The following is a 59,828-nucleotide window of genomic DNA, read 5'->3' as shown; positions in this document are numbered from 1 at the left end:
ACGTGTTGATGCTTCACCGCCCAACATTTTGTGCCATACAGCATCGCCGGCCTTATTGTCGTCCTATAAAATTTTCCCTTGAGCTTCAGTGGCATACGGCGGTCACACAACACGCCGGATGCACTCTTCCACTTCATCCATCCAGCTTGTATTCTATGGTTGAGATCTCCATCTAATTCTCCGTTCTTTTGCAAGATAGATCCTAGGTAACGAAAACGGTCGCTCTTTGGTATTTCTTGATCTCCGATCCTCACCCCTAACTCGTTTTGGCCTCCATTTGCACTGAACTTGCACTCCATATATTCTTTCTTTGATCGGCTTAGGCGAAGACCTTTAGATTCCAACACTTCTCTCCAAAGGTTAAGCTTTGCATTTACCCCTTCCTGAGTTTCATCTATCAACACTAACTAAATTAGAACTGCAACAGATAGTACATTTCCAAATTATCATTATAAATTGAAATGCAAGAATATAATCAACCTCAAGCACCAATAAACAAACAGCAATTAATATATAATAAGAATTTAGAAACAAACAGTAATAATCACAATCGAAATTTCTTAATTATACATCAAATAAGCAAACATAAATAAGTAGTATTTTGGAATGAAACTGATGCAACAAATGACGTTTTATTGGTTTGTACATATGATAGTAAACGAATAGCTGAAGCCACACTATGTTCACAACCTCAACCTTCTTCAAACTCTTGTCCTGCTCCTGCATGCATTAGAAAATATTCGAAATCACTGAAATTGAAATAAGTTGAAACAACTTAGCTTATTGTATACATGTTTCCGAAAATAGCGTTTTTAGGACTAACAGAAATGCCACTTAGCACTACGGTTATGCTTATTGTACATGTGTTTTCCAAAACGGCCGGTTATGCTTGTTGTAGGTCGGGTGAGACATGCTAACAGAAAAAGAGATATTATTAAAGCAGAAGGTCTCTTGCGTCTCTTAGTCTTCGTTTTCATTTTACAAAAGGAGGAAAGCACAAAAGAAAGAGGAAGAGGAGATAGAGCAAGAATTTCAGATTGTTCAGATTATGGTATGGCGCATATATTACGGTTTGTTGCAGATGGAAATTTTCATCAGTTTTAACTAAACCTAACAAGTTGGATATGGAAACAAGCTAACCTTTGTCCTTGATCAATCAATTGTATATAGTATCTGAATAGAATTCCGTCAGCTTCTTTCTTTCCTGTATTAGAAATAAAAGACAGATGTTTTCTTGAGATATAATCGAGTTTAAAAATAAATAAAAATAAAAAACATATTTGTTGGTTGAATGACTAGATAGAAATTTAAGATCAAGCATGTATAGCTCACTTACTGTAAATTATTAACTTAGCTATTATTTTGTCCTTCGTAAAAACATTAGAAATCCCACACATGCATCAAGAATTGAAAGAGTTGGAATAAGCAGCTTGAAGCATTACCGTAGTGGTTTTTTAGTGTGACCGGAACACAGGGTTGTACACCACGTGTCACTATACAAATGGTGGGATATGTGTGTTAAAAGTCAATAACATAAAAAAATAAAATTTCCCACCACTTAAATAAAAACACGTGGTGTACTACCCGTGTTCCGCTCATAATGAAATATTTCTCCTCAAAACGTTGTATATTGACGTCATCGATTAGGAGAAATTCTCTAAGTCCACTCAGAAGACCATGTCATCTCTACGTTTACACACAACTAAAAGGAAACCGTGAGCCCGCCGCTTTCACCAACTTCAATATAGGAGGTCCACTAGGTTGTATGTTGATGACATGATTTTTCGAATGGACACAAAAGTGACTGGAAATTAAAACCTTAAATTAAAGCATACCTTGTGTCGTAAATATTCCTCACAGTGGCATTGAGGTCCCCCATCCATTCAGCCTGTTGATCCACTTCAGCCAGTTGATCCGACATGATGTATACTTGCGGTAGGGGATGTGTGTCAATAAGCTTAGGAGCAAATATCCTGAAGTTTTGCACATTATTAACCCTCAATAACGCCAAAGACGGCAACTTCAAACTATAAGCTTCACCACAAAAATACTTGAGGTTTGGCAGACTTTCAAGCTTGATGGAGTTCAATTTAGGTAATGTAATTATTTCATCAGTTTCTTCTTCTGCAGCAACGATTTCTTCTATCTGATTACACCCCTCAACTTCTATGTCCTCTATACTGGCAAGAAGTTTGGCTATGGGCGACGAAAACAAATATTTCAAATGGTCGCACCAAACGACGTGCAGTGATTTCAAGTTTCCGAAGCTGCCGCCTGTGATCATCAGTTGTGAAGTACCTGTCTCCCAAACACGCATCAAACTTGGCAACTTATATAAACGCAAGAACCTCAGTTTATTGAATGCTTCAACGGAGTGGCTACTTTCTTCATGGCTTGTTCCCTTGACTTGGAAAATCAATTCAAATGACGCACAGTCACTTACAACAAGATTTTCGAGATTATCATTATCATTTGAGTCCTCAAGATTAGTTGGTGTAACCTAGAAAATTAAGCATAAATTAGTATTGCTAACTATAAACAGAAAGATGCAGTACTAATTAAAATTAGCTGCCGTGATCTATGAAAGCTGTACTAGATCTGTGAGAATCCATTATGTTAGGTAAATTTTTGCTCATCACAAGTATACCTATTCTTATGGACTTGACGGTGCAGGATAAATTCGATACCGTGGCAGGATAATTTAAAAACTTACCTCCAGGTTAATTGGACGTGGCAATATTTCAATGCAGCGGTGGGCATTTGCTCTTAAACATGGTGTACATCTACTTGCAGCAGGGCACCAATTTGATGAACGTGTTGGAGAAGTGCTGAAATCATGAGTTGTTGAATCCTTCTGAATGTTAATTTCTAACTTCTTTCTCTGTGGAATTACAGCACCCAATGTCTTCAATTTATGACATTTTTTCACAAGCATATTTTTTGTGGATGACCATAAAAATGTAAATCCCTCTGCACAAAGACTTGTGAGACTAGACAGGCCTTCTAGTCTAAATGTGTTCAGTTTCGGAAACAAAATCATGTCATTTGTCGCCTCTTCTTCATTTTCCTCTGTGATTCTGATTATAGTTTCAATGTCTGGACATTTTGATATCTTTACCTCTTGAAGATTCAAAAGTTTCTTGGCAATTAAATGCAAGAACACATATTCCAGATCAAAACAACGTACCATTTCCAAATATCTCAAATTTTGGAAGCCCTGAAATCCAGACGGAATGTTTTTCCACAAGTGTGTAAACGAACAATGTATTATCACCAGCTTATGTAACTGAGAAAATATTGGAAGTACTGCCTGCCCATCCATAACTATATGGCTTTTCAGATCAAATAGCATGTCTTTAGGCTTCATATGCCCCAATTTTACCTCTTCTAAACTTTGTAACCATGAAATGCACTTTGATGGAAATATTGCTTTGTCAAATATTTCTTCAGATTGATGCTCATCCTTTGGCGTTGTTACCTTAAAAAAATGCATTGTCAGTTAAAGGAAAAATATAGACTAACTTAAGTGTTAAGAAACTATTAATCAAATGAAATATTTTCATCACAGATATGGAGGCTGCTGACACCAAAGGGAAGAGAGGGTGAGAAATACCTCTTGGTTGGAGTATGGCTTGTTCGCTTGGAAGAAACCAACGAAACTATCTAGACTCCAGAGTTCCAAATTGGTTAATTTATTGAAAGCTATCATATCGGCTGCCTTCTCAAGTTCCCTCCGCTGCTTCGAGACAATTTCTTCCAGTTGGTCACAGCCACGAATAACTAAGTTCTGGAGTTTTATCAAGTTTCTTGCCAATGATAGTGAAAATGCATATGTTACGACTCTACAATAACTCAAATCAAGGAATCTTAGGTTAGTCAAAAAGCTGTCCAGAAGTTGGTCATTGGGGCATATTTCTTTTAATTTTGGCAGGCCCTGGACTTTAACTGTCTGTATAAGAGGAAAGAGTGTCTGTTGGGTCCCACTTGTTTCATTTGCAAGATACTCGGTATGTGGACAATACCAAAGTTCTAAATCTTTCAAGTGTTGAAATCCCTCTTGGTCTAAATCAGTGAGGACATACAAATGACTCACAGATTCCAATCTCAAATCTTCCGATTCTTTCAACAAAAGTCTAACTGCTTGACTTTCCATCAACTCCCTTGCATCACTTTTACCAATGTCCAACTTATTTTCGAATGCACAACTTACTAAATAAGGTATACTTCTGCTCGAGAGATGTGTTTCCATGTATATATCGAATCTTATTGTTCGGCTTTTTAAGACTATGTCATTCGGCAGCAAGTGGATGACATTGGGTATTTCTATAGCTAGAACCTTCAAATGATCAGACAGAGACATCACCTCAGAAATGCTTGCCATCCGCTTATCTTCTCCTCCTGTAGCAAGTTCCCATCTATCAAAGCTATTAAGCATATACAACTCTTCAAGTCTACATAAGCTGGAGAAGATACCATGTGGAATCACCCAAAGACATTCGCAATTTGTCGTATCTAACAACCTTAATTATTTAAGTCGTCTAATTTCCCTCGGCAACTCACGCAAGGAATAACAACCACGAAGGTTGAGGATTTCTAAATTCTCCAAACCCCCAATAACATCATTAGGCAAGCCATCAACATTAGAAAAATCTAGGCACAAGGTCCGCAGGTTCTTCAGTACTCCTAGTGTTGATGAGTCTAAGCCTTCCATTTTCACCAAAGCTAAAACCTTCAGTTCTTTCATCGTATTACAAATGATGTCCATGCTACCTTCTGAAAGACTTCCATTCATCGTTTGTAGAAGCTCAACTTTTGGGCAATTCAAACCAATTGGAATCTTCAGATTGCCAACAAGTGAGATCATAGTGTAATGGTGTTGTGTTGCTAAATTTGGCCACCCAATCTTTTCAGCATGATTGGTTATCATAAATCCATGTGGATCTCTTGAAGCAATCGATATAGCAACATCGCGCACTATGTCATGCATTTTCGTAGCCTCTTTCACTTTACTATCTAGCAACAAAAACCTTCTTTGTAGTTTGTCAACCAAAGAATGCACTCTATTTCTTGATTCTTCCAAAGTAACGCTGTTGCTAAAATATCCTCGACCCCATCCATATTGAACCAAATACTCGATTGGAATATCATAATCTTCTGGAAATAAACAACAAAGTAAAAGACACGACCTAGCTTCTGTTGTGCGGAAGCGGCATTCAACTGTAAGTGAATAGTAAAACAGAACAGAAACAAAACCAACATCAACAAGAACACCAAGATTTATACTGGTTCGGCAATGCCTACATCCAGTTTGGAGACGACGGAGTATTCCACTATAATCAATGAGAACATACAATAGTGTTTATCACTCAATTTCCCAAAGACCCAAATAACCCAAGCTCTCACACTTACAATAGGAAGAGAAAACCAAAAATACAAAGCAAGACAATTTGAGAAAATTCTTCTCTATGCCGAATGGCTTCTTGCTATTTTTCTTTCTTCCTTGTTCTTCTCTTGTCTCTCATCCATGCTTATGAGCTGCACCTTGCTCTCCTTTTATAGCCAAAGAAAAGCTTCTCAAAGACATCAATGGCCAAAGGCCTACCATCAAGTCAAAAGAGTTAGGCACAAATTAGGCACAAATTAGGCACAAATGTTGTTTGCCTCCCATTACCACAAAGTAGCCCAAAGAATTGGACTTTGACTACATGTTTGAGTCAATAATCAACAATCTCCACCTTGGCTCAAACCCTCTAAGTAGAACTCCTAATAGTCGTCTCCCAATCCTCCATGGGGCAATCAACAAATTTTACAAATGCCAATCAAGTCTAAGCAGTGCTTAAACTTGTGCAGCGAAACTGGCTTCGTTAACATATCCGCAGGATTGTCAGCGATCCCAATCTTCTGAAGAAGAATATCTCCCTCGTCAATAATCTCACGAACAAAATGGAACCTCACGTCAATGTGTTTCGTACGTGCATGATGAACTTGATTCTTTGCTAAATGAATAGCACTCTGACTGTCGCAATGAACATCCACATGCTCTTGTTGAACCCCTAAGTCATCAAGCAACCCTTGAAGCCAGATGGCTTCCTTTATAGCTTCTGTTACAGCCATGTATTCTACCTCAGTAGTCGACAAAGCAACTGTAGATTGCAGAATCGACCTCCAACTTACTGGACCTCCAGCAATAGAGAATACAAAACCAGTAGTGGACCTACGCTTGTCTAAATCACCTGCGTAATCAGAATCCACATATCCAACAACACATTTACCAGTAACTTTATCCTGCTGGAACAATAAACCAACATCCACAGTACCCAGAATATACCGTAGAATCCATTTCACAGCTTGCCAATGCCCTTTTCCTGGATTATGCATATATCTACTGACAATACTAACAGCTTTTGAAATATCAGGCCTAGTACACACCATAGCATACATCAAACTACCAACAACATTTGCATAAGGAATTTGAGCCATGTACTGACTCTCTTCAACAGTTTTAGGAGACATAGAAGCGCTAAGTTTGAAATGAGAGGCAAGAGGTGTACTAACCGGTTTTGAATTTTCATTCATCCTAAAACGTTGTAGTACCTTCTTCAAATACTGCTTCTGACACAGACTAATCTTGCCATTCGCTCTATCTCTTTCAATTTCCATACCTAGTATCTTCCGAGCTTCTCCCAAGTCCTTCATCTCAAATTCATTACTTAGTTGAGTCTTCAACCTTTCAATCTCCACTTTGCTCTTACATGCTATAAGCATATCATCAACATATAAAAGCAGATAAATGAAGGTTCCATCTTGTAGTTTGTGAAAGTATACACAATGGTCATAGTGACTTCTTGTGTACTTTTGCCCGATCATAAATCCATCAAATCGCTTGTACCATTGTCTTGGAGACTGCTTCAAGCCATACAATGATTTTTCCAATTTGCAGACCCAATTTTCCTTTCCAGCAACCTTAAAACCTTCTGGCTGAGACATATAAATCTTTTCCTCCAAATCACCATGTAAGAATGCAGTCTTGACATCAAGTTGGGCCAACTCAAGGTCAAACTGCACAACCAAAGCCAACAAAATACGAATAGAAGAATGTTTTACTACAGGAGAAAATACCTCATTGTAGTCAATGCCTTCCTTCTGAGCATAGCCTTTAGCTACCAATCTGGCTTTGAATCTTACATTGTCTTTTCCCAAATATTCCATCTTTTTGGCATACGCCTGCAAAGATAGATGTACCAAATGTACGACGGACTACCCTCTTGGAAGCCCGGGACACCAATTCTGGTGATCCACGTACATTAGCGGCTAGCCAATCCTCTGCCCCTACACAAAAGCATGGCAGACCCCTTGGTTCAAAGGATTCACACCCCCGGAAGAGGAAAACCACGGCACAAGGTCCCGAAGAGCCTACCATGAATCCGACTATCGCTTACTCATTTTACCCAACTCATGAGGAAATTCTAGATTATGGAAGCGTCCTTGAAGAGACGAATCCTCCTCCCGAGAATCGTGAGATTTCGGTCTATTATGCTAGCTTAGATGATGTGTGGCGTAGAAATGAGATGATTGTCAACGATGCATTAGCATTTGCAGTAGCTACTGAGATCATGTTGAGCGATGACATTGAACCGCGTTCCATTGATGAATGTCGACGTAGAGCTGATTGGTCAAACTGGAAACAAGCAATCCAAGTCGAACTTGATTCACTTGCGAAACGTAAGGTGTTTGGACCTGTAGTTCCTACTCCTCCACATGTGAAGCCCGTTGGCTACAAATGTGTTTTTGTTCGGAAGCGTAATGAGAAGAACGAAATTGTGCGTTACAAAGCTCGTCTTGTAGCACAAGGTTTCTCACAACGCCACGAGATTGACTATGACGAAACTTACTCACCCGTTATGGATGTGATTACTTTTCGATACCTTATCAGTTTGGTAGTTTTCGAAAAACTGGATATGCAGCTGATGGACGTAGTAACCGCGTATCTCTATGGGGATCTTGATACGGAAATTTATATGAAAGTTCCCGAAGGACTTACATTGACTGGTTCAAATATTTCCAAACCCCGGAACACGCTCTCAATTCGGCTGAGGCATTCACTATACGATTTGAAACAATCCGGAAGAATGTGGTATAACCGTCTGAGTGAGTATTTGACTAGTCAGGGATATGTGAACAACGAACTATGCCCTTGTGTGTTCATTAAGAAGTCACATTCCGGATTTGCGATTGTTGCAGTATATGTCGATGACATGAATCTCATCGGAACTCCTGAAGAGCTCGCGAGAACTGCTTCGCACCCGAAGTCGGAATTTGAGATGAAAGATCTAGGTAAGACTCGATACTGTCTCGGTCTTGAGATAGAGCATTGTTCGGATGGAATCTTAGTACATCAATCGAACTACACCCACAAGGTGCTGTGCCGTTTTAATGAGGATAAAGCGAAGTCTTCGAGTACTCCTATGGTCGTTCGTACGCTAGATGCAAATCGAGATCCCTTCTGTCCGAAGGAGGATGATGAAGAGATTCTGGAACCTGAAGTTCCTTATCTAAGTGCGATAGTCGCTTTATTGTACTTAGCTCAATGCACTAGACCTGACATCTCCTTTGCTGTTAATCTTTTGGCAAGGTACAGCAATGCACCAACACGCTGACACTGGACTGGCGTGAAAGACATCTTCCGTTACCTTAAGGGTACTACGGATTTGGGTTTGTTCTATCCCTATGAATCCTCGAGTGATGCCGCACCCTATGCTCATCGGGTTGATTCTCGCCTTGTTGGTTATGCCGACGCTGGATACTTATCTGATCCGCACAAGGCGCGTTCTCAAACGGGTTATGTCTTTACCGTTGGAGGCACCGCAATATCTTGGAGGTTAACTAAACAGACCTTAGTTGCCACTTCGTCTAACCATGCTGAAATTCTCGCCTTACATGAAGCAACTCGGGAATGCTTTTGGTTGAGAGCAGTAATGGGTCATATTCGAAGCTCCTGTGATCTTCATCCCGCCGTTAATGCCCCGACGACGATTTTTGAAGACAGCGTAGCTTGCATCAAACAGCTCAAGAAGGGTTACATCAAAGGAGACAACACCAAGCATATTGCGCCGAAGTTCTTCTTTACACATCAACAACAAGAGCATCAGAAGATTGAAGTCACGCAAATCCGATCACAAGACAATCTGGCCGACCTCTTCACCAAATCACTACCGAAGGCAACGTTTCAGAAGCTTGTTCATGGAATTGGTATGCGTAAACTTTCTGAGTTGTAACTTTGCTATTTCTCTTTGGAATTATGTCAAACTTAGGGGGAGTATCTTCTGGATACTAGCTTGATCTTAATGTACTCTTTTTCCCTACGATTAGGAGCATTTTTCCCACTGGGTTTTTACTACCTAACTAGGTTTTAACGAGGCACCCACCTTGGGCTGGTCATATCCCTGATGACGTCCTGTAGACGTTTCTTTTGACTTTGCATTTCTCACGCATTTTTCCTTAGACTATGGATTTTGTCCCTACTCGGGTTTTTGCCATAGCCTTAGGATTTTTTAGTGAGACTTACTACTTATGCAAGTTCCTACCTTATTGAGAATAAGCGTTGTTCCTTGGAATCAATGCCGACGAGTCGACTTCCTCAACTTCTGCATGATGCTGAATCTACCTTAAGTATTTGCACACTCAAGGGGGAGTGTTGTAAACATTCCTATAATAAGTGTGATTGTGTAAATCCTAGATTAAATTTGATTCTAGTTATCCTTTCCTATTACAACTTGTATTACTTGGAGGAGAAGGAATATCTTCTCTCCCTTTACTACTATAAATAAAGGCACAATGTAGGAGGGATAACAACACATACATTCCCCTACAATTCTACAAACACACATCCCTCTCCTCTCTCTCTGCCGCCGGCCCTAGTCTCTCTGTCAGATAAAAATAGACTACAACATTTAATTAATTAACTCATTTGTTTATGTACAAATTTATACATACGAGTCTCTTAACGAACAACTGATTGCCTAAAAATTAGGAGATTTATTACAGAAATATAATTCATAAATAGATTTTTTTATTTATAAAAAATGCCGATCACCAAATGAAGATGTACCATTGCCATAAAAAAGGAAAAATAAATTATATTGGTACCTATAAATATGGATACATTGGATTTTATGGTATATTTGGAGTTTGGTACATTTTGTTTGTTGGTACATTTGTGATGTAGGACAATATTGGGGTGAATTTCTACGAAGAAAAGTAAAGCAAATGAAGCGCTTTAAAATTGACAAGAAATGACGCATAAGAGAAAAACTCCACTCAAATGTTACATATGACGCCTAAAGAGGAAAAAGAATAATTGTTGGGATTTTTGGGTTGCTTGAGAAGATTTCAAGAAAATATTATCTTTGGTAAAGTTTGTATTTAATTTTTTACACTCGTGTTGTGTCAATTAGTAACAGAGAAGGGATTTTCCTTGTTCTAGTGACAATCGATCATGGGAAAAGCAAAACCCTAAGCGACGATGTTCGTAAGGGAGTACTAAATGTGGAAGGGGATAACATGGTATGAGATTCGCCATAGCCAACCTCATCTAGTTAATGTTGAAGATATTCATATTTCCTGGGAAGTGATTGCATAAGGTTTTCACTGTAGGTTGAGGATCTAGAGAAACTTTTCAAGACACAACCTATTTCAGGAAGAAAGATGGTTGCTTCATGTTTAGATGGTAGTGTGCACTTATGGCGGGATCAATATAAGAGTCTAGGAGATTGCAAGATAAAAATCATATCAAAACTTGGTGTTGGCTGAAGCAACTAATTGTTAAGCAATTCTTTTTCGATTTACAAATTGTATTCAGCAAGGACAAGTCAACCAATCAATAGAAAAGACCATAAAGTGATAAAGACTGATATATAATTATGCCAAGAAGTGGTGGAGGTCAAGGTGCAAGTAATTTTGTTTGTTGAGAATCTTGTTGAAGATCCCAAGAAACATAACAACTCAAAGTGGTGACTCAATGAATTCAAGGTACCTATGATTCTGAAATTGTATGACTTTAAAGAATCAACAAACTGATACATTGGAGTTAAATTCCAATATTAATTTAATAACAGGAAATTTATTAAAGGAAATAAAAATAAAAGAGTAAAGTAGAAAGTAATAAAATAGTACAAAGTAATAAAATATATGATACTTAAGTTGACCAAACAAGAAAATTAGGGAACGAAAAATATTTTGATTATCGATTGCTATATTTCAATTTTGTTATAGAATTAATTTCATGATTATTCTGCCTACGTACACTGTAAATTGGGCTTCTCGAGTTGAAATTTTTTTTTGTGTAATAAAGCAGATGTCTACTAGCTAGGGGTTGGCATTGGGTGGGTTGGTTGGGTTGGACTTCAACCCGTTGGCCAACTCAATATACTTGGGTTGACACTATTGAAAGTCATTTCCACCCAAAAAAAAAATGAGCAAACTAACCCACCAAATAACTTTTCAATTTTTTCTATCTTTATCTTTTGTTTGAGTTTTTTGTTGATCTTCGTCAGTTTTCCTCTATAACCCATACCTTAAAGCTTAAGCATCATTTAGCTCAAACCCATTAAGATATGAAGCCTTGCAACAAAGTCCCACCTAATGTGAAGAAAATGTGTGTTGATGCTTGGATAATGTAACATCCCACATCGTTTAGGAGAGTGGATCTTGTAAGCCTGATATGTATATTCTCATCTCTCCTAGCACGAGGCCTTTTGGGAGCTCACTGGCTTCGGGTTCCATCAAAACTCTGAAGTTAAGCGAGTTCCCGCGAGAGCAATCTCATGATAGGTGACCCACTGGGAAGTTCTCGTGTGAGTTCCTAGAAACAAAACTGTAAGGGCGTGGTCGGGGCTCAAAGCGGACAATATCGTGCTACGAAAGAGTTGAGCCCAGGATGTGGTGGGGACCCGGACCGGGATGTGACAATTTGGTATCAAAGCCAATCCCTGGCCGGAAGTGTGCCAACGAGGATGTCGGGCCCCTAAGGGGGGTGGATTGTAACATCCCACATCATCCAGGGGAGTGGATTTTGTAAGCCTTATATGTATATTCCCATCTCTATCTAGCACGACGCCTTTTGGGAGCTCACTAGCTTCGAGTTCCATCGAAACTCCGAAGTTAAGCGAGTTCGCGCGAGAGCAATCCCAGGATGGGTGACCCACTGGGAAGTTCTCATGTGAGTTCCCAGAAACAAAACTGTAAGGGCGTGGTCAGGGCCCAAAGCGGACAATATCGTGCTACGGAAGAGTCGAGCCCAGGATGTGATGGGGACCCCAGACCGGGATGTGACAATTTGGTATCAGAGCCAATCCATGGCCGGAAGTGTGTCGACGAGGACGTCAGGCCCCTAACGGGGGTGGATTGTAACATCCCACATTGTCCAGGAGAGTGGATCTTGTAAGCCTTATATGTATATTCTCATTTCTACCTAGCATGACGTCTTTTGGGAGTTTATTAGCTTCGAGTTTCATCGAAACTCCGAAGTTAAGCGAGTTCGCATGAGAGCAATCCCAGGATGGGTGAGTTCCCAGAAACAAAACCGTGAGGGTGTGGTCGGGGCCCAAAGCGAACGATATCGTGCTACGGTGGAGTCGAGCCCGGGATATGGTGGGGGCCCAGACCGAGATGTGACAAATAACATTTGAATTTTAGATCATCATTATGTTTAAAATATTTGAATTTTTAATTAAGTTTATTGTGTTGTTGAACTTGAATTATATGAAATTGTTGTTATTTACATGTGTTTTAGTGGAAGTGTACATTTATTTGCTCATTATTATTTTTACAGTATGCAAATTTGAAAAGTTTACATTTCACCACTACATGGTGCAATGCGATTTTTAACTTTTTGTATAATTACATGATAAAAATAATTCACGTATTTGTATGATCCCCAAACTCACTCCATCTCTCACATGACATTTCATTTGTTCATTTCCGCTAATTCTATCCATATTTTTTCTGTTTAAAACAATAAAATTCGATTATAAGGAGGGAGTAGCTCAATGTTAGTTGATTACTTTTTAAAAGGCACTTGTTTTCTTAAGTTTGTTGGTGTTGGAGTTGCTGAAATAAATATTCGGCAGACACTAGAATGTAAAATCAACACTTTTGTTTCTTGGTCAGGTAGGATAAGAACAAACATCTAAAATAACAAATATTGAAAAGAAATAGAGTTTGTAAAAAGTACATACATACCTGTATTGTAAATCAACACGATGCAATTATCTGGCTAAGTAAAAATGAAATTCTGAAATTTGTGCCTTGTTCAACCACAAATCATATGTCTGGTATTGGTGGTGCTTCACAAACTTGCAGGAAAATTTGAATGTTGAATGCTAGCATGCACAAGGAGGACAGATTATGTAACCTCATCAATGCAAATATATGAGCAAATAACTTCAATGATGAAGAGTTAATAAGAGTTTAGTTACGATAGAAATAGAGAAGCAGAAAATATGTAATGAGCATTACTTCAATATTGAAAAGAAACACAGTTTGTGAAAGGTATGTACGTACCTATGTTGTAAACCAACGTAATGCAATTACTTAGCAGAATGAAAGTGAAATTCTAAAATGTATGCCTTGTTCAACAACAAATCATATGTCTGGTACTGGTAGCAGTGCTTCACAAACTTGCTGGAAATTTTGAATGTTGAATGCTAGCATGCACAAGGAAGACATGTTATGTTACCTCAGCAATGCAAAAATATAAGAAAACTTCAATTGGGAAGAGTTAATAAGAGTTTCCTAACAATATGACCAAAAAAAATATCGAACGAGCATTACTTGAATACTAGGTGATTCCAATGTAAGAATGCATTGCTTAAAGAGGAGGTAATTCTCTTTTAACAAGAATTAAAAAGACAAAGCGAAAGAGAATTGGATGCATTGCTAAAGAAACCTTTGGAAGAATTGGATGCATTGCTTAAGAAACCCCAAATTCCATAGGGACAATACATGGCCTTGCGGGGTCTCCTTCCCTAGGGACAATACATGGCCTTGCGGGGTCTCCTTCCCTAGGGACAATACATGGGTTTACTGATGTAGTTGGGTGATTCAAATCGTAGCTAAATGATTTGTGGAAGATCCTAAATTTAATGGTATGACACTTACTCCCATAGTTATAAAAATTTCATACTATATTGTTAACCTGAGATTTCCATGCCTTGTTAGATAAATTTGTAAGGGTACCCGGAATACAAGTCGATACACTACGTGTCATAGTACAAATGGAATGATACTGAGAAATATATCCGTTCTACCACTTATATTATAACACGTGGTAGACTGAAAAAAAATATCTCTCGCCATTCCACAAGATTTGGAAAATTTAAAATTCCTCTAGTTTTTTCACACTTTTTTATGCACATTTAACATGAATAAAATCTTGTATCATCACACCACATACCATTATGAAGCTTCTCATAATGTACAATTGCACGCATAAGTATCGATAATATAAATGATTTCTAGCCTCCGTATAATTGTTGGTGTCGAAAATCATATAAACTCAATTGATTTGATGAAAGAAAAGTTTTTCATGCACTCATTTCATTCGTACGTTTCAATTCAAACATTAAACCCAAGCAAAACACATGTTGTCTCAATAAGACTCTGTATGTTGACACACGTCGTCTTCACCACAATCACCATGCAGCTCACCAATTCACTACTCGGGTTAGCCAATTCTCTATGTTGATGAACTATGAAACTTGGGCTATTTAGGATGCAATAAATTTATTAGAAAACGATATTTAATCAAAAATAATAATTGGAGAATTGATAACATGTGCACTAATAGGTTATTTGTTGGCATATTCTGAAGTGGATGAACTTTTCAGGTTTCCCGAGTTAGCGTAACTTTTTGCTGGAGCAGGCCATAATATTTAAACTCAAAGGGGACAACAAGAACAAATACATGGAAATGGGCCAAGTGCGAGCTGGAATTTCAAGAAAGTTTGATGTTTATTTAAATAATTTCATATTTATTTTCTTTCTGGGATTTAGTTTCTTGATTTTACGTTTTTATTAAAACAGGGCTTACTTGCTATACAATTAAGCACAAGTCACCAGTTTGATTCTTACTTTAGAAGGTTAAAAACTGATCCAAACCATTGTAATTTAGCTTATGCAAAAATTCTATGGTTCTTTTTAACCGTTAGATCTTTGTTTTTTTTTTTGTCCAAAGATCTAATATTTGAAAAAAAAATCTGAATTATCAGTTATTCTGAAGCACCACAAAAATTCCCTAACTTATGAGCTTGAGACGGCTTTGCTTAATTGATGAAGTCCATATATAAGATTTTCATAAAAACTTTATGAGCTTGATTGGACTCGGCCGCTTTTTTACTGAAATTTAACTTTACTCTTTTTCTCTTGTTTTTGTAGATATCGAAATTTCGATAAATAAATGTTGACCGATAAATCAAAGTGTCAACGCTCATGTATTACATAAATTTTACACGTAGCGTGTGACTCAACGAAAATTGAAATGAGTTGGAAAAGTCATCAAATAGGACACGTGTCAACACCTGGCAGAAACGACTTATTTCATCTGGGATATTATATTCAAAATTAGGCCTTGGAAAATTCTATAAATACAAGCCAATTTCATTCATTTGAAAGGGGGGGGGGAACGAATTCATATTACACCTTGAAGCTCTGAAGCTCTGAAACTCTGAAGCTCTCAAGCATCCAGGTTCCCGAAGAATCAAGAAAGTGTTCTTCGTTCTTCGTTCATCGTTCATCCAAGATCAAGCCCCAATGGCCCTTTGGATCAACAATCATCCACCAATTCAAGATTAAGCTCCGACGGCCCTTGAAGAAAGTGTTCTTCGTTCTTCGTTCTTCCTTCTTCCAAGATCAAGCCCCAACGGCCCTTGAAGAACTTCCACCAATTCAAGATCAAGCCCCGACGGCCCTTGAAGAAAGCACCATCGTTCATCATCCGTTCATCCAAGATCAAGCCCCAACGGCCCTTTGGATCAACAAACGTCGACAAATCCACACATATCCAACCGTTCTTCAAGATTAAGCCCAAAAGCCCTTGAAGATCCGTTCATCACTGTTCTTCAAGATCAAGCCCAAAAGCCCTTGAAGATCCGTTCATCACTGTTCTTCAAGATCAAGCCCCAACGGCTCCTTGAAGATCCGCTCAAATCCACCTTCAAAGATCAAGCCCACGGCCCTTTGAAGAAACTTCCAACAGTTCATCCAAGATCAAGCCTCAACGGTCCTTGGATCAACGAAACATCCACAAATACACACCTTACGGAGATCGAATCAGAGGATCAAAATAGAGAGAGATTGTAACCCAAAATCATCTAAATACAAATATTTGTTTGTGCACGTCGTTCTTGTCTCTTTCTTTTCAGGAATTTTCCGTGTTTACAGTTTTTTTTATTGAAATTAGATGAGGGCTGTTTTAATTATTAACACTCCACAAATTTGTTGAATACACTTCCTTTAAAATTCTAAAATGCAGTAACTTATATGTCTTAACATCAAATGATTTATATGCCCTAATATAACCTACAACTTAAAAATCTTTGTCTTCAAGCTCATGAACTTACTACCACCCTCGATTTAGAACAAAGCAAATCCTAATCACTATTAAGTAAATACATAAAATAACAATTCTAATTTTTTTTTTTATGGTATTTGAATGTTTGTCAATTCTTTTTTCTTTATTTTTTGGTATGATAACGATTCAAAAAGAATTTGGAACCGTCAGCAATATAACATATTAAATAAGATGTTATACAAACCTATGTGTTTTGGAATGGTCATGAGTCCTAGAAAAGTAATGCATCTGCTTAGTGTTTTTTTTTTTTTTTTTTTGAAATGATAATTCATTAACAAAACAGAAAGGTGCATAAAAAGATTGAAATACAAAATTAAGCACAAAAGGAAGCCAGACTTGTGGCCAGAGGGAGGCTGAAATGTCTCTGTGAGTCATCCCAACCGTCGGAAGGAGTGAATAACCGTGATTTGTCATCAGTTGTCCCCATTTTAAAAAATAAAAAGATTGAAATATACAAAGTTAAGCACAAAAGTAAAACTAAGGACCAGCTAAACAACAAAATAAAAATTCCAAAGCAAGGATTTAAGCTGAAAATAGAAAAACAAATCCTAGTAACCCTAACTAATCCTTTGCCGCAAGAACTCCCGCCACTGCCATCAACAACCAAGGAAGAGGCAAAAACAAGCCTCGACAAATAGATCTATATATGATAGGGTTGGAGCTTCGTACTCGGGTCAACCTGCATCATTTTCAATCGATCAAAGAATGGGTCCAAATTAACCTTCGATTCACCCGACCAACCACTGTAGACTCGGAGTTCACAAATCTAGTAAGGATGGGGATGAGCACGAGCACCAACAACAATTTTTCATTTCATGCCATGAAAAATCTAAGGTGTTAGGCTCCTTTGCACTCACACTACATCGATTGGGCCATTAGCTAGATAGTATTTATTTAGCTCATTTCCAACTTTGTTATTTGGTTGTTTTAGAGACATATGATCCAATTTTCAAGTTACAGATTTTATGTATGATGTGGGAATCTTATCTCTTCCTTGTATAAGAATCTCTACTAATTAATAAAACCCTCTTTGTCAACCGAAAAAATGATGAAAAGACAAATTAGTCTTCTATCACACAAAAAAATGATGGGCAATAATGTAATTTCATAAGTCCAAATTTTACTGTTTTTTATTAAAGCCTCACATATAGGTGATGTTAAAATACCTTCAATATTTATATAAAAATAAATAAATAAATAAAAAACCAAAACAAAAACCTCTCACTCCCCCACGTTCTCCCTCTCTCGCTCTCTCCTTCTCATTTTCTAAAAAAATGTGTTCATACACATACACATAAAGTGTGTAGGCAAATGCTAGTTAAATTTAAGTAAACATGTAGCGGACACCAAATTCACATGATTTACGCTTAATATTACATGAATTTTAAATTATTTATCACTCCTCCTCAAATTAGGAATAAGAAATAATTCACTTAATCCCAACCCACCTAATGGCTTGGGTGTGTGTGTTTGCCCATTTTCTTAGATGGCAATGAATTTCAATTAGGGGTGGGCACTGGTATCGGGTAGGTTGGTTGTGTTGGACTTCAACTTCTTAGCTAACTGAATAGGCTCGATTTGGAATTGTTCCGACTCATTGTAGAACCAAATTGGCAAACCAACTCACGCAAACTATTCTTAGACGGGTTGGGTTGGACGGGATCCACATGTTGGGCTTAATTAGTTTTTTTATTAAGAAAACTAATTAAAATGGTTTAAAAACTTTGAGTTTTAACGATAAGACAAAATAAAGGGTAAAGTGAATAATACCAAAATTGATTTTTTAGTGTAAAAATGTGATTTTTCGTTAAAATGAATAGTACCGGTAGATTTCCGTTAAAATTCTCTATTTTATTTCTAATGTAAGTATGGGAGACAAATAATTAATACTAACATTCATATGAATTTGATGTTGTTATATTACAACATGGTACTAATACATAGATTTCACTATTCAAATCAGTATCGATAAACAAGTGCATTTAAAAGTTACTGAATTTTTATGTAGATGTCCATCTAATATACTTTAATACACACACACACACACACACATACACGTTTAAGAATTATTGTTATTTGGGTGGTCAGTTTTAATCGGATTAATTTTTCAACCTAGTACAACTCACCTATTAAACGGGTGGTCGGGTTTTTACCTAAAAATAAAATTTAAATGTTTAGAAACCAACCCATATCAGGTGGATTGGTCAGGTTGGCCAGTTTACCCACCAAAATGATCACCCCTAATTTTAATAATGTCTACCCGAACTTAACAAACGCATTGAAGTTCAACCCGACCAACACACACAATGCTCTCCCTTAAGCGCAAAAATGAAAACGATAATTTCTGAGAAAACTTCACATTTTCGTTGGGAAAACTTCAAAAACTACATGGCTACCAAACCAAAATTTCCAAGCCCATCTCCCAGCAAGGGCAAGACAACAGAAGTACAAACCCAAACAAAAAGGTAAAACAAAGCCCAACATAAACAGAAGGGAGGATCGAAATTCAAATTCCTCCACCTTTGGTGATTGGCGTGAACAAAACATCGTATCATCACACCAACTTTGTATGTCTAATCCCACACCTATCATTAACATTTTATTTTGTCAATACACATATCATTAACATGATTGTGAAAAAAAATGAAAAGAATTAATGGTTTCTACTATTTACGCTTCAATAATTTTGTAAGAATATGAATGTATTCATATTCACAGTTAAGTTATTTTGTATTAGATATTAGAGGAAACTAGAGCGACATGTTGAAAAATACAAGAAGCCACATTTTTACCCACATTTTTACCCGTATTCTATGGCTTTGTACCTTTGCAATCTTTGTAACCAAACAGAATTTACCCTTTAAACCCGTAACCAAACATGGATCTTCTTCGTCCACTCAATCTTCCGCCCTCCGCAGCCACAAGTCCGCGACCACGCTACCTCATCGACTCCGCCACCGTCTGCAGGACCCAGGTCATGACTTCTGCAATCGCGAGACAAGACTCTCCGGAACAACTGGAGGTCGTCCTCAACAATCAGTGTCGTTTCCGACGGGGGAAAGTCGCGGTTTGTGTAGAAGAGAGGGATTGGAGGTGGGCGGAGGATTAATATTTGGAATATTAGCAGACTTGGAAGATTGGAGGTAGCTGGAGAAAGATTTGCAGAATTGGAAAATTTACAAGTTGCCGAAGGATGAAGATAAAGTTCGTTTGGTCACAGGTTTATAAAAAGAAAGGGGTGTTTGGTTACTTGGTTATGAAACTTAAATATTTAACCCATGTTTTGTTTTCATGGGACCACATTAGTTAGTGAGTAAAATGGATACTGACTAATCAGTATCCAAGTATTATATTCATCAAAACTAAAGAAATTTAGATTTTTTCTCTCTGTTTACTCCATCATATTTATTTAGGGATAAATGTCATTAAGTAATCAATGATATATATTTAGAATTTTATTATGTCACTACTTGACTCGATACACTAGTGTCATAATACTTTTAGTTGAATTTTTTTTAAATTTCTAATCAATAGTGTTATTATATTTAATGTACAGCATCGTGTTCTTGCGCTCTAAAAAATCTCTATGTTCGTTGAGGGCTTTTAGAAACAACAATTCATCACCAAAATCATGAGCATTTTTCTTCATATAGGAGACCAGATCTTGGCCAAAAAAAATTGGAGCCGAGATCAAAAGGTGGAAAGTATTAAAAAAAAATTATTCTCATGCTCTAATTGTGTCATATATCATGTCTCGAATAGGGATGAAAATCATATTTGTTAGTAAACCCATCTATATTCGAAAGATGATACAATTAAATAATAAGTGTAACATTACTTTCCTTCACCTGTATTGGACTCACCTATAATGCCCTTTAAAAAGTGGGACCCATGAACATATTGCCTCTCTCCTAGGAGCCTTATCTGATGTGACCGCCCGATCATCCGGGCTTCCTCTCAGCCGTCCGATGAAAACGAGATTCCGTTTTAACTGCCAAAGGGGTTGAGATATTCACTTACTGTTTGGCAGCTGAGAAAGTGAGAAAAAAATATCTCCTTTACAGCTTTTGTTCGTTGCAGGAATCTCCTGGCGGACGAGCACACAGCTCCCCTGGGAGAATGGCGTCGGTTGAGGGTATCTGTCGTACTTCTGCTTTCTTCTCGGGCTTGCTCGGGCAAGCCTTTGTCGGGCAGATCTTGGTCGGGCAAGACACACTTCGGGCAAGGCTCGTCGGGCAGTTCTGAAAGAGAAGGACAGAGTTAATTTGAAAGGGTGCCTTTGTGGGGCCTTAGATGTAGGCCTTAAGGCTCACAATCAAGATTAACTTTGTCGTGCTCAGGCGTGCCACTGCCATCTTCAGTATGGCAGATGTTGAATGGGTGTTAAGCTTTGACTGAATATGTATACGCCCGAGAAACCAAGTTAGATATAACAGGTGCCTTTGTGAGGCCTTAGGTATAGGCCTTGAGGCTTCCTATCAAACTAAACCAGCGCTTGGATGTATCATATTTGGTCTTTTATGGTTGCCAGAGTCTTATCACTATTATACTTTTGATTATCTGAATCCAAGAGGTAGGACGAACCCAAATGAGTGCCTTTGTAGGGCCTTAGGTATAGGCCTTGAGGCTTCCCATCAGAGTTAATCCTTATACTCGGACCAACTAGACCACAACATGAAATGAAGCTAAATAGATGCCTTCGTGGGGCCTTAGGTGTAGGCCTTGAGGCTTTCTATCAGAATTCACTCCATGCTTAAGCCTTTTCTACGAATCAAGATATAATAGCAACAAAACGGAGAAATAGATTGATTACTAGCGCCCCAAGTAACTTCGGACTTCTCGCTTATCAAGGATTGTCGTGGATGGGTTGAGTCCACATAGAGTTCTTTTTTATGCCTTGAGGCCAAGGACTTTTAAACTGATCTTTAAATTACATGCCCGCCGGGCTTAAGACTTAGAGATCTGATTTGAACTCTGACGCGATTCAGATCGGATCCAAGTGCTGAAGACTCATTTTCATTATGACTTTGCTAGAAATAACTTGTATATAACTGGGAATATATAACATGTTATTGTGCTTTTAAAAGAAAGAAAAGACAAAGACAGAGCAAAGATAGTCGGGTAAGTTTGAACCTTATCGGCCAAGGCTGAACTTCTTACAAAATCTATCTTTGTGGCTCTGTCAGAGGTCTGAAAGCTTTTAGAGGGGTTGACGGGGGAGAAGAGGATACAAAATGAATCGATACCACCATGAACAAGGTAGCAGAGCTATTACAGGGGTTTGGGAAGGTTTATCCCGAATGGGATGAAGGCTTGTGCTGACTACAGCTTCGTTGAAGGCAAATCTGGCTTGAGCAGAGTTTTGGCTTTTGTTTGTTTGTTTGAGTGTCCTTAATTCTGTCTTCTCTTCCTCCTTTTATAGACGACTTCAGCTTGGGTTCCTGTAGCAATAGCGGTGCCCGAATGCGGTTTGGTGATGACTCACTAGCTTTTTTACATGAATGCCACCAATAAAGTACTTTATTGGGCTGTGTAGTGACTGAATAACCTACCCCCTGTGGTCTTTGAGCAGGTAAGCAGGTGGCCTTTGTAACTTGTGCCCAGCCGAAAGCCTCTTTCCTGCCTCCTAAGTTTTCCTCTGGGCCTTGGGTTTGGGCCGACTTTCTCTCTGGCCCAAAATTCAGATTTTATCCCAAAATTCAGATTTTATCCCAAACAGCTTTATGTTGTTTTTTTCCCCGTGGTTTCCTTCTCATTGCCAAACGGGGCAGGGCGTTATGGTTCTGATTGTGGAATAGAAGGCGAGCTTTGTCGTTTCCGTTAGGCTTAGCGGCGACGGTGACGCCGCCGCCGACGACAGGTCGTTTTTACCTTATCTTTGATTTTTTCGTTGGGGTTTCAAATTTCCAATGACCACCAAAGTTCTTGGTTTTGAATTTGCTTCTCTGCTTTCCCTGTTTGTCAACATACCGCTCCCCAATTGTCTTGTTGCATTGAGATTTCAGTTTCACGCTATTCAAGTCTCTTGTGCTGCAATTGTGTTTTGTGGAAGACAGTTTTTCGGAATTTTCTGTTTCGGATTGAGGATTAAAGGGCATATATGTGTAGCTAATTGGAAAATGAGATTATTGAGTTCGTTTGTGCCATTTTTCTCGCTGTGATTGTAAGATCTGAATATGTGGGTGCCTATCTTGTTTACTACATTATGGGAATTGTCTGCATTTATTACTCAACTATGTATGCCGACCCAACGAGTCATGAGTGTAGAATCAAGATTTAGATACATGCTGTATTGTGCTTTCGCTGTTTTTTCGTTACGGAGTTTCCTGGAAAAGAGGATGTGATAGATTCCTGAGTTCTGGTGTTGTTATGGTAAATACTGCAATTAGAATGTGTGTCATGTTCTAAAATGTTGGGAGAAGTTATGGAGGAGCGCTTCCACGATTTTTCAGGTTGCTTTACTAGGCAGACCTCAACTTGGTGTATTTCTTGTTTAAAAGGCTGTGACTTTGTTAATTTTCTTCTTGATTGGTGTAACGGGTATGTTTCATTTGTCGATTAACCAATATAGTTAGCGAGGAAAGAACAGTGTTTAGCATGTCTCTCTGTTGTTTGCTAGTAATATATTGAATAACCTTGTTTTAGTATTAAAATTTGTAGGGCTGCCGTATTCAACTTTGTCGTCGTTTTTATCTGCAGATTGGCCAGCATCTTTGTGATTCAGTGCAACTGTGTGGCTGACATTGCAGATAGCACCATGAATGGCTATTTAGAACCCAGAAGGAATTTCAATGATAACCAATCTGTAGGAACGTCTGGAAGCGTATCATGTCCAATAACTGCAAGCTTAAACCAAGAAGATAAGTCCAAATCAAGAAAGCCTCGTTTGTCCTATGCTCATCTCCATCATGAGAGTACAAAGAATATAAATGCTATCCCACCTGATTCTGTTGGGCACAACCAAAAGCAGCGGATTAGTAAAAGGAAAACGGAAGAAGATGAGCTTATTAAGTACATGTCAAAGTTGCCAAGTTATCTTGAGAGGGGAAAAAACCTTCAGGAGAAAGTTTTAAATATCGGTGTCCTAGACTGGGGGCGCCTAGAAAAATGGCAGCATAGCCATAAACAGATGCCATACGGAAGTAGCAGGTATTCACCGCCAAGTAGTAATACAACCTCATGTTTTTCGACAGATGAATCATCAACCCCTTCTAGCCGAGGCCACAGTTGTTCTCCTGCTTGACCACAGGTGCGTCATCCTTCACTGGAATCTCATTTCATGAAATCTCCAATAGAAGGCCATTCTGAAGTCGTCAACTGTTTTAGAAAAAGGGTTGAAAAGTTTCAAGATCTTAAAGCCGACGGTAGTAGCACTTTGAATGGGCTGGAAAAGTCCATTGGAACGGTTAAATTACAACTTATGATGAATTAATGAACAAGTCACAGAACTTACATAAATCTTATTCAGAAAATTCTGAACGAGATATCCATCTGATTCAATGAAACTGTTTCATCAAAGAGCAGCAAAAGCAATGATTCTGAACGAGACATCAAGGATGCCAGAAAGTTGTTCTTCTTTTGCCTAGAGATTGTCCTGAAAGCAATGATTCTGGTGTTTCAATCCATCTGATTCAATGAAACTGTTTCATCAAAGAGCAGCAAAAGCAACCCGGGGAAGATATTCAGATAGACCCAATGAAACTCTCATGTCCTTTTCCTTCTGAAGCTGAAAGTAAAACTAGGTAAAACTAGGTATGACTGATTGCAGAACAATTAATGTCAACGAGTCGGCTATGGTGAAGAAGAATGGATCCGCAGCAGTTCAAGCTCTTGTACGAGTTGCAGTTAAGAATGGTGTGCCCCTTTTCACATTTGCGGTTGACAATGGCATTGCCATTCTTGCAGCCACAATGAAGAAGTTAAATACCTCCAAAAATGATGACTGCAGCTGCATCTACACATTCTTCAGCATCCAGGAAGTCAAGAAAAAGACTGCAACTTGGATGCATCCGGGAAGTCAAGAGTCCTGACTATGTCGGTAATGTTGTTGCTCAAATGAAGGTTGGTGATTCTCATTTCCAAATTATCATTATAAATTTTGAAATTGAAGTGCAAGAATATAATCAACCTCAAGCACCAATAAACAAACACTAATATATAATAACAATTTAGAAACAAACAGTAATAATTGCAATCGAAATTTCTTAATTATACATTGAATAGGCAAACATATATAAGTAAGCATTTTGGAATGAAACTGATGAAACAAATGACGTTTTATTGGTTTGTACATATGATAGCAAACGAATAGCTGAAGCCACACTCTATTCACAACCTCCTCAACCTTCTTTAAACTCTTGTCCTGCTCCTGCATGCATTGGAAAATATTCGAAATCACTGAAATTGAAGTAAGTTGAGACAATTTAGCTTATTGTATACATGTTTTCGAAAATAGCGTTTTTAAGGACTAATAGAAAAGCCACTTAGCACTACGGTTATGCTTATTGTACATGTGTTTTCCAAAACGGCCGGTTATGCTTGTTGTAGGTCAGGTGAGACATGCTAACAAAACAAAGGGAGGAGGAAAGCACAAAAGAATTTCAGATTGTTCAGATAATGGTATGGCGTATGTATTACTGTTTGTTGGAGATGGATATTTTCATCAGTTTATACTAAACCCTAGAACAAGTTGGAGATGGAAACATGCTAACCTCTGTCCTTGATCATTCAATTGTATATAATCTGCATAAAATTCCGTCAGCTTCATTCTTTCCTGTATTAGAAATAAAAGACAGGTGTTTTTTTGAGATATAATCGTGTTTAAAAAAATAAAAATAAAACATAACCTATTTGTTGGTTGAATATTAAGATCGAGAATATATAGCTCACTTGCTGTAAATTATCAACGTAGCTATTATTCAGTCCTTCGTAAAAACATTAGAAATCCCACACATGCATCAAGAATTGAAGGAGTTGGAACAAGCAGCTTGAAGCATTACCGTAGTCTCAGAAGGTTGTATATTGACGTCATCGATTAGGAGAAATACTCCTAGTCCACTCAGAAGACCATGTCATCTCTACGTTTACATACAACTGAAAGGAACCCCTATATTGGGTTTCGCCGTGAGCCCGCCGCTTTCACTAACTTCAATATATTGGGTCTCCTAGGTTGTACATTGATGACATGATTTTTCGAGTGGACACAAAACTGACTGGAAATTAAAACCTTAAATTAAAGCACACCTTGTGTCGTAAATATTCCTCACGGTGGCATTGAGGTCCCCCATCCATTCAGCCGGTCGTTCCAACATGATGTATGGTCGATTCGGATCCGACATGATGTATACTTGCAGTAGGGGATGTGTGTCAATAAGCTTAGGAGCAAATATCTTGAAATTTTGCAAATTAATAACCCTCAATGACACCAAAGACGGCAACTTCAAACTATAAGCTTCACCACAAAAATACTTGAGGTTTGACAGATTTCCAAGCTTGAGGGAGTTCAATTTAGGTAATGCAATTATTTCATCAGTTTCTTCTTCTGCATCAACGATTTCTTCTATTTGCTCACAGTTTTGAACTTCTATGTCCTCTATACTGACAAGAAGTTTGGCTATGGAAGACGAAAACAAATATTTCAACTGGTTACAATGAACGACGTCCAACGATTTCAAGTTTCCGAAGCTGCCGCCTGTGAACATCGGTTGTGAAGTACCCGTTTCCCAAATACTTGTTAAGCTTGGCAAATAATGTAAACCCAACATCCTCAGTTCATTGAATGCTTCAATGGAGTGGATATTTTCTTCATGCCTTGGTCCCTTGACTTGGAAAATCACTTCTAATGACGCACAGTTGCTTACTTGAAGATTTTCGAGATTATCATTATCATTTGAGCCCTCAAGATTAGTTGGTGTAACCTAGAAAATTAAACATCAAATATTATTGCTAATTATAAACAGCAAGATGCATGCTAATTAAACATCATTTGATATTAACGACAAAAACAATTATATATCAATTGTAGCTCGCGATTATAACTTAAAGGCTTACCTCCAGGTTAATTGGACGTGGCAATATTTCAATGCAGCGGTGAGCGTTTGCTCTTGAATACGGTGTACATCCACATCCAGCAGGGCACCAATTTGATGAACGTGTTGGAGAAGTGTTGAAATCATGAGTTATTGAATCCTTCTCAATGTTCTTCTCTAACTTGTTTCTCTGTGGAATTACAGCACCCAATGTCTTCAATTTCTCGCATCCTATCACAAATATATCTATTGTGGATGACCATAAAAATGTAAATCCCTCTGGACAAAGACTTGTGAGACGAGGCAGGTCTACTAGTTCAAATGTGTTCAGTTTTGGAAACAAAATCATGTCTTTTGTCGCCTCTTCTTCATTTTCCTCTGTGATTCTGAATATAGTTTCCATGTTCGGACATTCTAATATGCTTACCTCGTCAAGATTCAAAAGTTCCCTGGCAATTAAATGCAAGAACACATATTCTAGACCGAAACAAGCAAACATTTTCAAACATCTCAAATTTTGGAAGCCTTGAAATCCAGACGCAATGTTTTTCCACAAGTGTGTAAACGAACAATTTTCTATCTCCAACTTACGTAACTGAGAAAATATTGGAAGTACTGTCTGCCCATCCATAACTGTGTCGCTTTTTAGATCAAATAACACGTCCATATGCTTCATATCTATCAATGTTACCTCTTCTAAACTTTGTAACCAAGAAATACACTTTGATGGAAGTACTGCATTTTCAAATATTCCTGTAGATTGATGCTCATCCTTTGGCATTGTTACCTTAAAAAAAAATGCATTCTCAGTTTAAGAAAAAATATAGACCAACTTAAGTGTTAAGAAACAATTTTAAATTTCCTAACTATCACTATTAATCAAATGAAATATTGCCATATCTGCTCAGCCATCACAGATATATATGGAGGGTAAGACATACCTCTTGGTTGGAGTATTGCTTGTTGGCTTGGAAGAAACCGACGAAATTATCTAGACTCCAGAGTCTCAGATTGGTTAATTTATGGAAAGCTATCATATCGGCTGCCTCTTCATGTTCCCTCCGCTGCTTTGAGACAATTTCTTCCATTTGAACACATTGACAAATATTTAAGTTCTGGAGTTGTATCAAGTTTCTTGCTACTGATAGTGAAAAGACATATTTTAAGTTTTCACAAAATGACAAATTAAGAGATCTTAGATTAGTAAAAAAGCTCTTCGAAAGTTGGTCGTTGGGGCATATTGCTTTTAATTGCGCCATCCCGCAGAGAAAAAGTGTCTGTATGCGAGGAAAAAGTGTATGCTGGGTCCCACTTGTTCCATTTGCAAGATACTCGGTATTTGGAAAATCGGAAACATGTAAATATTTCAAGTGTTGAAATCCCTCTTGGTCTAAATCAGTGAGGACATACAAATTATCAACCGCGGACAATTGCAAATCTTCAGATTTTTTCAACAAAAGTCTAACTGCTTGACTCTCCATCAACTCCCTTGCATCACCTTTACCAATCGCCAACTTATTTTCGAATGCACAACTTAATTCTATGTGGTAATTCAATCTGAGATGTTCCATGTGGATATTGAATATGTGGATATTGAATCTTATTGGTACGCTTTTCAAGATTACGTCTTTCGGCAGCAAGTGGATGACACTGGGTATTTCTATGGTTAGAACCTTCAAATGATCAGACAGAGACATCACCTCAGCAATGCTTGCCATCCTCTTATCTTCTCCTCCTGTAGCAAGTTCCCATCTATTAAAGCTATTAAGCATATACAACTCTTCAAGTCTACATAAGCTGGAGAAGATACCATGTGGAATCACCCGAAGAAACCTGCAATTTGTCGTATCTAATAACCTTAGTTGTTTAAGTCGTCCAATTTCCCTCGGCAACTCATGCAAGGAATCACAACCACGAAAGCTGAGGATTTCTAAATTCTCCAAATCCCCAATAACATCATTAGACAAGCCACAGAGACTAGAATTATCTAGGCACAAGGTCCGCAGGTTCTTCAGCACTCGTAGTGAGAAATCTGAACATATGCACACCAAAGCTAAAACCTTCAGTTCCTTCATCGCATTACAAATGATGTCCATGCTACCTTGTGAAAAACTTCCATCCATCATCTGTAGAAGCTGAACTGTTGGTGGGCATTTCAAACCCGCTGGAATCTCCAGATTGCGAACAAGTGAGATCGTAGTGCAATGGTGATATGTAGCTAAATTTGGCCACCCATTCTTTTCAGCATGACTGATTATCAAAAATCCATGTGGATCTCTTGAAGCAATCGATATGGCAACATCGCGCACTACATCATGCATTTTTGTAGCATCTTGCACTTTACTAGTTAGCAACAAAAACCTTCTTTGTAGTTTGTCAACCAAAGAACGCACTCTATTTCTTGCTTCTTCCAAAGTAACGCTGCTGCTAAAATATCCTCGACCCCACCCATATCGAACCAAATACTCAATTGGAATATCATAATCTTCTTCAAATAAACAACAAAGTAAAAGACACAATCTGGCTTCATCACTATCCAATCTATCATAACTCCATTTTATGCTTGAATAAACTTTGGCGTCCAGTCCAGGGATGTTCTCGGGGAGAGAATTTCGCAGCTGTTTAAGGGCATCAACCCATTCATGCTTCCCTTTCTTTTGTAGGGCTTTTCCAACAGTTACAATAGCAATAGGCAAACATCCACATTCATTCATGACCTCTTTTGCAATGGAGCGTAAATCAGGATCATCGAAGGTTTCACCTACCATTTCTCTAAAGAGCTCCCATGATTCTTCTATTGTTAAAATCGGAACTTCAGTAATTTGTTGACTTCCCATCCTGTTGCAGACTTCCATATCTCGTGATGTCAACAAGATTTTGCACCCTTGATGAGCATGTCCATAAGGAAGTCCTATAGCCTCAAAATCAAGCTCTGTCCATAAATCATCTAATACTATCAGGATCCTCTTTATTTCCACGAGTCTCCCATGTAACCTTCCTGCTCTTCCAGAGTCGGATTCCACATCAAATTTCAAACCAATTTGGTCTGCAATTTCCGCCTGAATCATCCTAGTACTCGGACTTTGAGACACAGTTGCCATTACAACTTTGTCAAACAGTTTCAGTTCTGCCAATCTTTTGATAATTTCCTTTGCCATTGTGGTTTTACCCACACCCCCCATTCCACAAATCCCGATCATTCGTACTTCTTCCTTCTTCAAACCCTCTATCACCTCATTCATGATTGCCATTCTGGACTCAAAATCCTTAAAACCTTCTTTGAAAGTTGACCATATCTCTCGTGGAGGTGCAGGAAGGGCCACATCATTGAATAATGTTCCTTCGTTTTGGAGCTGAAGAACATGTTTTGTAATCTTATATGCTTTCCGACTCAAGCTCCATCGATACATACATCGCTGTTTCTTGTTGATTTCAACCTCAAAATGCGACACTGTTTGGATCATGTAGTCGTTGACATTCGTTAGCCAACTCTGAACATCAGGGTTGATAACTTCACCGTTCCTTTTGGCAGCATTTACCAATCCTTGCACTCTATCTTTCTTCTCAAATAGCTTTTTTATCTCACCCTTAAGACTTTCGAGGTTGGAATGGTAATTAATCAAATAGCCAAACTCTGCCCTTATTGGTGCAACCAAGTACTCTCCAATTTTTGAGGCAATTGAAATTACAATTTCCATTTCCTTCTGAAGTCAAAGACAGGGCTGGAAATGGTGTAAGTCTCGTGCTCTAGTGCCTATAACCAAAGAAGCAACATTAATAATCAGATATTTTTTCCCTGTTTAAATCTAAGCAGAGCTTTGAGGACCTATTATGTCAGGTGGATTAAGAGAGGAAAAAGATGAGGAAGAGAGAAAGAAGAGGGGGGTTTAATTTTGAAATGAATACCTATAGATGTTCTAGCTAGAAAATGTAATAGAGGCTTAGGAGAAAAGGAGTAAAGGTGGAAGAGAGAAAGAAGAGGGGGGTTTAATTTTAAAACGAATACCTATAGATGTTCTAGCTAGAAAATACAATAGAGGCTTAGGAGAAATGGGGTAAATGAAGACTTAGAGAGAGACTTTAGGAAAAAAACGTAGAGTACTTCGATATAACCGAAGACTTGGCACAAAAGCGAGAACTTTAACGTTCTAAGATTCATACCGTCGACCTCAGTTAGTGAGATAATGTTTTGTTGTTTTTATAGTATTTTCTAATTTTGTAATTTAAGATTTAATTAGGTATAAGAGATATAGTTTAAGCATATAAGTTAATTTACTGTTGGATAAATATGAGGGCTCTTGTTAAAGAGAACCTCACAGGTCCTCAAATGTTTTATTTTTATTTTTATTTTATCAAATGAGGAGTTAGGATTCCAATTTAGAACCTCTTTCACCACTTACAGAAAAAATTTGCACTTCGACGAGCAATTAGCTAGTATCACTAGAAACCATTCACAAAGATCTACGAAACAAAATACATGACAAGTATAAGCTTATGTGACAAATGAACTATTACATGTATGTTTACTTCAGTTCTTTTTTTTTTTTTTTCCTTGGATAACTACTTCACTTCTTCTTTAGTTTTTTTTATTACCATAGTATTAAATATCGCACAAAACTGCATAATATAACGTGATATATCACATCACGAAAGCTATTTCGTGAAATATACTATAATATTATATTATGATGCCCCCATTATCTGTACGGTATTTATGCAATATGATAAGCACTGCGAGATATCACGATGCTTTTTTAGTTTTATTTTTCTTTATAATTTTTTTTAATCCATCCTCATCCCGTTACCACAGACCTCACACCTCCACCAGGTTTTTCTTTTAGGCTTTTAAATTTAGATACCTCGTTGACCACTTTTAGATTAAACATCCATTTATTTTAAACTTTTGTTTAAAATATTTTAAATTAATTTTATGTACAAAACTATACATATGAGTCTCTTAACGAACAACTAATTGCCTAAAAATTACGAGATTTATTACAGAAATATAACTCATAAATAGATATATATATATATATATATATATATATATATATAAATATCGATCAGCAAATGAAGATTTACCATTGCCATAAAAAAGAAAAATAAATTATATTGGTACGTTTAGTTACCTATAATATGGATACATTGGATTTTATGGTATATTTGGAGTTTGGTACATTTTGTTTGTTGGTGCATTTTTTTTATGTAGGACAACATTGAGGTGAGTTTCTACGAAGAAAAGTAAAGCAAATGAAACACTTTAAATTTGACAAGAAAGGACGCATGAGATAAAAACTCTACTCAAATGTTACATATGACGGCAAAAGAGGAACAAAAATAATTTGTTGGGATTTTTGGGTTGCTTGAGAAGATTTCAAGAAAATATTATCTTTGGTAAAGTTTGTATTTAATTTTTTACACTCTTGTTGTGTCAATTAGTAACAGAGAAGGGATTTTCCCTGTTCTAGTGGCAATCGATTGTGGAAGAAGCCAAACCCTAAGCGACGATGTTCGTAAGGGAGTACTAAATATGGAAGGGGATAACATGTTATGAGATTCATCATAGCCAATCTCATCTTGTTGATGTTGAAGATACTCCTACTTCCTAGGAAGTGATTGCATAAGGTTTTCTCTTGTGGGTTGAGAGAATCTAGAGAAACTTTTCAAGACACAACCTATTTTAGGAAGAAAGATGGTTGCTTCATGTTTAGATGGTAATGTGCATTTATGGTGGGATCAAATATAAGAGTCTAGGCGATTACAAGATAAAAATCATATCAAAACTTGGTGTTGACTGAAGCGACTAATTGTTAAGCAATTTTTTTTCCAATTTACAAATTGTATTTAGCAAGGACGAGTCAAACAATCATTAAAAAGAACATAAAGTGATAAGACTGATATATAATTATGCTAGGAAACGGTGGAGGTCAAGGTGCAAGTAATTTTGCTTGTTGAGGATTTTGTTGAAGATCTCAAGAAACATGACAACTCAAAGTTGAGACACAAGGAATTCAAGGTATGTGTGATTCTGAAATTGTATGACTTTAAAGAATCAACTAATACATTGGAGTTAATTTCTATTGTTGACCAAACAAGAAAATTGGGGGAACGAAAAATATTTTGATTATCGATTGCCATATTTCAATCTTATTATAGATTAATTTCATGATTATTTCGCCTAAGTACACTGAAAATTAGGCTTCTTGAGTTGATTTTTTTTTTTGTGTGCAATAAAACAGATGTCTAGCTAGGGGTTGGCATTGGGTGGGTTGGTTGGGTTCAACTTCAACCCTTTGGCCCACTCAATATGCTCAGGTTGACACTATTGAAAGTCATTTCCACCCAAGAAAATGAGCAAACCCACCAAATAACTTTTCAATTTTTCTCTATCTTTATCTTTTGTTTGAGTTTTGTGTTGATCTTCGTTAGTTTTCCTCTATGACCCATACCTTAAGGCTTAAGCATCATTTAGCTTTAACCCGTAAAGATATGAAACCTTGCAACAAAGTCCCACCTAATGTCAAGAAAATGTGTTTTGATGCTTGGATACCATTTGCATTATGTTTAAAATATTTGAATTTTTATTTAAGTTTATTGTGTTGTTGAACTTGAATTATATGAAATTGTTGTTGATTTATATGAGTTTTAATGGAAGTGTACATGTAACATCCCACATCGCCCAGGGGAGCGATCCTTAAATGTATATTCCCATCCCTACCTAGCACGAGGCCTTTTGGGAGCTCACTGGCTTCGGGTTCCGTCGGAACTCCGAAGTTAAGCGAGAAGGGGGCTAGAGCACTCCCATGATGGGTGACCCACTGGGAAGTTGCTCGTGAGTTCCTAGAAACAAAATCGTGAGGGCATGGTCAGGGCCCAAAGCGAACAATATCGTGCTACGGTGGTGGAGCGGGCCCGGGAAGTGGTCCACCCCGGGCCGGGATGTGTCAGTTGGTATCAGAGCATGGTTGCAATCTTGGACATCTTGAGAAGTTTCTAGTGAATTCTGTCAGAACTACACCGCCTCGTAGCAAACCACGTAGTTAGAGGAACTTAGTCTCCCTGATTTAGCGGGTTAGGGGAAACTATTCTTATGGTGATTCAGTATATTAGAAAAATGGACATTTTAAGACGGGTTATGAGTTGAATTTGAATCACTTAAGAGAAATGATGAACCTGAGGGAACAAAGTGACGGATTAACCAATTGGAAAAGATGTTTCGGAATATGCAAGTCAAAGGAATCTTCCTTCTGACAAGGGGTCGAGACGACTACCTGGTTTTGGTTATGAATTTGTATCCTGGTGGAAACAGGAGTATGAATTGTTGTCACCAGAGGAATCAGTCGATTGAGAATAGTTTAAGGACTTGTTTAAAGGAAAAGTTTATCCCTCCGGCATTTATCGATGGTAGTAAACAAGAGTTTACAAATATGAGACAAGGAAGGTGATGATCGAGGGATATTATAGAAAGTTTTCAGATTAGCCTCGTTCCATCCAGATATTGTTGTTAATTTGGTGGAGGTGTTATGTTGTTTTAAGCTGGGTGACAAAAGGGAAGTGGTATTTTGGGTGACCACTATCCATTGTAGTTCTTATCAGGAGTATGCTAGATGTTGTTGAATCTTGAGGACTCTGAGAACATGAGCAACGAGAATAAAGAAGAATAAGAAATGAATGGGAATTAAAAGAAGACGATAAAGTTAATGATTCGTCATATCAAGGATATAGAAAGATTTAGAGCTTCGAAAGAAGTGAAGGTAGAGTTAATTCTTCTAGCTGAGGTTTTAATGTCGCTGGTCAGAATAAAAGTGATGGATATACTGGTAATCCCAGATATTTGAGACAAGGTGTCTCGAGTAAAGGAAATGTACCTTGTGCTGCAGGTACAAAAATTAACACTTTGGGAAGTGTGAAATTAATGAATGTGTTTATGTGAACAGAGGGGACACAGAATTGTGAATCGTCCCTAGAATCAGTTGTACTCAATAATTTTCCATGATATCATAGTGTCGATTCAGAAGAGTTATAAACTTAGTAGTTTGGTCGGATTGACTGTGAGTACAGAGAGATTTGATGAGTTATATGTTCAGCCGTACAGGCCACGAGAAGTGGATTCGATTGACACATGCGAAATTTGTGAGTTATAGGCTCGGCCGTACCGACCACGCGGAGTGGATCCGGCCGACGTATTATTGAGATAAGAGTTGAATCAACCGTATTGGTCATTCTAGTTGACTTCGGCTGATATATTTCTTATGATGTATGTTATTACCTAGAGAGTAGTAAATAAATGTAGTTGAGACGAGTGTATGTATTTTGCATTGAGTGACAAAATAGTAATGTTATATCTTTGTGAGTGGTTGCCTACTTATCGAGACAACGATGATTTATCAGTATTGTGGGCTGCAGACCGTAATATTAATAACTCATTCGTGGATTCATTAAGTAAGTAAACCGGTAGATTATTTTGTACTTATTCAGAATGCTTAGTAGTAATAGAGTATGTATTGTGTCGGTTAAATTATTTCCATTAGATTGGTTGGTTATAATTGTGACAAGACGGAATGTTAAGGGAAACCAGTACTTCCCATCGATCTGGATGACCAGAGATTACTTTTGTAAGTATGCAAAGTGGATTGAGTTCAGCCATTATTTATGCTGTGAGAGCAAAGAGATTGTTTTCGAAAGGCTGTCAAAAAATACTTAGCTCATGTGGTGCTAAATGATGTTGTTTGGAGTAGTGTGAATAATGTCGAAAGAGTTAGACTTTTCTTGATGTCTTCCCTGAAAGTATACCTGGATTGCCTTCAGGCAGAGATATGAGGTTCACTATTGATTTGTTGCCAGGTATAAATTTATATTGGAGATTGGTTCATGATGAGTTAAGGGAATTGGAAATTCAGTTGAGGGAATTGGTTGATAAAAGTTTTATTCAACCTAGTACAACACTTTTGAGGAGCCCCAGTTTGTTGGTGAGGAAGAAAATGGATCTTGAGACTGTTCATTGATTATAGACAATGGAGTCGGGTAACGATTGAGAACCGTTATCCATGGTGATGTACTGATGTTTATTTAACCAGCTCAGAAGTAATTGCGAAGATTCAAAGATTGAATTGAGATCTGGTTACTACCAATTGAATATTATAAGTGACGTTGATCATAAGATGGTTTCTGGACTTGTTATGGTCCTTATAAAGTTTGGTGATGCTATGTGGATACTCATGCGGTTTTATGAGTTGATGGATGAAGTATTCCAATAATGCCTTGATAATTGATATCATTTTCATTGAAGATATTCTGGCATATTCTGAGCCAGAGTAGAGCATGTAAACGTATTAAGTCGGTAGAACAAAGATTGGAAGAATGTCGATTGTATGCTAAGTTTAGCAAATGCGAATGTTGGATGAATCAAGCAGCATTTCTGGGATATGTTATATATTCTTAAGGTATTCAAGTGAATCCTTAAAAGGTAACAAAAATTAAAATTTGGAACAACCACGAGTCGTAATTGAGATTTGGAATTTCTTAGCTTACCAGGCTATCTTGGATGGTTGTGAAAGATTTTTCAGTCATTGCTTTGTCATTGACGAGACTGTTGAGAAAAGAGGTCATGTATGAGTGGGAAGGAAATTGTGAGCAAAGGATTCAACAACTGAAGTATTTCCTCACTCATGCACGTATTTTGGTATTCCTAGAAGATAGTGGTAATCATAAATTTTTAGTGATGTTTCTTGAATGGTATTGGAGGCATGTTGATGCAAATGTTAGGGTGATTGCATACGTTTCACGATAAATGGAATCTCATAGGATGAATTACCCTACTGGTGATTTGGAAGTCACGATTACCATTCTTGCTGTGAAGTTATGGAGACATTATATTTTAGTGGGAATGCAAGATTTTTTTTATGAATCCAAAAAGTCTTCAATATCCATTACTTGGAAGGAATTTGATATGAGGCAGCGAAAGTGAATTGTATTGCTTAATGAACATGATTGTACGATCAGGGTGATCGTAAAGTTTGTTCTAGCTGAAGCACTTGGTGAGAAGACTACAGTAAGATTAATATCTGGCACGTTTGCCAAGAGTATCATATTGTGGATTGAAAACCAACGGAAGAAAAATTAAGAATGGAAGATCGAGAAGAAGTTATACTTGTTAAATTTCAAGTTAGGCCTATTTGGTAAGGTCGTACTCGAGACTCAAATGCTTGACGAAGGAATTCAATAATTAACCGAGGCAGAATTGGATGGTATGTTTATGCAAGAGAATGGGACGTATGTGCCAAATTATGTGGAATTAAAGAAAGCAATTTTGACGATGTACACAGTTAAGTTTTTGAGTATGTTGGTTACTTCTAAGTTTTGGATAGCGTACAAGAAGCTTGGTTACCAAGTTACCTTATAGTACACCTTTGTGTTGGACAGAAGTTGTCAAAAGAGTTCTTGCGGGCACTGAGACTATGGATGAGTCTCCTCAAAATATTCAGGTGAGTAAGTTAACCTGAAAGTAGCCAGGAATGACAAAAGAGATTAACAGATGGATATGCCACTAATCAAGTGTGTAAGGTAAATGGTTTGATATTTTTGGAAATTTCACCATGAACAGAAATAGTAAGATTCAGAAAGGGAGACAAGATAAGTCTTGAACACATCAGTCCGTTTTGATCATTAAAGGAATCGACGAAGTTGCATACAAGTTTGTGATGCCTTCAGAATTGGCTAAGGCACATAATGTATTTTGTGTTTGATGCGTTGTCACTAGGTGGCAGATTTGTCACATGGGATTATGGTGTAACTATTGAGAATTAAATTGGATTCGACTTGATAAGGAACCAAGGACGACTTTGGATTGGAAAAAGAAGGTCCTGAGAATTAAGACAGAGTAAGTAGTAAAAGCTTTGTGAAGGAAATCATTCAGTAGAAAAGTATGTGGGAGAAAGAGAATCGGATGAGAGAGATTTACCCGAAGCTATTGTTGGAGTATGGTTGATTTAGTTGGTTGCTGGAATTTCGGGGACGAAATTCTATAAGGAGGGGAGATTGTCACAGCCCGTTTCAAAATATTACATTCGTGGCTGTGAATGGACGAAATTGCCCTTAAGAAATACTAAGTATGTGAAGCTCAAGTTGATAATTATCTAAGTTCCTAAGTTTTGAAAATAAAATGGAATTTAATAAGGATGGAACTTAGATTTTTAGGTTAAAATTTTGTGGTTTAGAGTTGGGGATTGGAAAAGGACCACGTGGGATCCTCATTCCTTATTTCCCTCCCCATTTCCCGTATACTGTCCTTCACACTCTCTCTCTCTCCTCCCTCACGATTACTCTCAGTTCTCTCTCCCTCTCCTTCGAACTCACACGGACCACCACAAAACCACCCTAAATCTATACCAACGACGAATCTAACACCACCATTGGAACCCCGAAGACTTCACGATCACGATGGTATCCATTTCAAGTAAGTTTTGCTTCGGAAAACCCTAGTTTCAAAGTTCCCGTGAAATGGTACTGTTCATGATCTTTTAAATGGTTACGATTTAGGCTAAAACAAGATCACAGCGAGCTTGGTGAGGTCCCAAGGAAGCTCGGAGTGCTTCGTTGGAAGTTTTTGGACGTAAGAACACGGAGATCGACAAGTTCAAAGTTTGGCCGGAGCTTTCGAGGCGTTTTTCGGCGAATCCCCGGCGAGTTAGAAGTCGAGGTAGGTATCAATCTCTTCGTCTCGTCAAGTACTACAACTTTCCTTTTTGTTTCACTCAATTTAGTTGAGTATTGAAGAAGTTATACTCATTTGAAAAATACCCAGTTTCCGGCGACCTCCGAGGCTTTCGAGGCAGTTTCCGGCCAAACCACGGCGAACTAGGTGTTGTGCAAGGTACCATTCTCTTGTTCTCTTCAAGGTCTACAACTTTCGTTTTTGAATCACTTGATTTCGTTGAGAAATGACAAAGTTATGGCAATTTGAAAAACTGCCCAGAAAACGGCCGCCGGAAAAACCAGTCCGGCGACCCAAGGAAGAAGAAGGTGCTACAGTAAAAATAAAAAATAAAAATAAAATTATTTTAAAAATATGTCGACGTCCGTGACGTCGAGTAGATCACTGTGGTATATTCATATACCTAAATTGAACACCGTATGAGAAAGTTATTGAAGATTGTTGGTTAGGTGTTCAAATAACGTTTTATAGTTTTCACATTTAGGTGAAAATGTGAATTGATGATCCGACCGTTGGATCGTCACCAAACTTTGATACGTTGTAATACGTAATATTTGAGGATTATTGGAACTTACGGATTGGGAATCCGAGTTACGGATCTTCCGGAATTGGAATTGTAAGTCCATAATATAAAATGTTAACCGTCACTTAGTTTTGGAAATTGACGGAGATCCGACCGTTGGATGGTAATGAAATTTTAGGATGTTATCCTAGAGATATATTGTGGACCTCTGGAAGTTATGGATTTAAAATCTGAGTGGCAGATCTTCCGGATCGAACTACGTAGTGACGTATTTTATATAAGTTATATATTCTATCGATATGAATTTTGAGGTTGGATTTGATTACTATTCTAGGCGGCGATCGTCGTGACGCCTTGATGTGTGGTGCTAGGGAGTTGTTGGACGAACTCCAGGTGAGTGGGCAGTTTTGTTTTCCGTATATATATATATACTTAACGTTTTCCCAGAAATTGAAAATGCATGAAATTATGTTTAAAATGAAATGCATATGAGTTATGTGGAAAAACGGGAAGTGAAATACCATGCATAGAATTGATATGAAAAGTATATAGAAATGTGAGTTGAAATGCCATGCATGAATTAATATATGATGCATATGTATGAATTGGTGCGGTGGACGCACAGGTAAGAATTGATTTATGATGCATATGTATGAAATGGTGCGGTGGACGCACAGATGAGTATTTAATTACTGTTATGATGATGATGATATATATTGAGCTCAAATCCTGCACCATGGTTTAGTGCTTATAGTATTCACCGCATCGCACGCTCGCCTTGGATCCAAGTAGATGCTAGTCGTACAGTCCACGCGGAGTGGGTACGACAGACCAGTCGCGAGAGTGTTAGTGAGATTCCGACTGGTGGGTGACCTTAGATTATGTGCACAGATGATTTATGAGAAGCACTAGAGCGTAACTTGTGTGCAGAAGGCCGGACGGGTCACAGAGGTGACTCCGGTAGAGTGATAATGATAGATTTTGAGCTCTAGGTTCAACCGTATAGGGCTATTAGAGGGCCTACGGTTGATTACTTTCTTGCACCTGATATGATTATGTTGATGCATTCATACCTTATTACTGTTGAGATGATGTGGCATGGCATAATTAATATGAGAAATGTTGAGATGACATGGCATGGCATGATTGATAAAGAGATAATGTTGAGATAGTAAAAATGAAGTTTTGAGAATATATATGTATATTTATATTTTACATTTCTGGGAAAGTATACAGGTTTTACGGAGAGGGGTTACAACGTTTTGAGAAATGTTTGGATTTGGAAAAGAATTGTTTTACTGACCCACTCAATTTTGGTTTTGCGCCCCTCCAGGTTCAGGAATCACAAAGGTGTGGTGACTACGAGGAATTCGACGGTGTTCTGACAGATTGGACAAAATTATGACTCACCTTCGGGTGTATCAATTTAAATTGTATCTTAAAGCTTCCGTACTGTGCAAATGGTTACGTCACTCTCACGTGACGGCCAGCATGCCCTCCTTCGGGACGGGGTGTGTCAGTACATTTATTTGCCCATTATTATTTTTACAGTATGCAAATTTGAAAAGTTTACATTTTACCATTACGTAGCGCTACGTGATTTTTAACTTTTAGTATTATTACATGATAAAAATAACTCATGTATTTCTATGATCCCCAAACTCACTCTCTCTCACATGACATTACATTTGTTCATTTCCGCTAACTCTATCCATATATTTTTTTTCTGTTTAAAACAATAAAATTCGATTATAAGGAGAGATTAGCTCAATGCTAGTTGATTACTTTTTCAAAGGCACTTGTTTTCTTAAGTTTGTTGGTGTTGGAGCTGCTGAAATAAATATTCGGCAGACACTAGAATGTAAAATCAACACTTGTTTCTTGGTCGGGTAGGATAAAAACAAACATCTAAAATAACAAATATTGAAAAGAAATAGAGTTTGCAAAAAGTATGTATGTACCTGTATTGTAAATCAACGCAATGCAATTGTTTGACAGAGTAAAAATGAAATTCTGAAGTATGTGCCTTGTTCAGCCACAAATCATATGTCTGGCATTGGTAGTGATGCTTCACAAACTTGCAAGAAAATTTGAATGTTGAATGCTGGCATGCACAAGGAGGACAAATTATGTTACCTCATCAATGCAAGTATATGAGGAAATAACTTCAATGATGAAGAGTTAATAATAGTTTAGCTACGATATAAATAGAGAAGCAGAAAATATGTAACGAGCATCACTTCAATATTGAAAAGAAACATAGTTTGTGAAAGGTACAAACGTACCTATATTGGAAACCAACACAATGTAACTGTTTAGTAAACGGAAAGTGAAATTTTGAAATGTATGCCTTGTTCAGCAACAAATCATATGTCTGGTACTGGTAGCAGTGTTTCACGAACTTGCTAGAAAATTTGAACGTTTAATGCTAGCATGCACAAGGAACACATGTTATGTTACCTCAGCAGTGCAAATTTATGAGCATATGACTTCAATTGGGAAGACTTAATAAGAGTTTTCTAACAATATAAATAGACAAGCAAAAAAATATATCTAACAAGCATTACTTGAATATGAGGTGATTCCAAAGTGAATGCATTGCTTCAAGAGGAGGTAATTCTCTTTTAACAAGAATTAAAAGATAAAGTGAAAGAGAATTGGATGCATTGCTTAAGAAACCTTTGGAAGAATTGGATGCATTGCTTAAGAAACCCCAAATTCCAAAGGGACAATAAATGGCCTTCCGGGGTCTCCTTCCCTAGGGACAATACATGGGTTCACTAATGTAGTTGGGTGATTCAAATCGTAGCTAAGTGATTTGTGGAAGATCCTAAATTTAATGGCATGAGACTTACTCGAATAGTTATAAAAATTTCATACTGAATTGTTAGACATGAGATTTTCATGCCTTGTTAGATAAATTTTTAAGAGTACCCGGAGTACAAGTGGATGCACCACATTTCATAGTATAAATGGAGTGATACTAAAAATATATATTTCTCACTTATACTATGGCACGTGGTGGACTGACTTGTACTCCGAGTACATAGAAAAATCTCTTTCCTTTCCACAAGATTCGAAAATTTAAAATTCCTCTAGCTTTTTTTCACACTTTTTTATGCACATTTAACATGAATAAAATATCATATCATCACACCATGTACCATTACGAAGCTTCTCACAATGTACAACTGCACGGATAAAGATCGATAATGTAAGCGATTTCTAGTTTCCGTATAATTGTTGGGGTCGAAAATCATATAAACTCAATTAATTTGATGAAAAGTTTTTCATGCACTCATTTCATTTGTACACTTCAGTTCGAACATTAGAAACCCAAGCATGTCCCAATAAGACTTCGTCTATTGACACACGTCGTCTTCGCCACAATCACCATGCACCTCACCAATTCACCACTCGGGTTAGCCGATTCTCTATGTTGATGAACTATGAAACTTGGGCTTTTGTAGGATGCAATAAATTTATTAGAAAGCGATGTTTAATCAAGAAAAGTAATTGGATAATTGATAATCTGTGTACTAATAAGTTATTTGTTGGCATACTATCTAGTGGATGAACTTTTCAGGTTTCTCGAGTTAGCGTAACTTTGGGCTGGAGTAGGCCATAATGTTTAAACTCAAAGGGAACAACAAGAACAAATGCATGGAAACGGGCCAAGTGAGAATTGGAATTTCAAGAAAGTTTGATATTTATTTAAATAACTTCATATTTATTTTCTTTCTGGGATTCAATTTCTTGATTTTGTGTTCATGTTAAAACAGGACTTACTTGCTATACAATTAAGCACAAGTCACTAGTTTGATTCTGACTTTAGAAGGTTGAAACTGATCCATCCAGTATGATTTAGCTTATGCAAAAATTCTATGGTTCTTTTTAACCGTTAGATTTTATTTTTTATTTTTTATATTTTTGTCCAAAGACCTAATAGTTGAAAAAAATCTGAATTATCCGTTACTCTAAAGTATCACAAAAACTCGCTAACTTATGAGCTTGATTGATGTTCCATATATAAGATTTTCATAAAAACTTTATGAGCTTCATTGAACTCGGCCCCTTTTTTACTGAAATTTAACTTTACTCTTTCTCTTTTTTTAGTGAAATTAGACGAGGTTTGTTTTAATTATTAACACCCCACAAATTTATTCAACACACTTCATTTTAAAATTTTAAAATTGAGTAATTTATAAGTGCACTTAGTACTATAGTTTAGTGATATTCCTCTTCACTTGTAATTGAAAGGTCTTACGTTTGAATCTCACTAAAGAATAATTTAAACTACATTATTATTAACCCATTGTGAGGCTAGCAACTCACCCGATGCTCTCCCTTATGCACAAAAAAAAAAAAAAAAAAAAAAAAAAAACTATAATTTCTGGGAAAACTTCACATTTTCGTTGGGAAAACTCCACAAACTACCAAACCAAAATTTTTCAGGCCCATCTCACAGCAAGGACAAGACAATAGAAGTACAAACCCAAACCAAAAGGTCAAATAAAGCCCAACATAAACATAAGGGAGGACCGAAATTCAAATTCCTCCACCTTTGGTGATTGGCTTGAACCATCGTAATATCACACCAACTTTGTATGTCTAATCCCACACCTTTTATTGTAAAACAAACATGAAAAGAATTTAGGATACTTTAGCGAAAAGTTTCCTGTACTGTTAATTTTAACGAAAAACCACATTTTTTACGCTAAAAAATCAATCATGGTACTATTCACTGTATCCTTTATTTTATCCTTATAGTTAAAACTCAAAGTTTTCAAATCATTTTCATTAGTTTTCATAAGAATTTATGGTTTATACTATTTAAACTTCAATAATTTTGTACTCATCCGAGATTTAAATTCACAATAAGTTATTTTGACTAGATATTAGAGAAAACTAAAGTGACATGTTGAAAAGCACAACAAGCCACATTTTTACATGTATTTTATCCAGGATTCGTTCATCGTACATCGTACATCGTACATCGTGCGATCAGAAATTATTGTAAATTTTTTTATTTAAAATTGAATATAAATAGTATCTGACAAAAACTAACCATACGATGTACGAAGAACGAATATGATTGAAAGATCCTTCTGGAAAACATGACTTTGTTTTAAAAGAAACTCTAATCGGATTCCATCCACCAATTATTGCCAACCGAATCTTGCCATTTGTTTTGAAATGAAATCTTTCGCTAATTTTCCAAAAAAAAAAAATGAAAGTTTTGAACAATCGTTTTGTGGATGACTGACATATGAATATGTAGCTTGGAGCTATAATTATGGAGTAATCCAGTGTTGGTATCCACTGTTGGTAATTGCTAGCATTGGTTTCAAATAACCACGTGACTCACTTGGGTTTACAATATTAATTATTTGGACACGTATTTATCTGTGAATGGATAACCGAAATTGGTGTTGAATTTGTAGCAACCAAATAGTGTCCGATAAACAATTAAATGCTATAATAATCAATGACAAAACAGTTTTAGATTTGAGTGAACTTTTTCAACATTCTTTGAATAAAAAATTGATCGGTGCAAATGGTACAATAATAATTGGTTCAAAATGAACGGCCCATTACAATATTCATGTATCATTCATGACTATATTTGTATGTTAGGATTTGTCTTCATTCAAATTGGAAATCAATTATGCATCCAACTGTATATGATATTTAGATGATTAAACAATTTTTAATTTAAATAATAATTTTTTTTGGGATGATATTCAAATTAAAATTAAAATTTTAAACGATTCTGATAATGGAATTTGGGGTGTACTATCCATACACACTTTTTACTTCTCACACGCTCTCTTAATTTTCGATCTCCAGATCGAATGAATTAAAAAAAAATCAAATGACAAAAATCAATAAAGGGGTGTGTGAGGAGTAAAAATAGGTGTGTGGATATCACACCCCTAAAATTTACACTGTGAAGATACGTTATGTGATGAGATAAAAACCGGTGATGCAAGTTTTTTCTTTTTTATTTATTAGAAAATGACATATTTATTGAGAAAACACATTTATAACCATCTTAACCTAGAAAGTTCCTACTTGATTTTTTTTTTTTTTTTGTGTCAATTTACAACTTGATTGTATACTTAAATTTCTGTAACTGTTAGATTATCTACATGGTAGACCCTTTTTTATTTTTTATTTATTTTATAAAAGTGCTATTCACATATCCATTTTTACATTTACACATATTTTTTAATATTTTTGTCATTGATTTTTTTTTTCAATTTATTCGATCCAATGGTAAAAAATTAAAAAAGATTTGTGAGAAATAAAATAGGTGTGAAAAGTACCCCCATTTTTACTCAAGCTTCAACAACACAACAATCATTCATGATATTACAATTAAAGACCGTGTTCCAAAAAGATAAAGACGGAAAATCACTAGACCGAATAATTATTGTTATTAACAACTTATAGGCATAGAGTTGAATGTGGAAATTAGGCATCCTCTTTCAGTGGTTTCATAAGGATAAGGACCTTTGGATTCTTTGTGGGAATCCGGAAGATCAATCAATCTTATCCATTTATCATATATTATACAATTAATTTTTGTTAAGTACTGTTTATAATTAATTTTAAATAAAGAATGTAAAATAATTTTTAACTGCATAAAATACGATAAACGGACACAATTGATTGATCTTTTAGATCTCTACAAATAGGATCGGAATAAGATCCTATTCCGTTTTATAATTCATATATTATAAGCCCTACCCTACCCCTAGTATGCATTTAATTATTTTAATATAGGGCTATGACAACCTTGGATCTCCATTGTTCCTTTTTATCGACATGTTCTCCTATTAATTTCATCACTTCCTTTTGCTCATCACATTCTCACCTTTTGCCTTTTGCCTTTTACCTTTTACCGTCAACCTTTTACCTTTTGCCTTTTGTTTTTTATCTTTAGAGAGACAAAAATTTTAAATCAAATTTTATAAATTAAATGATGTGATTGTTTATAATTGGATCGTTACTTAAAAGTTAATTAATGTGTTTATTTTCTTTTAGTAACACATCATTTAATTTACAAATTTGATATTTCTAACATTTTCCTTTCACTTTCTTTTCTTCTTCTGCTCTTTAGATATGAGCACAATATATTCATGGGTACGAGCAATTACGGTTACCTGCTTATTCAAAATTCATAATTACGATTATGAAAAAAAATTTAAACAAATAAACGATTATACTCGTAAAATATAAACAGGTGATTAAGGGTAAAACTTTTTACCTTTTGCTCTCTTTTTCTTCTACTGCTCAGCCTGTCCTTGATCCCCTTTTTAGTTGAAAGTGATCACTTTAGTTTGCTAGGCAATAGGCACTTCTTCAAAGCGTATCCTCTTTTTATCTTTTGATATATCTTTTTGGTTGATGTGTAACTGTATCAATAGTATATTCATAAAAATTGAACCAAGTTTGATTATTTTCCTTTTCCTATTTACTTCATCATATTTATTTAGGGATAAATGTCATTAAGTACCCAATGATACGTATTTGCCAATTGCCATTTTCATTGGAAAAAAATTCATTATGTCACGAACACGACTCGATACACTTTGTCATGATATTATTACTTGAATATTTTTTAAGTTTCTAATCAATTGTATTATTATATTTGGTGTGTTGAGTTATGTTCTTGCATACTGAAAAATTTATAATGTAATCCAAATTCGTCTTAAGTAAAAATCCAACTTAAACATTCTCACTTCTTCAAGTAAAAATTTATAATGTAATACAAATAAAATAATGCCCTTTCAAAAGTGGGGCCCATGAACATATTGTCTCTCTCCTAGAAGCCTATATGATGTGACCGCTCGATCATCTGGTCTTCCTCTCAGCCGTCCGATGAAAACGATGGCTTCCCGGTACAATACAAATCGAGTCCAGCCAGAAAACACCACCACACACTCTCACTCTAACTCGCAGCTCTCTCTCTCTCTCTCTCTCATCTCTTCTGATCTGCTTTGGAGTTTGGGGAAGAGAAAGACGCAAGCATCTCGGATTCCGAGGCTGACCTAATGATTCCTCTCCGCCCTTGATCTCCCTGCTTTTTCACCATTCTGCTCGCACAGACCAATGAACCACCGACACGTTTTGCTCCGCCCTCGAGCCCGTCGTGTTCTCCGTTAATTGCCTCTGTAGAAACAGAAGATTCACTCCGGTGAGTACTATGCATACGATGCCACTCGTGTGAGTCAGAAATTACGAGACTTTTTATTCCGTTTGTTTCCCGAGAAAATGCCATTTTTTCTTGCCTGCTGTTTCCCTGATTTTTGTGCCGGTTGGTTCTCTAGTTTCCGTTTTCTTCCGTTCGGAAATTTTCGGTTGAAATATTTTCAATTTTCTTTTTGGCTGCTGAGAAAGTGAGAGAAAAAGATTTCCTTTTTTTATTTATTTATGTTATTTCCCCCCCCCCCCCCCCCCCCGTGATTCCGTTTTAACTGCCAAAGGGGTTGAGATGTTCACTTACTGTTTGGCAGCTGAGAAAGTGAGAGAAAAATATCTCCTTTACAGCTTTATGTTGTTTTTTTACCCTGTGGTTTCCTTCTCATTGCCAAACGGGGCAGAGCGTTCTGGTTCTGATTGTGGAATAGCTGGCGAGCTTTGTCGTTTCCGTTAGGCTTAGCGGCGACGGTGACGCCGCCGACGACGACAGGTCGTTTTTACCTTATCTTTGATTTTTGAGATTGGGGTTTCAAATTTCCATGGACCACCAAAGTTCTTGGTTTTGAATTTGCTTCTCTGCTTTCCCTGTTTGTCAATATACAGCTCCCCAATTGTCTTGTTGCATTGAGATTTCAGTTTTGCGCTATTCAAGTCTCTTGTTCTGCAATTGTGTTTTGTGGACGACAATTTTTCTGAATTTTATGTTTCGGAATTAGGATTTAAGGCCATGTATGTGTAACTAATTGGAAAGTGAGATTATTGATAGTTTTAATTGAGCAGAGTAGACGAGTACGTTTGTGCTATTTTTCCTGTGATTGTAAGATCTGAATGTGTGAGTGCTTATCTTGTTTACTACACCATGTATGCCGACCCAACGAGTCATGAGTGTGAAATCAAGATCTAGATACATGTTGTATTGTGCTTTCGTTGTTTTTTCGGAGTTTCCTGGAAAAGAGGATGTGATAGATTCCTGAGTTATGGTGTTGTTATAGTAAATACTGCTATTAGAATGTGTGTCATGTTCTAAAATGTTGGGAGAAGTTATGGGGAGCGCTTCCACGATTTTTCGGGTTGCTTTATTAGGGAGACCTCAACTTGGTGTATTTCTTGTTTAAAAAGCTGTGACTTTGTTACTTTGCTTCTTGGTTGGTGTAACGGGTAAGTTTCATTTGTCCATTAACCAATATAGTTAGCGAGGAAAGAACAGTGCTTAGCATGTCTATCTGTTGTTTGCTAGTAATCTATTGAGTAACCTTGTTTTAGTATTAAAATTTGTAGGGCCGCTGTATTCAACTTTGTCTTTGTTTTTATCCGCAGATTGGCCAGCATCTTTGTGATTCGGTGCAACCGTGTAGCCGAATAAGATGCATATGGGGCTTCCTTGTAGTAAGATTTTTCAAGCTCGATAAAGCAGGGCATTGCAGATAGCAACATGGAAGGCTATTTAGAACCCAGAAGGACTTCCAATGATCAACAATCTGTGGGAACGTCTGGAAGCGTATCATGTCCAACAACTGCAAGCATAAACCAAGAAAACAAGTCCAAATCAAGAAAGTCTAGTCTGTCCTATGCTGATCTCCATCATGAGATTACAAAGAATATAAATGATATTCGACGTGATTCTGTTGGGTACCACCAAAAGCAGCAGATTGATAAAAAGAAAACGGAAGAAGATGAGCTTGTTAAGTACATGTCAAAGTTGCCAAGTTATCTTGAGAGGGGAAAAAACCTTCAGGAGAAAGTTTTAAATGTCGGTGTCCTAGACTGGGGGCGCCTAGAAAAATGGCAGCATAGCCATAAACAGATGCCACACAGAAGTAGCAGGTATTCACCGTCAAGTAGTAATACAACCTCATGTTTTTCGACAGATGAATCATCAACCCCTTCTAGCCGAGGCCACAGTTGTTCTCCTGCCCGACCAAAGGTGCGTCGTCCTTCACTGGAATCTCATTTCATGAAATCTCCAATAGAAGGCCATTCTGAAGTTGTCAACTGTTTTAGAGAAAGGGTTGAAAAGTTTCAAGATCTTAAAGTTGATGGGAGTAGCACCTTGAATGGGCTGGAAAAGTCCATTGGAACAGATAAATCTTTATGCAAAAACCGCCAAGACATCAAGGTGGAACAGTACATGAGAAAAGATTCAGACCCAAAGAGTGAGCCAGAAAAAGGAGTTTTGCGGACTGGCCCACATGAAATTGCAGCTCACGGTGAATTAATGAAGAAATCAGAGAACTTAAGTAAACCTTATTCAGAAAATTCTGAACGAGATATCCCTGAAGGATGCCAGAAAGTTGTTCTGCTTTTGCCTAGAGATTGTCCTGAAAACAAAGATTCTGGTGTTTCCAATCCATCTGATTCAATGAATCTGCTTCATCAAAGAGCAGCAAAAGCAACCTGGGGAAGATTTTCAGGTAGACCCAAGGAGTCATGCCATGCAGAGCTCAGATCTGATATGCCACACTCATGCCCTTTCCCTTCTGAAGTTGAAAGGAAACACTCTCGGGTAAAACAGCTTGGCTCTGTAGATGCTACGAGTATCAGATTACAATCTAGTGTACCTTGCTCCGTAACACAGTCAGCTAAAACAGGAACAAGCCCATCAAGAGGCATAAAAGTAGAAGAGAGAAAAGCAGCTGTAGCCTCCGCATCTTCAACTGTAAGTGAGCCTTATAAAGGATTAGATCTGAAACCAAGCAAAGCGACTGCTGAAAAAGTAAGGAGCACTTCACCTTTTCGCCGATTTAGCATTGGCCTGGGTAAGATCGGTAAGATTTCCAGTTCTAAGGACTGTTCAGATGTACAGAAGCTGAGTTCAACAACTTTTTCAGCCAAACCTGGTTCCACGAACACTGTAACTTCCACTTTTATGGATGCTTCAGACGATGATAAGTCCAATTCCACTGGCAGAGCCAAGTCGAGCCCTCTGAGAAGGTTACTGGATCCACTGCTGAAACCAAAGGTGGCTAGCTGCCATCCCTTAGTGGAGCCATCAGAGAAAGGTTCCATATCAAAAAATAAGCTATGCAAGTCATCTGTGGGGCAAGTGGATTCTTTGTCTGAGCTGCCAGGGAAGGTAAAACTAGGTATGACTGGTTGCAGAACAATTAATGTCAATGAGTCAGCTATGGTCAAGAGGAGTGGATCCACAGCAGTTCAAGCTCTTCTACGAGTTACAGTTAAGAATGGCCTGCCCCTTTTCACATTTGCGGTTGACAATGACATTGACATTCTTGCTGCCACAGTGAAGAAGTTAAATACCTCCAAAAATGATGACTGCAGCTGCATCTACACATTCTTCAGCATCCGGGAAGTCAAGAAAAAGACTGGAACTTGGATGCATCAAGGCAGCAAAAGCAAGAGTCATGACTATGTCCATAATGTTGTGGCTCAAATGAAGGTTGCTGATTCTCAGTTTCCCAATTTGGTCAGACTGGAAGACTTTAGCGTTAGAGAGTTTGTTTTATTCTCTGTAAACCTGAGACAGGCAGATTGTCAAACCTCAGACTTCCAGCCAAATGATGAGCTTGCTGCCGCTGTTGTCAAAATCCCGAAAACAACCAATCAGCAGTCTACCAGAGTTTGGCATGATAGGGATAACTGTAGTATCTTTCCTGTGGTTGGTTCAGATGAGTGTTTGTCAAGTGTAAGACGCCATTCTTATTCTGGGGAAGCTATAGACGGTAAGCCTTTCGTTGGTACTCAAGGCCTTATTAGCACAACTGTGATACTTCCTACTGGTACCCATAGTCTACCAAGCAACGGAGGACCATCGTCACTGATTAAACGTTGGAGTTCAGGCGGATCATGTGACTGTGGAGGTTGGGATTTGGGTTGCAAGCTAAGGATATTTGACAATCAGAATCAGGTCAGCGAGAAATTGACCTCACATAAAGTTTGCCACATCACAGATCGGTTTGAGCTTTATTCTGAGGTATGCTGTTTTTCTTTAACCTTGGTTAAATTTTTCCACCATATTTTTCTGAAAATTCCCGGCTAATCGGGCCTTTTGCTTTGTTTTGTATCCACAGGGAGGATTACAAGAAAACCAGCCTGCATTCAGTTTGGCCCCATTCAAAGATGGGATCTTTTCAGTTGAGTTCAATCCTTCACTCTCAATCTTACAAGCATTCTCCATATGTATAGCAGTATTAGATAGTCGGAATCTGTGTGAGTTCTCTGTGTCAAGGAACTCGTTACAAGAAAAAACTTTCGGGGAAACGATGTTAATGCAAAATGATGGATTAAGTCTTCCAGATCGAACTGAAGGGGAAGTTCCTGCAAGATATTCCTCATATCCCCCACTTTCTCCAGTCGGGAGGGTCTAGTTTTACCATGATTGCCTCTTGAAGTTAACGTACATCTTCAGTTGCCCGGGTTGATATTGTACAAAATCTGCGGTAGGTGCCTTAACTCGTATTGGGTTTTAGATTCATAACCCCGCGAAGATAACAGGCGTCGGGAATCCGCAGATTACTGTAGATGTCAGCATCAATATATGAAGTAATTCATATGTATTGTGAGTTTAAAGTGTTTAATCCATTTAAATCTGCATATAGTGAGTGAATAGTATGTTTTTTTCACTTGAATTTCAATAAGCTTAAGATTTTCTGATGGGAATATTTTGGAGAGTAATAATCCAATTCCTATAGTATGGGGGTGCAAACCCCTCTTGAAATATGAGGCCAAATATTGTTGCAGCTTGCAGGCCATTTTCCAAGGTCATGGATTCGAGGTGTGGAAAAGTTTCTTTGCAAAGTAAGGGTAAGGTTACTTACAATAGACATTCCTCCGAGCCTCGCAAAGCAGGGTCCTCGTTGGCCTGGGGTTGCCTTGTTTTACTCATTTGGTATGCATAGTCCGTCTGCACCACGCACACGCACACGCACGCGCTCTCTCTAATACAAACGTAGTAGATACAAATTCACTATGTATCTTATATAATTGCAAGGCAATGATCTAGGGGCCCTGCAAAAAATCTTGGCTGTGAAGCAACGGCAATACAAAAGTATGTACGACATGCATTTACAAACTGGCTTTCTTTGCTAACGGGTGGATATGCGCTAAATAGTTGAAAGGGAATTTAACGGGTGGAAATGCACTCAATAGCAGTCAAAAGGGAATTTAACAGGTGGATATACTTGTTGTATCAAACTGGCTTTCTTTGCTGCACGGATAAGAAAGGAAATCTGGTTTGGCTTCTTTTTGAATGCAGTACAAACTTAGGCACAATACTTGGCTACTCAGAGATGAGTAGAAATTCCTACTCAAAATTTCTCAAAACTGTTCATTGTCAATTTATAGAATTCATTTTTATAATCAGAACCGTTCATATTATAAATCACCCTATAATGATCGACTCTGCAAAAAATCAATTAAAACTAAGGTCATTTAGTCATCAAACTGTTTAAAAACAAATGAATTGTATTGGTAAAAACATTACGAACCGTCTATGTATTTGCTACAATAGATTGGCTAAACGACCTTATTTTTAATTTATTTTTTGCAGAGATGATCTTTACAGTGTCATTCATAGTATGAACAATTCTGATCATAAATACAAAGCTCTGTGATTAAAACACTAAGAGTTTGAGTAGGAGTTCCAACTCATCTTTGAGTAACCAAGTATTATTCCAAACTTAGGAGGAAAGACAAAAGCGAAAATGAGGACGTGAGACTGAGAAAGGTGGATTAGTGTCTAATTTTATAATTTGACTTCTATTTTTTCAATTTACAAGCAATATTAAAAAGGAGAAAAACAAATTCGAAATCTCAAATGAAGAAAAAAATACACTTAATCGATTGAACTATATTTTCTCTAATGTTATATTAGAGTTCAACATAACACTACCACTTCTTTACCGAAAAAAATCAAATCACTTCAAGCACCAACACTATTACTTTAAGCACCGATATTACCCCTTTTTTTTAAGGGAACTTTAACGAAAAATACCCGGTACTGTTCACTTTAACGAAAAACCACATTTTTACACTAAAAAGTCAATCCTTGTACTATTCACTTTACCCTTTATTTTGTCCTTATCATTAAAACTCAAAATTTTCAAGCACTTTTCATTAGTTTTCTTTTTTTTTAAATGTTTGTGTGTAACTAACTACTTGCACACAATCAAGCATTGTGATGGCCAAAATAGAATTTCAAAAGTTAGTGATATTCATATTTCAATGTGGAAGATGTTATTAGTTCGAATCTTTCATCTGTTGATTAATACATCACTTAGTATGATAGGTTTAGATGTAGATTGACAATTTACATTATTTAACTAATCTAACTCACATATGTACTAACATGATTTAAAGTGGACAATCCATTTACTCACGGAGTCCATTTTTTCTCCCTTAAGTGAGAGTAATGCTTACCCCATTGATACTGTTAGATTAGTTTAAAATTCGAAATTCTTGTCTTAAATTAATCAAATCAAACTAATCTAATGAGGAGGGTTGAGCAAAGATATATGTTCCTATACGGCACACATATTGCTAACCATACTCTGATATTTAACCCAAAAATAAAAAAGAGTTCTTTTAATTGTGTACTCCCCGTAAAAGTATTTTTCTTCTTCTTTTTAAATATAAAATTTTTTTGGAGTTCCATATCAAGTTGTTTTTCCAATAAATAAATTTATAATTACTTCTAATTATCTGTTTAATTATCCTCTCACTCTCCCCCAACCACTCCAAAACCTTCTTCTCAACTGCCACCGCCGAGACTGAGGAGACCGAGACACAAAATACTCGGAGAGAATTTTATCTCGATTTTTGAATTAGTCAAAATCCCAATCCCCAAATTTTCAAATTTTCAAAATTCAATCCAATTTTCTGAAATGATCCACTTCTTTTGAATTTATTGTTATCGCGTCGGACGATTCGAATTCGAATTTATAGCGGTTAATTTGGAGTTGTTAATGCTGATTCATGACGAGCTCTAACCTCACATCCTCCCAAAATGCCGTTTATCTTTGCTCGCGAGGCTCCTAAGGTTGCTGCAATTTACAATCATGGCCGCCACTGTTCTTGCACTTCAAATTTTCAAATTTTATTTCTAATTTCAGTGTTAATTGATGAATTAATGCTCGGGTTGTGCAGCTATGGAGGAAAGTATGCGCAGAGACGTCAACTGAGCTTTCGCTTCTCGCCGGAAATTGGAAGTTTGTTCTTGCTGGTCTCATTTTTCAGGTTTTCTTTCTGTTTCAATTTTCATTCATTTTGTAGCACTTGGTGCGATGGCAAGTGCCTTCGCCCATGAGCGGTAGGTCTCGGGTTCGAGACTTGGGAGCAGCCTCTCCATAAATGGGGGTAAGGCTGGCCGACATTCACCTCTCCTAGACCTTGCGTAAAGCGGGAGCTTGTGCACTGGGTACGACCTTTTTTGTACATGAAGTGATCCTTTTTGTAGCATCTAGTTTGTATAGATGTTCATGTACCTTGTGAACTTACGATTTTAGTACGCGATTATAATCGAATCATAGGAAAAGACATGATCATAGTAATGGTGTTTACGATGGTTTTGTGAACTACCATTAGTTGTAGTGGTTATGGTTCAAAGTTAGTGTTCAAATTTGATTCCCAAAGGAGTGGACTTTGAGGTTCTCTTCAATCCATAATTAATGATTCTGAACCGGGGATGGATTGATTGGTGTCGATTTAGTTCATATTATTTGTTCCGCTAAAGTGTGTAACCTGCGGAAGAATTGTAGCTGTTTCGGTGATATGAAGTTGAGACCCGTATGTGTTGGACAATAAATTTTGCTCTGAGCGAAATTATTCTCCCTATTCATTGGATTTTTCTTTCCTTGGTGGGATCTTTGTGTTATTTGCTGAGATATCTTATGGGAATTGGTACGTGTTCAGAAGTTTATCCAGTAGTTCTGTTTGTGTTAACAGTATCTTCATGGAGTAGCTGCTCATGGAGTCCATTATTTACATCGGCCAGGACCAACGCTTCAGGATGCTGGGTTCTTTCTGCTCCCGGTGGGTATACTTTAGTGATTTATTGGGAGGGTTTGATGTTTAATGAGACATCTGTCTTATCATTCTTTACTGCATGGTGTTATCTTAGGAACTTGGTCAAGCAAAAAATTATCCGAGTGAGACTCTCTTCGCTGTTATCTTCTTTTCCTTTATCTTGGTAAGCTTTCTGGTTGCTAATATTAGAATTTAATTTGGATTTATCCTGGACTTGTCTCTCTTGTTTTTTAAATGCTAGTTGTTCAGGCAGCTGTCTATTTCTTTAACTTTGCTCCTTATTGCCTGTAGAAGTTTGATAGTATCTTAATCCGTAGTTTTTAGTTGTTGATTGCGCTAATACTGTGTCTACTCTGTGCAGTGGACATTTCACCCTTTTGTTTTCCAGTTGAAAAAGATATATACAGTTCTGATATGGTGCAGAGTATTTGTGTATTTAGCCGTAAGTACAGCTGTATTTTTCAATGATTTTTTTTTCTTTCTCTTTTTGTACGCTGGTATATCTGCATGTCCTATAACATCATCCATATTGATCTTTCTTCTGGAAGTCATTCATCATGGCTACATATGTCCTTGTTTTAGGTGGAAGCTTTTAAGTGTTTCCTATCTTCTAATAAGCATTAAACATTCATGTCTACGTCAATTTGGTGAATATTCTATGGTTACTGCACGGATTAAAGGCTCCAAATCTGCTCATGATTCCCATATTATGTGACCTGCTTATATGATACTAATCCTTGAGCTTGGTGCATTTTCTGAAGCACCTGACTGGGAATCGCACTCAGGAAACTCTTCAATTTATGAATAAAGAATGCACGACCTCTGTGAATTTTTTTAATTTCCATTGTTGGATCAATGGACTTAACAGTATCTTATGTTGTCCTGCTATATTTTCTGCCAGTATTTTACTATCTTTGCCTATATTTTGCATTTTGACTAGGTGTGTCAAATGCTCCGGATCATCACCTTCTACTCTACTCTACTTCCTGGTCCAAGCTACCATTGTCGTGAGGTAAATTTATAGAAGACTGCAAGTTGTGGCTATTGGCTGGATGTAATCTTGAATCATTAAATTGTTGTAATTAAACGATGTTTTACAATCAGGTACAACTGTCTCTTTCAGGGCTCTAATCTTGCCAGGCTCCCCCCTCCAGAGAGTGCACTTGAAGTGCTCTTAATCAACTGTGGGTTTGAGTTATTCATCTTTTAGGTTTAATTCTTCAGTAACTCCATTAAGTGTAATGGCCTTCATGCTAATATGATGTACATGAATGTGCAGTTCCCCAAGGCATTGTGTATGGTTGTGGTGATTTGATTTTTTCATCGCACATGATTTTTACCTTAGTATTTGTGCGCACATATCAGAAATATGGAACAAGGAGGTAACTAATCTATATTGATAGGAGGATCGTATATACTTTCTTTTGTCATTGTTGGAGTGTGGGTGCGTGTTCTATGGATAAACTGATATTCTTAATTTGTTGACACTACTTTTGCTTATCATTACAGGTGCTTTAAGCAGCTTGCTTGGTCAGTTGCTGTGGTTCAGAGCCTCCTGATTCTAGCTTCTCGCAAACATTACACAGTGGACGTTGTTGTTGCCTGGTAACACGGATTCTGTTATGCTCTTTCTACTCGAATATCTTATAATATACTGGTCTGAGTACAAGTCTTTTGTTGCCCTGCAGGTATACCGTGAATTTGGTAGTTTTCTTTATAGACCAAAAATTGCCAGGTTAGCAAAATGCAATTCCTATAATCTTATCTCCTCTTAAAACTGTGCGAAAGTTTGTTCTTGATTCCATCTTTCAGTTACATCATTATGATGTCTTTAGTTGAATCAGTTTTGTATAGTTATTGACCGAAAGAAAAAGATATTTTTTTTTCCTGGTATATTTAGAACAAAGCAGAACTCTTAGTACACAACTCTTTAGAATACCCAAAGCTGTGTATCTGCTGACTCAATTCTAATCCTCCGCAGAACTGCCTGATCGATCTACATCTCAACCACTGCTACCAATGAGCACCAGAGAGAAGGATAGCAAGAACAGAGAAGAGCTTGACAAATTCCTTAACGGAAATTCTGCCAACATTACCACTTGAGTCTGGAAAATCAGTAAATATTTCTTATAGTCCCGTTCTGTTTGACATTTCCTTGAAACATAGTATGATAGATAGATCAAAAAGTTTCGAGATAGGAAAATAGTTAGTATATGGTACATACATGAGCAGCACGATGCAATCTCCGTCTGTTTAGCGAGGCGGGTAAACCTGATCTGTATGATTGCTGGAAATGGAAGTGGAATGTTTTAGGTTTTCACATGCTTATCAGTTTCACTATTTTCACTTTTTATCATCATCATCATCATCGTAGAAATTAGAACGAATCGAGACAAGCGGTGACTGATTTTGGATGAAATCCAAGTCATTGTCTTGGAGCACCAGGTTGTCATGTTTAAAGATTGTTTGAAATTTGGTCCACAAGACACCGAAACAGGTTGCGTGGGTGAAGAATGGGAGAGATGGAGAGACCAACGCACCTAGGACAACATGGCTTAGTGTTCTCTAAGGTAAATGAACAAGAGGTTAGGAAATTAGGGCTGGCATGACCCAAATATGCAATTTGATAATGCTTCTTGTCTGATGGGCCCACCAAGGAACACCACCACTTCCCCTTGAAGTGCTTTTCTTTTGTCAGATGCCAAATCGTGTGATTTTAGTCCTTGGTTGTAGATTCAGTTGTCGGACGTTAACTCCGTACTCTACTAATTGTCCTATTCAAGGACAACTTAATTTTCTTATTTTTTGGCATAATTAGCTCGAGAGTGATGTATGTGAGTGTAAATACTAGATTGGACTTTCTAAGTGTAAAAACACCCCATGTGTTAGTGCCGGATTCAGGATTCGAATCGTGAGGTCTCAGTGTTAAAGGTTCAAGTTTTATAGATAGAAGGAGAGAGTGAAGCACGCAGAAAAAAAAAACACAAATTCAGTTTATTCACTGAGGCATTGCTACGAGCACTTGACGGGCTTGTTGTCGTTAGTCAAACCATGTTGCGCATATGTCAACATATTTCAAAATAAGCAGTTTGATGAATGATATCAAGAGAATTTGTCGAGTGTTTTCAACGCAATCTATCGAGATATGTCTAGCACACATTATCTCAAATATTTGGTGGGCACAAAAATTATCCGTATCAAACATTTGGAAGGTTCTCAAAACACATTCACATGTTTATTTTCCGACTCCGAGTGATTTTGAGACCACCTTAGCTAAATGTAAATCCGTCCTTACACGCATCTCACGTGTTACTATTGGTGAAAAATTGGTTGCGGAATTAAACTACTGTCCTTAAACTGCAGCAACTAATCAACTATATGGTTTAAATCATTAAAATTGGGATTTACATGGAACAAATGGAAGTTCGGTACGACTGTAGGGACTAACCTATACTCTGGAATTTCCAATTTTTTACACATTGCTTGATGGTTAAAGAATCCTTCCTCCATACAAATCACAAGCCGACACATAAATATCAATAACTAAATAAAGTTTACCATGAAAACTAAAGAACAAATAAAATATTATGTGCACAGATCCCCAAGTTACCGAGCCAAGTATCTTAATTTCATTCTCTTTTCATAATTTCCTAAGTTGTTGAAACATGAAGACATCACTCGTCACATCATTCATCACATCACTCGCCTCTCATGCTTTTACTTCACCATCTAAGGGACTGTTTATTTTGACATTAGCATGGCATATCACCGAAGTGAGCACATCAGACAATTCGTCTAATCCGAATGTCGGAGACAAGAATTTCTCCTAATTTTTTAACAAAATTGGGAAATAAACAGTGTAAGAAAATTGACATCCATGGAATTCAAATTTCTTTAGTATAACTTTATTCTCTCGACAAAAGAACCGAGGAAAGATACCAATCATTTTGTGCTAGCATGGGTGATGATGTGGAAAACTTTTACATGGTTCCAGCACAGCTCCAATAGAATTTAGCCACCCCGCAGCTAGCATCGGTCTCATATAGTTCTGTTAAGAGTCTGATACAGTGCGACAACATTATGCAAAATAAACTTCAGTGACGCTGATGCCGGATTTTATAACCAATATTGATTGTTTGTCGTTCAATTGAGCTCTGTAAGTCGTTAAACTAAGATGCACTTGGTTTCGCATTCATATTCCTTGGCAATTAACAAAGAACAAGCAACGATAATCAAGTCTGATCAATCATTTACATTCTAATAACGTCATTTGTACACTCGATATAATTTACTCATTCATTGAATTGCTAGAAAAGAAATGGATGGTGACTTTTTATAAGTGTGTGAATAACAACTCACGTAATTTTTTTGCTTTGGACTAAAAAATCAATATATATTGAAAATTTTGAATTTTTGGCTACATAATTCTTAGGATTTCGTTTTTTTTTCTCAAAAAAAAAAAAGGACCAGTTGGTGGCTTCGTCACGGCAATTGCCCTTCTGGGAATTAGAAAGACTCAAAAAGACATTTCAACCTCCCATAATCACTTATCGTATGATTCACAGGCAACGGTAAGATCTTAGTTAAGGATATATGATTGATCTTGCCTACCAAATTAGAAAAAAGATATAAATAGTGAAGTGGATGAGTGAATTGGTGTGGTCGTTGGTCAGGATAGCTTTTGTTCAATATGTTATTAAGCATGTGGTCCATAAGGTAACATGGTCTTGCATCTAAATATGGGACTTA

At 37.3% G+C, this 59,828-nt stretch overlaps 4 protein-coding genes and 1 pseudogene across 17 annotated transcripts; 3 read left to right on the top strand and 2 right to left on the bottom strand.

Annotated features, from left to right (window-relative positions):
• Positions 1-492: 492 nt before the first annotated feature.
• Positions 493-41,375, bottom strand: LOC126615401 (probable disease resistance protein At4g27220; annotated as a pseudogene).
• On the top strand, positions 22,494-25,489 carry LOC126615414 (uncharacterized). 5 transcript variants are annotated; one of them, XR_007620797.1, is made up of 3 exons: positions 22,494-23,167; positions 23,327-24,665; positions 25,175-25,489. XR_007620797.1 is itself a non-coding variant. In XM_050283238.1 (2 exons), the coding sequence occupies exons 1-2, from the start codon at positions 23,037-23,039 to the stop codon at positions 23,868-23,870; spliced, it is 675 nt and encodes a 224-aa protein (XP_050139195.1). In that variant the 5' UTR covers positions 22,494-23,036; the 3' UTR covers positions 23,871-25,489. The 5 variants fall into 5 exon arrangements, 1 of the variants encoding a protein (XP_050139195.1); XR_007620795.1 differs by having other exon boundaries at positions 23,327-24,688; XR_007620796.1 differs by having other exon boundaries at positions 23,327-24,688; positions 24,928-25,489.
• Positions 23,730-51,716, top strand: LOC126615402 (uncharacterized). 4 transcript variants are annotated; one of them, XM_050283222.1, is made up of 3 exons: positions 23,730-23,876; positions 49,024-51,030; positions 51,128-51,716. In XM_050283222.1, exons 2-3 carry the CDS (start codon positions 49,054-49,056, stop codon positions 51,422-51,424), a joined length of 2,274 nt encoding a protein of 757 aa, XP_050139179.1. In that variant the 5' UTR covers positions 23,730-23,876; positions 49,024-49,053; the 3' UTR covers positions 51,425-51,716. The 4 variants fall into 4 exon arrangements, with proteins under 4 accessions (XP_050139179.1, XP_050139176.1, XP_050139177.1 ...); XM_050283219.1 differs by lacking the exon at positions 23,730-23,876 and adding an exon at positions 46,824-47,094 and having other exon boundaries at positions 48,417-51,030; XM_050283220.1 differs by lacking the exon at positions 23,730-23,876 and adding an exon at positions 47,129-47,589 and having other exon boundaries at positions 48,417-51,030.
• LOC126615404 (uncharacterized) lies at positions 24,766-28,663 on the bottom strand. 6 transcript variants are annotated; one of them, XR_007620790.1, is made up of 6 exons: positions 27,597-28,663; positions 26,678-27,442; positions 25,871-26,544; positions 25,627-25,791; positions 25,339-25,400; positions 24,766-25,024 (listed from the first exon to the last, which is right to left on the bottom strand). XR_007620790.1 is itself a non-coding variant. In XM_050283223.1 (4 exons), exons 1-4 carry the CDS (start codon positions 28,425-28,427, stop codon positions 25,391-25,393), a joined length of 2,280 nt encoding a protein of 759 aa, XP_050139180.1. In that variant the 5' UTR covers positions 28,428-28,663; the 3' UTR covers positions 24,766-25,390. The 6 variants fall into 6 exon arrangements, 1 of the variants encoding a protein (XP_050139180.1); XR_007620791.1 differs by having other exon boundaries at positions 24,766-24,995; XR_007620789.1 differs by having other exon boundaries at positions 24,766-25,400.
• Positions 51,717-53,755: 2,039 nt separating the features above from the next.
• LOC126615412 (phosphatidylinositol:ceramide inositolphosphotransferase 3-like) lies at positions 53,756-57,401 on the top strand. 2 transcript variants are annotated; one of them, XM_050283236.1, is made up of 11 exons: positions 53,757-54,093; positions 54,201-54,290; positions 54,999-55,085; positions 55,174-55,242; positions 55,441-55,521; positions 56,020-56,091; positions 56,203-56,263; positions 56,359-56,461; positions 56,589-56,684; positions 56,768-56,814; positions 57,061-57,401. In XM_050283236.1, exons 1-11 carry the CDS (start codon positions 54,061-54,063, stop codon positions 57,180-57,182), a joined length of 861 nt encoding a protein of 286 aa, XP_050139193.1. In that variant the 5' UTR covers positions 53,757-54,060; the 3' UTR covers positions 57,183-57,401. The 2 variants fall into 2 exon arrangements, with proteins under 2 accessions (XP_050139194.1, XP_050139193.1); XM_050283237.1 differs by lacking the exon at positions 55,174-55,242 and having other exon boundaries at positions 53,756-54,093.
• Positions 57,402-59,828: the final 2,427 nt, after the last annotated feature.

Source organism: Malus sylvestris, chromosome 3 (genome assembly GCF_916048215.2).
Source record: "Malus sylvestris chromosome 3, drMalSylv7.2, whole genome shotgun sequence".
Lineage (NCBI taxonomy): Eukaryota > Viridiplantae > Streptophyta > Magnoliopsida > Rosales > Rosaceae > Malus > Malus sylvestris.
This window is presented reverse-complemented; position numbering and strand designations above follow the sequence as displayed.

Bases quoted from the DNA above. Each gene is read 5' to 3' on its own strand.
- LOC126615414 (XM_050283238.1), top strand. From the start codon at position 23,037: ATGTTGGGAGAAGTTATGGAGGAGCGCTTCCACGATTTTTCAGGTTGC. The intron at 23,168-23,326 runs GTATGTTTCATT...TTTTATCTGCAG, and splicing joins CTTCTTGATTGGTGTAACGG to ATTGGCCAGCATCTTTGTGA.
- LOC126615404 (XM_050283223.1), bottom strand. From the start codon at position 28,427: ATGCTTAATAGCTTTAATAGATGGGAACTTGCTACAGGAGGAGAAGAT. The intron at 27,443-27,596 runs GTATGTCTTACC...TTTTTTTTTAAG, and splicing joins AGCAATACTCCAACCAAGAG to GTAACAATGCCAAAGGATGA. The intron at 26,545-26,677 runs GTAAGCCTTTAA...TTAATTTTCTAG, and splicing joins CACGTCCAATTAACCTGGAG to GTTACACCAACTAATCTTGA.
- LOC126615402 (XM_050283219.1), top strand. From the start codon at position 48,532: ATGGAAGGCTATTTAGAACCCAGAAGGACTTCCAATGATCAACAATCT. The intron at 51,031-51,127 runs GTATGCTGTTTT...TTGTATCCACAG, and splicing joins GGTTTGAGCTTTATTCTGAG to GGAGGATTACAAGAAAACCA.
- LOC126615412 (XM_050283236.1), top strand. From the start codon at position 54,061: ATGCCGTTTATCTTTGCTCGCGAGGCTCCTAAG. The intron at 54,291-54,998 runs GTTTTCTTTCTG...TTGTGTTAACAG, and splicing joins TTGCTGGTCTCATTTTTCAG to TATCTTCATGGAGTAGCTGC. The intron at 55,522-56,019 runs GTAAGTACAGCT...CATTTTGACTAG, and splicing joins GAGTATTTGTGTATTTAGCC to GTGTGTCAAATGCTCCGGAT.